The sequence below is a fragment of the Alexandromys fortis genome, unplaced genomic scaffold (assembly GCF_014885135.2).
Source record: "Alexandromys fortis isolate MF-2015 unplaced genomic scaffold, M_Fortis_MF-2015_v1.1 scaffold_122, whole genome shotgun sequence".
Classification (NCBI taxonomy): domain Eukaryota; kingdom Metazoa; phylum Chordata; class Mammalia; order Rodentia; family Cricetidae; genus Alexandromys; species Alexandromys fortis.
Genome location: NW_026068004.1, coordinates 4229922 through 4302010, shown reverse-complemented (window position 1 = coordinate 4302010; position 72089 = coordinate 4229922). Strand labels below are relative to the sequence as shown.

The following is a 72089-nucleotide window of genomic DNA, read 5'->3' as shown; positions in this document are numbered from 1 at the left end:
GAGTTCAACTAAGAGACTCTGTCTCAGTGAAAAAGGTGAGAGCAATTGAGGAAGGATCCTATCAGTCTACAACCACACCATACACCACACACACACACACACACACACACACACACACACACACACACATGGGTACATGCAAAATAGAAAATAAACGAACAAATGGAGATAGCAGAAAAAAACATCAGTCAGACTCAGGCCCTCACACATGTCGTCCTATGAGTAATGACAGAAGGTCATGTGTGCAGTGCACTGAAGACACTATAGTCTTCCCAGGGAATGCTGATGGATCGTGTGGATCTGTGAGGAGATAAGTTATTTCTTTTTTTTTTAAACTGTTGCCTCCCTCTACATGCAAACAATCCATTCCAGGTGTACAGTGGAGTTGAGTGGTAAATCTATGGCAAACAAATTTGTTATTTACTTTGGTTCTTCAAGACAGGGTTTCTCTATGTAACAGCTCTGGTTGTCTTGGAACTCACTTTATAGATCAGGCTGCCCTCAAGCTCAAGAGATCTGCTCACCTCTGCTTCCTGAGTACTGGGAATACAGGCACGTAGCACAACCATCTGGCTGCAACCAAATTTTTAACATCAAGCATGATAAATACATTTATCCTCTTAGGGTAAGCAAAGGTAAGATTTCTTTAAAGGACACTTCCCTTGGATAAAAAAAAAAACCCTCTGTAAGCTAGAATAATGCAAAAACAAGTACTCAAAAGTTTATGCAAAGACTTAGAAAAAACAGAAACGTAATGCTACAGTGGAGTAGGTAATCATATGTAAAGGTCACAAGGCAGCTGTCTGGTAGCACTGATGAGGCTGAGGTTCTCAGCACCATTGCTCTCTGGGAGTTAAACGAGAGCAGCACAGCACCAATGCCCTCCCTCTCTTCTCAGTCTCACAGCCCCACATGCCCACCAGTGTTGCTACAATAACAGTTATCTAATATCGGCAACAGTGATTGGATCCAATTGAAGAGCAAATTAAAATGATCCTTTTAGTGTGTGCCTGGCTGTGTTTACTAACACTCTACACATTTAATGCTTTTCCCAGCAGTACACATCCCAACTTTATGTCTAAAACAAAATATGAACACATAGTCATATATAAACATATACTCAAGGAAAGACAGGTAAAGGAAATTTCCTAACACTGCTCAAAAGAGTCTGATCTAGATCACCACTCATATGTTAATCAGCAAGACAATGGTTAAAGCGGGATTGCTCTGATGGGAGAAATATGAACAAGACTCCTAGACATCCTCAGTCTTCTCTTTCCCTGTCCCTATGTCCTATGCTGATCAGGAGAGTGAGTGCTCAGAACCCTCACAGCTGTCCTTCCTTTCAACCCATGTCTGGAGCCCATCATCTCTCTCAACATTTCTGCATTAGTGTCTCCACAACCTATGCCTCTAAATTTTCCCCCTCAATAAGTCTTATTTATTTTAACTTAAATAATTATTTTTATATAATATAATTCAATCATATTCTTCCCCCTTCCAACTTCTCCCAGATCCTCTCCACCCAACTTCAAATTCTCTTTTCTCCCATTCTCTCCTTCAAGAAAACAAACAACAAACACTATTTAAAAATTAATTAAAAAGAAAATCAAACCAAAACAAAACAAAACTCAAATGTGGAGTCAGTTTCCTGTTGGCCCACTACTCCTGGCATGTGGCCTGCTCGAGAGGGATATATATATTCATTCTATAGACAACTGGTTTTCCCTTTCATAGTAGGTATCACTGCAAACTGATTCAGTTTTAGGTGCAGGAGTTTGTTCAGTTCCATTTCTCAGTGCTGGTTCTTTGTCTGCATCAACACATTCTCCATGGAACTGTTGCAGCAGCAATTTTTCAGAAATTTCACATTAGTCCTATCTGGACCAATTAAGATCTCCCATGCCCTGTCCTTTGAGGAGGGTGCAGAGATCATTCCTAACCTGCTTGCTCTGTGGACACTAAGCCTCAGCATACAACTGTCTCCTCCATCTCCTCTCCCTCATTCACAAATCTCCATGAAAGCTCTCCTGGTATCCCACATGCCTCTGCCTCTCTCATATGTTAAGAAATCGCTTAGCTTCTTATCTTCATCATGAAGGGGGAACCACCACCCGTACTGTGTTGCCCTCACTGGGGCCACAGCAGGACTTAGCTAGGCCAGGAAGAATTCCCTGTTATGCTACTACCTCCTGTCCTAACCCAAGTAGGATACATCCTGTATTTCTTATTCATTGGCTGGTTACAATCTAAGGTGTCCTAGAGGGGCCTGATATCAATTTTGAGACAAAACAACATGGTCAAATCTTTCTTTTCCTGTTAACTGAGTCCTCACACAATTAAGGAAAAATTTTCTCTGTTAGAATATTGCTGCATGGGTCATTTTCTAAGCTTTTTTTAAATAAAACAATAAACTAACATTTATTGAGTAGTTTGTACATTCCAACCATAGTTTCCCTAATTTTTGCTTAACATAACAATTCACTGAAGGAATTATTCTTACCTATATGTTATAGGTGAACACCTAAGGCCTGGAGAGGGAAGTTCATTCAAGATTACAGGGAATGGGGGAAATGGGTGTTTGGGTGCTGTGATATCAGAGTCTGACTCTCTGTCACCTTCTCTGATTCTGGCACACAGGCACTGAAGAGGGAGGTGAAGAAGGCAAAGTCTTCACATTGTCAAACTAGTTGAACTTAATGAGACTCAGTCAGTCCAGAGCCCTCCTAGGACAGAGTTGGTAGTCAGGCAACAGACCAGTTCTCCCAATGAGATTTCCCACCCTGTCTGAATGTGGGAGGCCCTGGGATATACTGAATGTAGGACGACTTGAGGTGTGGTTTCTGTGGCATGAGACACCAAGTATTGATCCACAGTCTATTATGGTTTCCCAGCCCAGTGGCCTCTGACTTTGCTTACAGTGACACACCAGCATTGCTGGCCCAATTCTATGAACACAAAATCACAAACAAAGACATTAGAATTGAGTTCCAAGCCAGAGAATGCTACACATTGTAGCCTAAATCTAGGAAGCCAGCATCTGGAAGACTGAGGATGAAGAGTCCAAGAAATACACAACTATAACTGAGTTTGATGCCCACCTAGGGTACAACAGATTCACACCTCCTCCCAAAAAAAAAAAACCATCAAAACAGAATCATGATTTCTCTGCCCACAAAGTACATCAAGCTGTGACTCTCTGTCTGGGAAGTTTCCTTAAAAGACATTGATCACCACTGCTCTGTAATGGATGTGGCTTTCTGCTTTACTTGAGATTTTGAGCTTAGACCTCCATAGTTTTTATTTCTAAACACAAATTCTCTGTAAATATTTATTAAATTAATAAGCAGAGAAGGAAAAAATAAGTAAAGACACAATAGGGAGAAAAAGAAGAAAAAAGGGCAGGCAATGATAAGAGAGGTCTGGGAAATTTAAGATGTATGCACAGATGACCTGCAGATGGATGGCTTGATTAATTCTTATTTCTAGTCCCACAAATGCCAGGACTCCACCCACAGGCCAAACACCAGTGACCATCTTACCTCTTGCAAATCCAAGGAATGTCTTACTGAGTGGCTCATATGAGGAAGTCCAATAAAGCCAAATAATTTAGAGAGTTGGGATACTAGGAAGTAGCTCCAGAAAAATTCCAAGATGCTGTAGAGTTTAATGGACTGAATCTTTCACTTCCTCTGCAAGTAGGCCAGCCTTGACTCTTAACAATTTTACTCATAAAAATCTTTCTTGATAAAGGTAAGCTCAGACATCTTCACCTCTTTACAGTGGGAACAGATGCTGAAGTTTTATGACCCTGCCTCCTCTCTTAACCACAGGAGAACAGGCAAAGGGCCATTTCTGTTCCCACTAGTGTTATAAAGATGATTCCTGGATGCTATCAGTAAGAGCACTAAAGTGACACCCTTGGGAGCAGAGCAGGAGGAAACAACCCATGGGAGGAGGAGTGGTGACCTGTTCCCTCTTCTAAAATCGCTGGGGAATCACAGCAGCTCGGAGAAGTGCTGGAACATGGTCACCTGATAGACAGTTCAAGGACTTAAATTATCTTTCTGATTCTTCTTTTATTGCCCAAACCGTGAGCACTGACATTCAATGAGACCACGTTTGAGTCACAGTCCTCTTCCTTCGTCAACCACCTCGGTGCAATCAAAGTCCTCCCTTCTCTGCTGTGTAATATCTGAGCAAGTTATCTGTTGTGGAATAACCATTTTTACACTGTGAAGACGTGTCACTTGGATTGCTTTATAAAAAACAAGCTGACCATCCAGTATCTATGAAGGATTTGGGGGACAGAGAGGACGTTGGGAAGAAAAAGGGCAGAGATGTTGAGAAACAGAGAACAAGCAATATACGCAATAAGAGAGGTAGCAGTGATGGGATAATTGGCGGCACACAAAAGGAAAGATATGGGTTAAGTTATAAGAGCTAGTTAGAAGCAAGCCTAAGCTATCGGGCAAGCTTTCATAACTAATAATTTGTCTTCGTGTCATAATTTGGGTGCTGACTGGTGGGACACAGAATGACTTGCAAAGTTACTCAAACTCTCTGGTGCTAATGAAGGGTCAAATAACAATGGTGATTGGAGCATGGTTATGAGCAAATTGGATTTGTTGATATTTCAGAACACCCAGTTTGGTTCCCAGCATATAATATGGAAGTTCACAACCATCTGTATCTCCAGTTTTAGAGGACTTGGTGCCCTCTTCTGACTTCCCCAGGGACCAGATATACATGTGCTGTATGAATATATGTTCATACATTCATATATATATGCAAAATGCTGATAAACAGAAGCAAACAGAGTTAACCATGACATTATAACGTGGAATTCACGAGTGACATCTCCAGGACAATGGAATGAGAAAACTCTCAGAGGGCTTCATATCTCTTGGATACAAATAAAAATTTGAGTCCAAATATATCAAGCTCTGAGCATGTTCCCTTGAACTTGCTGTCATTCTATCTCAGTTGCATCTTCTGTTGAATTCCAATAGTCACCTCTTCCCTTCTTGACTGATTAGAAAATAATTGTGATGATGTCAGCCCCTACAATGAGTACTGGTCCATGTTCCCTGACCTTGTATCTCCATTCCTGCCTTCTCTCTATGTCTTGGTTTCCTAAGGATTCAGAAGGAGAAGACTGGATGACAAAGTCTTCCTAGAGTGGTTGATAAGGGGTTGGAATTCCTGTGAGCTGCTCCTTAAACACAGTCAATAGTAAGGTTAATTATGAAATGACAAATAAGTTGTACTGCAGAAAAAAACCAGAGTGCCTAGGAATGTGCTCAGCTGTATAGTGCCTGAGTAAATAGAATGCTCAAGTCTAGAGTTCACATCATAGCATTCAAGAGTGAAGGCAACAAAATCTCTGAACTCTGTACATCCTGATGAGCAACTCCATTTTCCTGTGCTTTGTGTTCTAACAGTTGTATAGTGTGATGCATTTGCTGGTTAAATACTGTGTAATGACATGTAATCTCAACTGCTGATCAGTGGCATGTGTTGCAACCGTGACATTGGCCATCGTGGGTGCATTTACACCTTAGTAATTGGCAATCAGAACTAATCAGAAGCACCTTAGCCCCTGCAGTGCTGTTGCTAAGCCTTGATCCACAGCTAAGACCCCAACTCTCCTCACTCCTATTGTTGATCCTCATCAGCTCTAAGAGGCAGCCGAGTCCAGGCAGAGCTTCTTCACCAGGATGTATAAGGAAACAGATTCAGAGAGAAGAAGACAGAAGTCACTGAGTGTCACATATGGAATGACACAGACACCATGCCCTGTTGTTTTTAGTCACTGAGATTTTATTATGGAATCATAGGGAGGGGCTCAAAAGGGAGAAAGGCATACACATCACTTGTATTAAACATGGATTCCAACAACATGGCAGAGAAATACTCACATGTGGGTCAGAACTTGGAAATGTGAAAAAAAAACCCAAAGTCTCAGAGAAAGCATATTTGGGATCTGGTATAAGAAAAACAACAGAGGAAAAATAAAATAACATGAAGCAATGTTGTTATTGGTTCTTCTGTCTTTCTAGATGAGGACTCAGAAAGGTAAGCAGACATAATATGGCATCGTGGCTGCTCCTGGTGTTTTAAATCACTACAGCATAAAGAGATTCCCAAGTATGGTCCTACCTGCTCATTGAACAGATAGCAAAAAGTGACCCAGAAGACATGAGTTATTTGACAAATGTCACTCATTTAGTGAATGGTGGTATTATCTCTAGGGCCTGGCCACTTGTCACTTGGGTGAGACTGAATCTGCCATGTCTATGACATACTTAATTGTGTGAGTTCAAACTAATGGCTGTACCTCTACTCTAACCAAAAATGCTCAGATCTGAGCCAGTTTCACAATGGTCATGAGATCAACCCAAAGGTCAGCATGAAGTAAAGGCAAAACTCAAGAGGTTCCATTCTGTATCAGAAGGACCCAGAGACCTAAGGAGAGGAGGGTGAACTTCATGAAGAAAAGGCAGCAGATCCACAGCTCTCACAAGCAGGGACTTCTTAATTTGGCTTCCAGATGACAATACTTCATTAATGGACCACTACATGGATGTTTAGTAAATTATGGATAGCATCAAATAAAAAAGGATGGTTAACAAAACAAAATCGTTTTCCCTATCAAATTATATATTTTCGATATGTGTCTGAATATATAATAGCTGTAATGTGTGTGTGTGTGCATGTTATAGGAGGGGATTGATTTCACAAGGTTATTTGAAGGCTTTGGTTCAAGTAATAGAAGGCTATATCGTTAAGGTGTCAGTGCACCTAAAATAGATACAGAGATTCAATGTGTCTTTCTTATAATCTGAGCAGTCACTTGCTGCCTTCAAAGAAGAGGAGTTAACATAACAGACCATGGAAAAAGACCTTGTATTACTTCTCTCAGATGAAAAAACTTCCCACCTCCTGTGCTCAGGTTGGACAATACTATACCAGCCTTTTTCTTTGCGTCAGCAACCAGCTCCCAAATTATCACACAGAGACTTCGTATTAGTTCTGATTGTATGAGATCGTATTCATTTACGCTCATTTCTGGCTACCTCTTTTAACTTAAAAGTAGCCTGTTTCTCCCTTTCTACCATTTCCTCAGGCCTTTTCAGTTTTCTTTCCTTCTGTATGCTTTATTTTCACTGCGTCTTGTATCAGGTAGCTGGTGACAGCCTGGCTTCTGTCTTGCATGTGTACCCCTCTTCCTCCCTCTTCTCTTTTCTCTTCTTATCTTTCATTTCTAAATTTCTCCTCCTACTCTTTTTTTTTCTGCCTGCAAACATTGCCTTTCCCTCTTCTGCCTTCTCAATAATCATTCAACTAATTTGTTTTGTTTTGCTTTTTGTTTTTTTGAGACAGGATTTGTGTAGCTTTGGTGCCTGTCTTGGAACTAGCTCTCTTGTAGACCTGGCTGACCTTCAACATACAGAGATCTGCCTGCCTCTGCCTCCCAAGTGCAGGAATTAAAGGTGTGTGCCACCACGCCCTAAATTGACCAATCAACTTTTTATTAGACCAATCAGGTGCCTTCGGTAAACAAGGCAAAACAAATGTAACACATCTTTACATAATTAAACAAATGAAATACAAGCAAGTATAACACCTCCTTCCATCATTTAAGAGACGCAGCACAAACCAATGTAACACACTTTTGCACAGTGAAAATAATATTCTATAGCATAAACCAAAGTCACATATCAGCACCTAGTTACAACAATACTCCACAACACCATGCTTTGGCCAAAATATGTGTGGACAGAGAAGCAGGTCACTCTTGAGAAGCTGAGTCATTGCGAGTTTGTCCATTGTTTCTTTCCTTCTGCTCTAGTACAAAATGTTGGATATAATGTTCTTCTTTCAGTATGGATGTGAAAGGATAGAAGGTCATGCCCAACCTACAACCGCAAATATGAGGAACAGATGAATCTATTTTGCTATAATCCAGTAAGATTACTGATGTATTTGGAGTTATACCTTAGTGTAGATTGTCAATCAAGGTAGCCACCTTGGCCTCACAGTGGTTTGTCCCAGTTACTTAATACAATGTTGGTTCAAATGCACTGGTCAGTTACATATATTAAGGAAACTGTCCTTTTCTTAAATAGCGAATGATCCACGACAGGTTCTCCTAGATTCTTGTTCAGCAGTCCGCCTTACCATGTCCTATCACTTTGATAAATGCCCTCTTGATGTCCTTGTTTCTCAGACTGTAGACCACGGGGTTGAGCAAGGCTGTGAAGGCATTGTAAAAGAGTGCTATTTGCTTGTCTTGCTCAGAGGAGTAGCTGGAGTGGGGCCTCAAGTAGTTGTAAGAGGATGGACCAAAGAATAATGAGACCACAGTCAGGTGGGAGGCACAGGTAGAGAACGCCTTGCATCGTCCCTTGGTGGACTTGATCTTGAGAATTGCCTGGGCAATATGAACATAGGAAGCCACAATGAGGGAAATTGGAGCAAGACCAAGAAGAACATTCAAGATCTGGTCCACCATCTCAGTGAAGTGGGTATCCATGCAAGCCAGGCTACGCACTGAAGGACCTTCACAGAAATAGTGGTTGACTTTGTTGGGTCCACAATATGGCAGACTCATTGTGAAGAATGTATGTAACAAAGCAGAGAGGAAACCACAGGCATAAGACACAGCTGTCAACCATAGGCACAGTCCCCAGTTGAGGATGACAGTATAGTGAAGTGGGTGGCAAATGGCCACATATCTGTCATAAGCCATGACAACAAACAAGGTACACTCAGTAGCAGCCAGGGCACTAAACACATACATCTGCATCCAGCATCTAGCAAAGGAGATGGTTTTAGAGTGAACCAGAAGATGCACCAACATCTGGGGCATGGTGGTAGTGACATAGCCCATATCCACCATGGCAAGTATACAGAGGAAGAAGTACATTGGAGTGTGCAGATGTGAGTCTAGGCAGGCCAGCATGATGATGAGCCCATTGCCTATGACTGAGCTCAGGTAGATGAGAAGGAACACAATGAAGAGGATGCTGTTGGTTGTGGGGTTGCTGCAGAAGCCAAGCAAGATGAATTCAGAAACTCTAGTTTGGTTCTGTCCTGGAATCATCCACATGGTAGAAGCTGTAAGATAATCACATTCATCTATGTGTCACCTGACATGTACAGTTATAGAGGCAGAAATGGGAGATATGGAGTGAAGAGAAGTCTCAAAAGTTAAGAGCACTAACTGCTTTTGAAGGGGACCAGATAATTCAAAGCTGTGTGATTCCAGTTCCAGGGGATCTGATTCCATCTTCTGACTTCCACAGGCAAGACCACACATGGTACATGAACATATATTTAGGAAATACCTATATACATAAAATTAAAAATACTTTTTCATTAAGGAAAGGAAGGCTGGGGTGTGGGTTCTGAGCACACTGTTCAGTATTTGTGAATCTTCTCAAGTTACTGAACCTCCCAATGCCTCAATCTCTTCATCTATCAAATAAGGCCAATGACACTCATTTCTCATGATTAAGATGAACATCTAAAACATCCCACAACCTTCTAGAAACAAATGTGACACATGGTATGTCATATGCAGTTTCACACTCTCATTCCACCTCTGGGAAGGCAGAGCCAGGGGATCCCCAGAATTAGGCAGCTAGCTACACTAGATGAAGTGATGAACAGTGGGTTCAACCAAAGACACTCCCTCAATGAATAAGGTGAGAGCAATTGAGGAAGGATCCTGTCAGTCTATGATCTCACACACACACACACACACACACACACACACACACACACACCACAGATACATGAAAAACAAGAATAAATAGATTAAGATATCATCTAAAACATCAGTCAGACACAGGCCCTCACACATGTTGTCCTGTGAGTAATGACAGAAGGTCATGTGTGCAATGCACTGGAGACACAACTGTCTTTCCAAGGATTGCTGATGGATCATGTGGATATGTGCAAAGATAGGTTATTTCTTCCTTTTTACTCTTACCTTGCTCTGCATGCAGAGAATCCATTCCAGGTGTATTGTGGGTTTGAGTGGTGAATCTATAGAAACCAAAGTTTTTTTTTTTTTTTTTACTTTGGTTCTTCTCTGGCTGTCATGATACTCTAACTTTATAGAAAAGATTAGCCTCAAACTCAAGAGATCTCTCCACCTCTGCTTCCTGAGTTTTCGGAATACAGGCATGCAGCCAATGGTCTGGCTGCAACCAAATTTTTATCATCAAGCATGATAAATATATTTATCCTCTTGGGGTAAGCAAGAGTCAGATTTCTTTAAAGGACACATTCCTTGGGGGAGAAAACCTTCCACAAACGAGAATAACAAAAAAAGCAAGTACTCAAAATTTATACAAAGACTTAGAAAAAGCAGAAACATGAAAACAGACGTTATAATGGAGTAGGTAATCATATTTAAGTCACAAGGCAGCTCTCTGGGAGTTGCACGAGAACAGCACAGCACCAATACCCACCCTGCTCTTCACAGTCTCACATCCCCACATGCCTACCTGCCTGGCTACAATAACAGTTATCAAGAGTAATTGGATCCAATTGAAGAGTAAATTAAAATGATCCTTTTAGTGTGTGCCTGGCTGTGTTTATTAACACTCTACACATTTAATGCTTTGCCCAGCAGTACAAATATCAACTATATTTCTGAAACAAAATGTAAACACATAGGTACATTTAAACATATGCGCAAGGAAAGATATATAAAGGAAATTTCTAACACTGCTCAAAATAGTCTGATCTAGATTACCACTCATATGTTAATCAGCAAGACAATGGTTAAAGCAGGATTGCTCTGATGGGAGAAATATGAAAGAGACTCCTAGACATCCTCAGTCTTCTCTTTCCCTGTCCCCATCCCCTCTCCTGACCAGTCTACTGCTCATAACCCTCACCGCTGTCCTTCCTTTCCCCCCAGGTCAGGAGCCCGTCATCTCTTCTGACATTTCTGCATCAGTGTTTCCATGCACCTATGCCTCTAAATTTCCCCCTTCAATACAGTCTTATTTATTTTAATTTAAATAATTATTTTCATATAATATACTTTAATCAGATTCTTCTCCTCCTTCCACTCCTCCCAGATCCTCCCCACCAACGTTCAAATTCTCTTTTCTCCCACTCTCTCTTTCAAGAAAAACAAACAACAAAAATTAAAAAAAAATACTAAAAGAGAAAATCAAAACAAAAAATACTAAAACAAAAAAAAAAAATGTGGAGTCAGTTTCTTGTTGGCCCACTACTCCTGAGATGTGGCCTGCTCTGGAGGGTAACTGATATATATATATAGAGAGAGAGAGAGACATTCTATAGGAGATATGGTTTTCTCTTTCATAGCAGGCATCACTGTAAACTGTTTCATTTATATGTGCAGGAGCTTGTTCACTTCCCTTTCTCAGTGCTGGCCTTTGTCTGCATCAACACGTTCTCCATTGGACTGTTTCAGAATTTTTTCCCTAATTTCACTTTGGTCCTATATGGACCAATTAAGATCTCCTATGTCCTGTCCTTTGAGGCCGGTGTACAGGTCATTCTGAACCTGCTTGCTCTGTGGACACTAAATCTCAGACAACAGCTGTCTCCTCCATCTCCTGTCCCTCATTCACAAATCTCCATGAAAGCTCTCCTGGTATCCCGCATGCCTTTGCCCCTTTTGTATGTTAAGAAGTCGCTTAGCTTCTTATCTTCATCATGAAGGGGGAACCACCACCTGCACTGTGTTGCCCACACTGGGGCCACAGCAGGACTCAGCTGAGCCCAGAAGCCTTCCTTGTTATGCTATTACCTCCTGTCCTAACCCAAGTAGGATACATCCTGTATTTCTTATTCATTGGCTGGTTACAATTTGAGGAGTCTGATATTAATTTTGAGGCCAATCAACATGGTCAAATCTTTCTTTTCCTGTTAACTGAGTCCCCACACAACTAAGAAAAAATTATTTCTGATAGAACATTGCTGTATGGGTTATTTCCTAACTTTTTTAATAAAAAGTAAACTAACTTTTATTGAGTAGTTTGCATATTCCAACCATAGTTCCTGTAACTTTTGCTCAATATCACAATTCACTGAAGGAAGTGTTCTTACCTGTATATTATAGGCACACACCTAAGTCCTGGAGAGGGCAGTTAGTTTAAGATTACAGAGCATGGGGAAATGGGGAAAGTGGGTGTTTGGGTGATGTAATGTCAGAGTCTGACTCTCCATAACCTTCTCCATTTCAGGCACACAGGCTCTGTAGGTGGAGGTGAAGAAGGCAAAGTCTTCAAATTGTCTATATAGTTGCTATTATTGAGACTCAGCACAGGCCAGAGCAATCCCAGGACAGAGCTGGACGACTGACAAAAGGCCAGTCCTCCTGATAAGATTTCCCCTCCTGTCTGAATGTGGGAGGCCCTGGGATATACTAAACGCAGAAGGATCCAAGACAAGAGGATTTGAGGTGTGATTTCTGTGGCATGAGACACCATGTAGTGATCCACAGCCTGTTATGGTTTCCCAGTCCATTCTTTGCTGACTGTGCTTACAGTGACACACCAGGACTGCTGGCCCTATTTTGTGAGTCCAACATCCCAAACAAAGACATCAGAACTGAGCTGCAAGCCAGAAAAAGCTACACATGGCAACCCCAACCTAGGAAGCCAGCATCTGGAAGGTTGAGGATGAGGAGTCCAAGGAAATACTCAACTATATTTGAGTTTGATGGCAAGCTAGGTTACAACAGACTCACACCCCGTCCCAAACAAAAAACAAAAATGAAATCATGATTTCTGTGGCCACAAAATACTTCAAACTGTTAACTCTGTGCATGGAAAGGCTCCTTCAATGACACTGACCACCGCTAGTCTGTAATGGATATGGCTTTCTGCTTCACTTGAGATTTTGAGCTCAGGATTCCCTAGTTTTTATTTCTAAACACAATTTGAAACAGACAAAATGTCTGTAAAATTTATTAAATTAATAAACAGGGAAAGAAAAAGTGAAACAAAGACATAACAGTGAGAAAAGAGGAAAAAGGAGCAGACAATGATGGGAGAGGTCTGGGGAGTTTGAGATGTATGCACAGAGACCTGGAGATGGATGACTTGACTAATTATTATCTTTAGACCCACAGATGCCTAAACACCACCCAAAGCTAAACACCAGTGACCATCTTACCAATTGTAAATCCAAGCAATGTCTCACTGAGTGGCTCTTCTGAGGAAGTCCAACAAAACCAATTACTTCAGAGAGTTGGGATACTAGGACGCTCAGTCTCCAGAAACATTCCAAGGTGCTGTAGAGTTTGAGGGACTGAATCTCTCACTTCCTCTGAAAGCAGGCCAGCTCTGACTCCTGAAAATTTTACCCATAAAATCCTGCTTAATAAGGGTAAACTCAGACATATTCACCTCTTCACAGTGGGACCAGATGCTGAGGTTTTATGACCCTGCCTCCTCTCTTAAATTTCCCAGGAGATTAGGAAAAGGCCATTTCTGTTCCCAGTGGGTGTTGTCAACAAGAGCACTACAGGGAGACCCTTGGGAGCAGAGCAGTAAGAAACAACCCACTGGAGGAGGAGTGGTGACCTGTTCCCTTTTCTAGAGCAACTGGGAGATAAGAGCAGCTTAGAGAAGAAGCGTTAAAACCTGGTCACCTAATGCACGGGTCAAGGACTTAAGTTCTCATTCTGATTCCTCTTTCACTACTGGAACCCTGAGCCCTGACACTCCATGAGACCACGTTAGAGTCATAGTCCTTTTCCTTCCTCAACTACCTTGGTGCGATCCAAGTCCTCCCTTCTCTGCTGTGGAGTCTCTGAGCAAGTGACTTGTTTGAAATAACCATTTTTACACCGTGAAGATGTGATACTTGGATTGTTTTAATAAAAAGCTGACCAACCAGTATGTAGAAAGGGTTTTGGGGGCAGAGAGGCCACTGGGAAGAAAAAGCGCAGAGATGCTGAGCAACAGAGAACAAGCAAGATATACAAGAAGAGAGGTAGCAGTGATGGGATAATTGGTGGCACACAGATGGGAAGATATGGGTTAAGTTATGAGAGCTAGTTAGAAGCAAGCCTAAGCTATCGGACAAGCTTCCACAACTAATAATTAGTCTTCAAAAGTCATGATTTGGGTGCTGACTGGTGGGACACAGAAAGATTTGCAAAGTTACCCAACAACTCTGGTACTATTGAAGAGTCAACAACAATGGTGACTAGAACATGGTTATGAGCAAAATTGGGTTTGTTGATATTTCAGAAGACCCATTGGTTTCCCGGCACATAATATGGAAATTCACAACTATCTGTATCTCCAGTTATAGTGGATCTAGTGCCCTCTTTTGTCCTCCCCAGGGACTAGATGTGCATGTTCTCTCTATTTATGTGTGTATATATAAATGCTGATACACAGAAACAGAGTCAACCATGACATTGTAACATGGAATTCAAAAGTGACATTGTCCCTATGACAATTACATGAGAAAACTCTCTAAGGGCTCATATCTCTTAAATGCAAATAAGAATTTGGGTCCAAATATATCAAGCTCTGGTAGGGATAAGCCCCGCCCCTTAGGGGGCGTGTTCGCCTCGGGCTAATGTTAGCCTATAAATTTGGCAAGCATGCTCCCAGACGCTGCTTCTGCTTTCCTGGTCTCCGCGGGAACGGTGGTTCTGTAAGTCTATTTCTCCATTAAAGCTGTATATATTTTGACAATCTGTCTGCATTCGTTTACGCCGTTACAAGCTCTGAGCATGTTCCCTTGAACTTGCTGTCATTCTACCTCAGTTGCATCTTCTGTTGAATTCCAATAGCCACCTCTTCCCTTCTTGACTGATTAGAAAATAATTGTGATGATGTCAGCCCCTACAGAGTACTGGTCAATGTTCCGTGACCTTGTATCTCCATTCCTGCCCTATGTCTATGTTTTGGTTTCCTAAGGAATTCAGAATTGTCTGTGCTGTTGGTGTTATATTTAGGAGGTGGTCTCCTGTGCCCATGCATTGAAGGCTACTTCCCACATTTTCTACTCTCAGGTTCAGTTTGGCTGGTTTTATTTTGAGGTCTTTGATCCATTGGAACTTGAGTTTTGTGCATGGGGATAGATATGGATCTATTTTCATTCTTCTACATGTTGACTTCCAGTTAAGCCAGAACCATTTGTTGAAGATCCTTTTTCCCCCATTGTATAATTTTTGGCTTCTTTGTAAAATAGCAGGTTCCATAAGTATGTGGATTAATATCCAGGTCTTTGACTCAATTCCATTGTTCAACCTGTCTGTTTTTATGCTAATACTAACCTGTTTTCATTAATGTAGCTCTATAATAGAGCTTATGTCAGGAATGTAATACCTCTGGAAGTTCCTTTATTGTATAGGATTCTTTTGGCTATACTGGGTTTTTGTTTTTCCATATGATGTTTATTATTGTTCTTCTGAGGTCTGTGAAGAATTGTATTGTGATTTTGATGGGAATTGCATTGAATTTGTAAATCGCTTTGGTATGGGTGCCGTTTTTATTATGTTGATCCCACCTATCCAAGAACATGGGAGATCTTTCTGTTTTCTGGTTCTTCAATTTCTTTCATCAAATATTTAAAGTTCTTGTTAAACAGGTCTTTCACTTCTTTGGTTAATATTACCCCAAGATATTTTGTACTATTTGTGGCTATTATAAATGGTGATGTTTCTCTGGTTTCTTACTCAGCTTCTTTATCATTTGTATATAGGAGGGTTACTGATTTTTTGAGTTTATACTGTATCCTGCTGCATTAGGGAAGATGTAGGAGTTCCCTCATCTAATTATCAGGGTTGCTTATGTATACTATCATATCATCTGTGAATAGCAAATGTTTGCCTTCTCCCTTTCCCATTTTATCCCCTTGATCTTCTTTTGTTGTCTTATTGCTCTAGCTAGAACTACAAGAACTGTGTTGAATACATATGGGAAAGATGGACAGCCTTGTCTTGTTTCTGATTTTAGTGGTATCTATTTGAATTTTTCTCTATTTAATTTGATATTGGCTGTCTGCTTGCTGTATATTGATTTTATTATGTTTAGATATGTTGTTGTATTCCTTATCTCTCTGAGTCCTTTATCATGAAGGGGTATTGGTTTTGCCAAATGCTTTTTCAGCATCTAATGAGACCATCGTATAGCTTTTTTTTTTCTTTCAGTTCGTTCATACAGTGGATTACATTGATAGATTTCCATATGTTGAACCATCCCTGCAATCCTGAAATGAAAGTGATTTGATAATCGTGGATGACTTTTTTTGATGTATTCTTGGATTCGATTTGCCAATATTTTATTGAGTATTTTTGCATCAATATTCATGAGGGAGATTGGTCTGTAATTCTCTTTCTTGTTTGAGTCTTCATGCGGATCTGTATCAGGGTAACTGTAGCCTCATAGAAAGAGTTTGCCAATGTTCCTTATGTTTCTATTTTGTGGAACAATTTGAGAAGTATAGGTAGTATCTCTTCTTTGAAGTTATGGTAGAATTCTGTGCTAAAACCATTGGGCACTGGACTTTTTTGCCAACTTATGTATTTTAAAAATGTCTTAAACTCAAAATGTAAGTAAAAAATGTATTACATGTGGGGAGATGTTATGCTTTTATTTCCCCAGGAAATGAGAGGCTGTGGATTCATTCCAGGTTGATATGATTCAGGTTTGACCATGGAAGACCTCATGGCGACAGACATAAGAAATAAACCTAGAAAAACTACAAAACGTGACATGTATTTTACCTACTCAAGCAGAAAACAAATAATTATCTTTGGCTAATGGGTTTACAAACACTGTCTACACTTGTATTAATGAAGACATACATGCTACCTTTATAAGTTTAAGTATTTTCAGAGGAAGGGGACTAGCCACCAATAAAAATGAATAACCCAGATGATTCAGCATCTCAAAATACCTCTGTTGCTATTTCATCATAGTTCTGCAGTCAGAACAGCTTCCAGGCTGCTGGCTTAGATGGTCCACGCTTACACACTACTACAGGCAAGATTTAACCATCATTCTAATCCTCAATTTTCTTAATGTTCCCCTGAGATGCTATCACCTCCCCTAGACAACAGGAAGCAGTCTAGAAAAAACAACACCCATATTAACCAAAAGTTTGACTGTGGATGTTTGTCATCATTTAAAGTGGGCTGGTTACAAATTGCCAATATTTTATTGAGTATTTTTGCATCAATATTCATGAGGGAGATTGGTCTGTAATTCTCTTTCATAGTCAGGAAAAAAAGGCTAAAGAATGCAATTAAATCCTGAGATCTCTTTCTAAAGGAAAAAAGGTGTCACATGTCATAGAAATGATGAGACAAAATGATAGATTATACAATGTTGCAAGAGAGGCCACTTGTTGATCCCAACCACCCAGCTAGCTTAGCCCTGAAATAACACACGGAAACTGTATAAATTAAATCACTGCTTGGCCCATTAGCTCTAACTTCTTATTGGCTAATTCTTACATCTTAATTTAACCCATTTCTATTGACCTGTGTATCACCACGTGGCAGTGGCTTACTCGGTAAAATTCCCAGCATCTGTCTCTGATGAATCCATGGCGTCTCTCCTCCATTCTGTTTTTCTTTCTCCCAGCATTCAGTTATGTCTTCCCTACCTACCTAAGTTCTACCCTATCAACAGGCCCAAGGCAGTTTCTTTATTAACCAATAAAAGCAACACAAAGACAGAGGGACTCTCCTACACCATTTCCCCTTTTCTGTTTAAACAAAAAGGAAGGCTTTAACTTTAACATAGTAAAATTACATATAACAAAACAGTTATCAAGCAAGAATTACAGTTACAATATTTATGTCTACTTTATATTTTATCATAAATAAGGAAAACTATAACTATAAATTCTTCAACTCCATCAAAGACTCCAGAAGGATATAATATTACCTATGTAAATCAGAAGTGCCCTGTAAGCAACTTCCAAAACTCTAGAATTGATAGAGACATCTCACTGCCTGGACAGTCACCCAAAGTTCTTCTGTACTGTTGGGGCATCCATCCTCAGCCTATAGGCCTATAGTGTCCAGGAGACTTTTCCCTGAAGCAAGAAATTTCAAAGACAGTTCCACCTATATTGGCAGTTTGCCAGTCACTTTCTTCTGTAACCTGCAGAATGTCTCTCAGACTCTCTCATGAAGCAGGAATCCCAAAGGATCGTCTCACCTTTAGGCAAGTTCAGCTATCATTGCTCTGTGGATTCCACATGTCCAGCTCATCAGTCCAGGCAAGGGCAGTTTCTTGCTCAAATGGCTAACCAACTCCATAAGGAGCCATCTTCCTCTTGAAGTAACTTGGTGTTGCCAGGAGCAGATGTGTTCATTGTCATAAAAAGTACTAAGTTATTAAAACATTAAAATGCCATATTCTGAATGTCTCTGAAAGATTTGAAGAATACCTATCTAAATGAAATATATCTCTATATATCTAGAAAATCTAACTAACATGACTATAAGCTTGACTATTATAGATGACTATCTATTAACCTATATTTCTTAATTATACATTACATTTTTAAATAAACTACACAATCACAATACCTTAATCAAAATCAGAAATACAGATATGTATAACAAAATTGACCTTAAATTTATATCAATAAACTAAGGTAAAAACCAATGCAACTTATTCATATCCATAACATATTCCTCTTTAAATATAAAAGAACATTTATAAACAATATTTGAGAATATGGGCATAATTTCATTTATACTGCTTCCTGCTGGTTGGGGTGCTATTAATCAGGTCTTTTATGGTGTATCCTGTGTGCTAGGTCAGTCTCTGACCACACACACACTTGCACACACACATGTACACATGCATGCACATGAACACACTCATGTGTGCACACACATAAACACGTACCGCAGACGTAAGCAAGTAGATGAAGAAGACAGAGCCAATGTCAGTCAGACACAAGCCCTCACACTTGTAGTCCTATGAGTAATGACAGAAATTCATATGTAATGCACTGGAGACACTGTAGTCTTCCCAGGGAATGTTGATGATCATGGGGTATGGGAGCAGAAAAGTCATTTATTCCTTTTCCACTCCTACCTCCCTATGTGCACTAACAATCAATTCCAGGTAACCCTAAAACATCCATTATTTTCTTTATATTCAAAAGTGATAAATACATCTATGTGTCATTTTGGGGGAAGCAAAGGTAAGATTTCCTTAAAAAAGCACTTTCCTTCAAGGGAAAAATAATGGTAATTTAGAATAAGCAAAAAGTACTCAAATTACTTATACGAGGAATTAGAAAAGCACAAGCTTAACAGCAGATGCTCCCATAGAACAGTGAACCACATCTCAAGGGCATTTCACAGGCAGCTGTCCAGTGAGCACTGAGGAGGCTGAGGTTCTCAGCATCATTACATCTGGAAACTACAAAAGAACAGCACAGCGCCAACGCCCACCTCCTCTTCTCAGTCTCACATCACCACACCCCTGCCAGCCTGGCTACAATAACAGGACCCAGTATTGACAGGAGTAACTGGATGTATGGGACAGTGAATTAAAAATGATTCCTGTAAAATTACAGTGGTTCTAATCCATGGTCTTCACACTACACTGCAGACATTCTGAAGGATACAGACAAACTATACTAACAAACTGTCAATATAGGTAAAACAGTCTTCCAAATTTCCTGCTTCATGGAAATGTTTGCCAGATACTAAGTCCTGTAGGCTGAAGATTGCTGCCCCAACTTTGCAGAGAAACTTTGGATGACTGTCCTGGCAGCAAGAGTCTCTGTCAATGACGGGAACAGCATGGGATAAAACCGGACTCTCTGATCATGGCGAACAATGAGGACTGATGAGAAGCCAAGGTCAATGGCAAGGGGTTTTGATCCTACTTCATGTTCTGGCTTGGTGGGAGCCCAGCCAGTTTGGATGTTCACCTTCCTAGACATGGAGGGAGGGGGGAGGACCTTGGACTTTCCACAGGGCAGGGAACCACGACTGCTCTTTACCAGATTTTTAAGAGAAGAAATAAGAAGGATTTCAACGTGCAAATAATATTCACCGAAAAAATGAGAAATCATAGTGAAGAGAAAGTTATAGTCCAGAACAATAGTCTGATATCTATTATTTTGCAGAGCTCAGTGGAATTTACTCATCATGTGATTCATTTTGTCCTGGTGTATATCTTATCTGTGTTCCAAATGCATATTAATTTGAATGTCTGCTGTACATGTAAACTAAAGGATAGCAGATGATTAATAAATTGAATCTGGAACAATGCATCAGTATTTATTGGCTATTTACAAAGACGTGTGTGTTGTGTGTGTGGTTATGTATATGGATATATGTGTGCCTTTGTATGTATGTATGCATCTCTGGTGTATGCATGTGTTTTATGGTATATGTGTATAGTTTGTGTTTGTGAACTTGTAGGAGACTAAACCCATGACCACATCTGCAGAGGCCAGAGTAGGATAAGCGTCTTCCTCTGTTGCTGTCTCCATTGTTACATCGAGACAGAGTCTGTTACTGAACAGAAAGCTTGTTTATCCTCTGTGCTCTCTGCATGATGGTGCAAGACTCCACAGTTACCCGTAACCTTCTATGTTTCATGTCTGCAAAATCAACACCATGTGAACTCCATGGCCACATTCAGCTGCCAGATTAGAATGGAGCCTGGCCCCTTGTCGCACAGATGTATCAGTCTCTGTGTGCTGACCCTGGAGAAACATTGCCCTAACCGTTGCANCTGCGCTGGCTTTTGCCTGCTAAAGAATTGGGGTTAGAGCTTCCTGGAGCGAAGCCCCAGGCGGTCCCCTGACAATCAACGGTCAAGATAGGACCTGATGCCGTAGGCAGATCTCATATCTGGAGATAGCCTTGGGAGCGAGCCCTCCTGGCACCCTGCATGATCTTTCTCTGTATTTCTAATCTTTCCTGTTTTTAGCTGACCGCTTACCAAGAAATCAAAGTACGTCCTTGGCTCGGCCCCACCGTTCATTAAAGCAGTCCTTGAGGAAATAAAGTATGCCCCATGCCACATGAGCCTGGGAAACTTTATTAATTATGAAACAGAAATGGCTAAAGTTGATATGTTGCGAGGGAATCGTCCTAGTGAATCAGATTTAGAGAGAAAAGGAGAGTTAGAGAAAATTCCCCAGCGCACTCCTTGATTCACTTCCTTATACAGGAGCCTATGATGAGCAAGGGAATAGATGGGTTAACGTTGATGGACAAAGACTGTTATATTATACTTTCAACTTTATGGATAGGCTTGCTAGATCCCAACCCCCATGATGTCTGCCGCATAAGAAGGTACTAAAAAATATAGTTCAAACAAGTGCAGAGAACTGATTAGGCATATTTGATCACTAGATGAAATAAAGGGTTAAGAGGAGGAAGGGACACGATAGCAATAATAAGACAGAAACTTTCTGTTCATAAGATGTAACCACTTGCCTGAGGCTTACAGTCCCAAGGACAGGAATTCCCCTTCTAAGATTTACAGTCCCAAGAACAAGAATTCCCCTTTTAAGGACGCTTTGTGACTAACACCTATTCCTGATAATACACTTTTAAACATTGCTAAAATTAAACATTACTAAAAGAAGTTTTCATACTGTGCCAACTAATGATACATGACTTTCTGACTTGTTCTTTGTTTGAATACTATATAATGAAAGCATGATTTTAGTAAAATCGCAACAGATTCTCACTACCAGTGTGTCTGTCTGTCATTCCCTTGCGTCGTATCCTGGCAATCCTATCCTTCAACCCTGTTCTCCCGTGGATAGCAGTCTCACAGAGGGACGGTCCGTGGCATCTGGGCATCCGGGAAATGAATGAGCAGTCTACATCAACATTGGTTCTGTTCCATAAACTATTAACTTACTTCTGTCCTGACGACACCTGCTTTGCTACTTAACATATAGTGCCTCAGCCTAATACTGTCTATACTATCATTCTATTCAGAGTTAGCATGTTTTGTGGTGATTTGTAGGTATGTTATTGTTTTCTGAGAACTATAGCAGGTTACATAATATACATCACTTGCTGATTTCAAAGTAGAGGAGCCAACACAAAAGACCATGGCAAAAGACTTTGTATTACATCTCTCACACAAAATACATTCTACCTCCTGTTCTCAGGTTGAACAATACTGTACTAAGCTGTTTTTAGGATAAGCAACCAGCACCCAAATCATCACACAGAAACTTCATATTAGTTCTGATTTCTCGGTAGTTTATGCTCATTTCTGGCTAGCTCTTTTAACTTAAATTAATCTGTTTTTCTTTATCTACCATTTCCTCTGGCCTTTTTTTAGTTTTCTTTCCTTCTGTATATCTTACATTCACTGTTTCTTGTATCAGCTAGCTGGTGGCCAATTGGCTTCTTGTCTTGAATGTGTGTGTGCTCCTCTTCTTCTTTGCTCTCTTTCCTCTTCTTGTCTTTCATTCCTAAATCTCTCCTCCTACTTATTCTTTCTGCTGGCAAGCCTTGCCTGTCCCATTTCTGCCTTGCAATTGGTCATTCAACATTTTATTTAACCAATCAAGTGCCTCAGGCAGGCAAGGTAAAACAAATGTACCACATCTTTACATAATTAAACAAATGCAGGACAAACCAGCGTAACACATCCTAACATCATTTAAGAAATGCAGCTCAAACAATGCAACACACCTTTATACAGTTAAAATGATATTCTACACAATAAACTAAAGTAATACATCTGTATTCAATTAAAATAATATTCCACAACACCATGCTAATTGCTTTGGCCAAAAAAATTTGTGGACTGAGGAGCAGGTCACTCTTGAGAAGCTCAGTCATTGTGAGTTTGTCCATTGTTCCTTTTCTTCTGCTCTAGGATGACATGTTAGATATAAGGTTCCTTCTTCAGGATGGATGTGAGAGAACAAAATGTCACTCCCAACCTCCAGCTATAAACATGAGCAACAGATGAATCTATTCTGCTATAATCCAGTAAGATTACTGATGTGTTTGGAATTATATCTTTGTATATCAATCAAGCCAATCACCTTGGTTTATCCCAATTACGAAGTACAATGTTAGTTCCAATGCACTGGTCAATTACACACAATAAAAAAAAGTTCTTTTCTTAAATAGTGAACAATAATGATCTTTTCTTAAATAGTGAATAGGTTCTCCTAGATCCAACCTGCCATACTATGCCCTATCACCTTGAGAAACGCCCTCTTGATGTCTTTGTTTCTCAGACTGTAGACCACGGGGTTGAGCAAGGCTGTGAAGGCATTGTAAAAGAGTGCTGTCTGCTTGTCTTGCTCAGGGGAGTAGCTGGATTTGGGCTTCAAGTAGATATAAGAGGCTGGACCATAGAATAAGGAGACCATAGTCAGGTGGGATGCACAGGTAGAGAAAGCCTTGCATCGTCCCTGGGTGGACTTGATCTTGAGAATTGCCATGGAGATGCGAATGTAGGAAGCCACAATGAGGGAAATTGGAGTGAGACCCACAAAAACATTCAAGATCTGGTCCACCATCTCAATGAAGTGGGTATGCATGCACGCCAGGCTACGCACTGAAGGGCCTTCACAGAAATAGTGGTTGACTTTGTTGGGCCCACAATATGGCAGACTCATTGTGAAGAAAGTATGCAACAAAGAAAAGAGGAAACCGCAGATACAAGTACCAGCTGCCAACCATATACATATTCCCCAGTTGAGGATAACAGTATAACGAAGTGGGTGACAAATGGCCACGTATCTGTCATAAGCCATGACAACAAAAAAGGTGCCCTCAATCATACACAAAGCACTGAACACAAACATCTGGAGCCAGCAGCCAGCAAAGGAGATGGTCTGAGAGTGAGCAAGAAGATGCACCAACATCTGGGGCATGGTGGTGGTGACAGAACCCATATCCAACATGGCGAGTATGCAGAGGAAGAAGTACATGGGAGTGTGCAGATGTGAGTCCAGGCAGATCAGCAGGATGATGAGCCCATTGCCCATGACTGAGCTCAGGTAGATGAGAAGGAACACTGTAAAGAGGATGTTGTTGGTCGTGGGGTCACTGAAGAAGCCGAGTAGGATAAATTCAGAAACCCAGCTTTGGTTCTGCCCTGGAATCATCCACATGGTGAGGCTGTAAGAGAATCACATTCATCTCTGTGTCACCTGACACAGGCCAGCTGTAGAGGCAGCAAGGGGAGATACAGGCTGGTTAGTTAAGGGAGCCACCTTAGGGTTGGCAAGAGACTTGAACCTAGAGTGGCTCCCAGGAGCCCAAGGCAATGTTCCCAGTTAGTCCCTTGGGAAGCTGAGGATAGGGAACCTGAAATGACCCTATCCTATAGCTATACTGACGAATATCTTCCATATCACCATAGAACCTTCATCTGGTGATGGATGGAGATAGAGACAGAGACCCACACTGGAGCACTGGACTGAGCTCCCAAGGTCCCAATGAGGAGCGGATGGAGGGAGAACACGAGCAAGGATGTCAGGACCACGGTGGGTGCACCCACCCACTGAGACAGTGGGGCTGATCTATTGGGAGCTCACCAAGGCCAGCTGGACTGTGACTGAAAAAGCATGGGATAAAACCGGACTCTCTGATCATGGCGAACAATGAGGGCTGATGAGAAGCCAAGGACAATGGCACGGGGTTTTGATCCTACTTCATGTTCTGGCTTGGTGGGAGCCTAGCCAGTTTGGATGTTCACCTTCCTAGACATGGACGGAGGGGGGAGGACCTTGGACTTTCCACAGGGCAGGGAACCCTGACTGCTCTTTGGACTGGAGAGGGAGGGGGAGAGGAGTGGGGGGAGGGGGAGAAGGGTGGTAGGAGGGGGAGGGAAATGGGAGGCTGGGAGGAGGCGGAAACTTTTTTTTTCTTTTCCTTTTCTCAATAAAAAAATAAAATAAAAAAAGGTGAAGAACACTGACTGCTGTTGAAGGGGATCAGAAAGCTCAGAGCTGTATGATTTCAATTCCAAGGGATCTGATTCCATTCTCTGACCTCCACCGGCAAAACACACACATGGCGCACAAAGAAGTGTGCAGGCAAATATCTATACACATAAAATAAAAAAAATACTTGTTAATTAAGAAAAGAAAGGCTAACATGTGGGTTTCTGAGTACATTGTTCAGTTTCTGTGAATCTTCTCAGGCTACTGAAACTTCCAATGCCTCTGTCTCTTCATCTATCAAATAAGGCCGATGACACTCATGTCTCAGGATTATGATGAACATCTAACACATCTCACAGAACTCCTCTAAATAACACATAACACACGATAAGTCGTATGCAGTTTCACACAGTTTTCAGTTCTGGGAAGGCAGTGAGAGAACAGACGGGCTAGCTACACTAGGTGAAATGATGGGCACTGGGTTCAACTAAGAGACCCTGTCTCGGTGAAAAAGGAGAGAGCAATTGAGGAAGAATCCTATCAGTCTACAACCACACACACACACACACACACACACACACACACACACACACGAGTACATGCAAAATAGAGAATAAACGAACAGATGAAGATAGCAGAACAAATACCAGTCAGACACAGGCCCTCACACACGTCGTCCTGTGAGTAATGACAGAAGGTCATGTGTGTGCTGCACTGGAGACACTGTTGTCTTCCCGGAAAACCCTGACGAATCATGTGGGTATGTGAGGAGATAAGTTATTTCTTCTTTTTTAACCCTTACCTCCCTCTACATGCAAACAATCCATTCCAGGTGTACTGTGGAGTTGAGTGGTAAATCTATAGCAAACAAATTTGTTATTTACTTTGGTTCTTCAAGACAGGGTTTCTTAGTGTAACAGCTCCGTCTGTCTTGTAACTGACTTTATAGACCAGGTAGGCCTCAAACTCAAGAGATCTGCCAGCCTCTACTTCCCGAGTGCTGGGAATGCAGGCGGGAAGCGCCGGCATCTGACTGCAACCAAATTTTAACATCAAGCATGATAAATATATTTATCCTCTTAGAGCAAGGTAACATATCTTTAAAGGACACTTTTGCGGGGGGAGGGAAGCCCTCCATAAGCTAGAATAATGCAAAAACAAGTACTCAAAAGTTTATACAAAGGCTTAGAAAAACATAAACATAAAAACAGATGTTACAATGGAGTAGGTAATCATATTTAAAGTCACAAGGCAGCTCTCTGGGAGTTGCATGAGAACACCACAACACCAACGCCTACCCTCGTCTTCACAGTCTCACATCCCCACACGCCTACCAGCCTGGCTACAATAACAGTCATCTAATATTGACAAGAGTAATTGGATCCAATCGAAGAGTAAATTAAAATGATCCTTTTAGTGTGTGCCTGACTGTGTGTACTAACACTCAACATATTTAATGCTTTTCCCAGCAGTACAAATATCAACTATATTTCTGAAACAATATGTAAACACATAGGTGAATATAAACACATGCTCAAGGAAAGACATGTAACGGAAATTTCCCAACACTGCTCAAAAGTGTCTGATCTAGGTCACCACTCATGCTAAACAGCAAGACAATGCTTAAGGGAGGAATTAATTTTATGGAAGTTGATATATCAAAGAGACACTTAGACATCCTCAGTCTTCTCTTTCCCCGTCCCCACCCCTTCTCCTGATCAGCCTACTACTCATAACCCTCACAGCTGTCCTTTCTTTCCACCCAGGTCAGGAACCCATCATCTCTTCTGGAGTTTCTGCATCATTGTCTCTATGTGCCTATGCCCCTAAATTTTCCCTTTCAATACAGTCTTATTTATTTTAATTAAATAATTGTTTTCATATAATATTCTTCGATCATATTCTTCCGTTCCTCCAGTTTCTCCCAGATCTTCCCCACCAAACTTCAACTTCTCTTCTCTCCCACTCTCTTTCAAGAAAATCAAACAACAAAAATTAAAAAATTAATAAAAAAGAAAATCAAAACAAAAAGTACTAAAACAAAACAAAGCCCAGATGTGGAGTCAGTTTCCTGTTGGCCAGCTACTCCTGGCATGTGGCCTGCTCTGGAGGGTGACTGATATACACACGGCTATTCTATTGGAGAACTGGTTTTCCTTTTCACAGCAGGTGTCACTGCAAACTGCTTCATTGTTAGGTTCAGGAACTAATTCACTTCCCTTTCTCAGTGCTGGCCTCTTGCCTGCATCAACACGTTCTCCAAGTTACTGTTGGCAGCAAGTTTTCAAAAATTTCACATTGGTCCTATCTGGACCAATTAAGAGCTCCTGTGCCCTGTTCTTTCAGGAGGGTGCTGTGGTCATTCCTAACCTGCTTGCTCTGTGGACACTAAACCTCTGTACACAGCTGTCTCCTCCATCTCTTCTCCCTCATTCACAAATCTCCGTGAAAGCTCTCCTGGTATCCTGCATGCCCATACCTCTTTTGTATGTTAAGAAATCGCCTAGCGCCGGGCGGTGGTGGCGCACGCCTTTAATCCCAGCACTTGGGAGGCAGAGGCAGGCGGATCTCTGTGAGTTCGAGACCAGCTTGGTCTACAAGATCTAGTTCCAGGACAGGCTCCAAAACCACAGAGAAACCGTCTCGAAAAAAAAAAAAAAAAAGAAAAGAAAAGAAATCGCCTAGCTTCTTATCATCATCATGAAGGGGAACCACCACCTGCACTGTGTTGCCCACAATGGGGCCACAGCAGGACTCAGCTAGTCCAGGAAGTCTTCCTTGTTATGCTACCGCCTTCTGTCCTAACCCAAGTAAGATACATCTTGCATCCTGCATTTTGAGTAGCCATAGTTCTCCTAACTTTTGCTCAATATCACAATTCACTGAAGGAAGTATTCTTACCTGTATATTATAGGTGAACAACTAAGGCCTGGAGAGGGCAGTTGGTTCAATATTACAGGGAATGGGGGAAATGGGTGTTTGGGTGCTGTGATATCAGAGCCTGACTCTCTGTCACCTTCTCCGCTTCAGGCACACAGGCTCTGAAGTGGGAGGTAAAGAAGGCAAAGTCTTCACATTGTCCATCTAGTTGAACTTATCGATACTCAATAGAGATCAGATTCTTCCTAGAATGGAGTTGGATGGCTATCCACAGACTAGCTCTCCTGATGAGATTTTTCCTTACATCTGAATGTGGGAGGCTCTGGAATATACTAAATGTAGAAGGAGCCATGAAAAGAGGATTTGAGGTGTGATTTCTGTGGCATGGCACACCATTTAGTGATCCACAGCTTGTAATGGCTTTCCAGCCCATTGTTTACTGACTTTGCTTACAGTGACAGACCAGGACTACATCACTAAACATTAGAATTGAGTTCCAAGCCAGAAAAAGCTACACAGTGCAGCTCCAATCTGGGAAAACAGTATCTGGAAGGTTTAAGATGAAAAGTTCAAGGAAATACTCAACTATATTTGAGTGTGATGCCAAGCTAGGGTACAACAGACTCACACCCCATCCCGTATGTAAAACCAAAATAAAATCATGATTTCTCTGCCCACAAAGTTAATCACGCTGTGACTCTGTGTGTGGGAAGGCTCCTTCAAAGACATTGACCACCACTACTCTGTACTGGATATGGTTTTCTGCTTCACTTGAGATTTTGAGCTCAGGACTCTATAGTTGTGATTTTAAACACAATTTGAAACTGACAAACTCACTGTAAATATCTATTGAACTTATAAATAGAGAAAAAAGGGAAGTAAAGACATAACAGTGAGAAAAGAAGAGAAAAGAGCAGGCAATGAGAGAAGAGGTCTGGGGAGTTTGAGATGTATGCACAGAGAACCTGGAGATGGATGACTTGACTAATTATTATCCCTAGACCCACAGCTGCCTGAACACCACCCACAGGCCAAACACCAGTGACCATCTTACCATTTGTAGATCCGAGGACTGTGTCACTGAGTGGCTCTTATGAGGAAGTCCCATAAAGCCAATTACTTCAGAGAGTTGGGATACCAGGAAGCTCAACTGTCTGGAAAAATTCCAAGGTGCTACGGAGTATGAGGGACTAAATCTCTCACTTCCTCTGCAAGTAGGCCAGATCTGGCTCTTGAAAATTTACTCATAATATCCTGCTTAACAAAGGCAAACTCAGTCATCTTCACTTCTTCCCAGTGGGATCAGATGCTGAGGTTTTATGACCCTGCCTCCTCTCCGAGTCTCCCCAGTAGAACAGGAAAAGAGCCATTTCTATTCCCAGTAGGGATGTAAAGATAATTCCTGGAGGCTGTCAACAAAAAGCACTAAACTGAGACCCTTGGGGGCAGAGCATGAAGAAGCAACGGACTGGAGAAGGAGTGGTGACCTGTTTCCTTTTCTAGACTAACTGGAGAATAAGATCAATTTAGAGAAGAAGAGCTAGAACATGGTTACCTGAAACACAGGTCAAGGACTTACATTCTCCTTCTGATTCCTCTTTTACTGTCCAAACCTGAGCCCTGACAGCCAATGAGGCCATGTTTGAGTCACAGTCCTCTTCCTTCCTCAACTACCTTGGTGCTATCAAAGTCCATGACAGTGGAATGAGAAAAGTCTCTGAGAGTCTTATCTCTTGGACGCAAATAAGAATTCGGGTCCAAATATATCAAGCTCTGAGCATGTTCCCTTGAACTTGCTGTTATTCTGCTTCAGCTGCATCTTCTGTTGAATTCCAATAGTCACCTCTTCCCTTCTTGACTGATTAGAAAGTAAATGTGATGATGTCAGCCCCTACAATGAGTACTGGTCAGTGTTCTCTGACCTTGTATTTTTATTTCTGCCTTCTGTCTATGTCTAGGTTTCCTAAGGATTCAGAAGGAGAAAACTGGATGATAAAGTCTTCCTGGCTAGACTGATGGATCGTTAAGAGGTTAGAATTTCTGTGAGCTGCTCCTTAATGCATTAAGAAAATGAAGGCAATGAAATCTCTGAACTCTGCACATCCTGATAAGCAACTCCATTTTCCTGTGCTCTGTGCTCCATCATTTATGTGGTGTGGTGTCTTTGCTGGTTAAACACTGTATAATGGCATGTAATCTCAACTGCTGTCCAGTGGCATGTGCACAGATAAATGAGTAGTGACACAGAAGACACAAGCAATGTGACAACTTGTGAATAGTAGAACCAACTCCAGGACTTGGCCACTTGCGTCTTGGGTGAGGCTGAATCTGCCATGCCTCTCATATGCTTAATGTGAGGGTTCAAGCTAATGGCTTTACCTCTGCTCTAACCAAAATGCTTCTGCCACTCAGAGATGGGCCTACTCCACAGGGGTCATGGCATCACCCCAGAGGTCAGCATGAAGAAAAGTCACACTCTAGAGAAGGACCCAAAGGCCTAAAGAAGATAGTGAGCTTGGAGAAAGGAGAAGGCAGCAGATCCACAGCTCTCACAAGCAGGGACTCCTTAATTGATCCCCAGATGACAATGCCTCATTAATGGACCATGTGAGAATGGGCTCATTTGGTGAGATGAGTATTTCAAAAGTTTTCTGATTTTGTATCTGGAGAAGGAAGTGAAGATGACCATGATAAACAGCGAGAGGATGAATAGGGAAATGGATAGACAGGTGTCTGCACAGAATGCCATTCCATCCACTTATTTCTTCACACCCTTTCCTCTTGAGGACACCTTTGATGGGGATCCACGTGAGACAGAAACATCTTAACACTCTTATCCATCTCTAAGAAGGCTACCCACAGATCTGTCCACACTCATTCTATCCGATTTTGCTATTATAGTCCATGGATGCTAATGACCCTGGAAGCTGCCATGGGCCACAATGCACTCATCATCATAGACTCTTTCCTGGAAGACATTTCTCCTTCTAAACCAAATGTCATGGATGGTGTTCTGCCTCCTGGAAGGGTTTCTTCTCATCACTGGTTTCAGACACATCCTGAAACAGGAAAAAGTGTTCTGATAGCTACTATCATGTCAGGCACACATGTCACACAGAACCATGTGTAAAATCAGCATGTATTTTCTCCTCTTTCTAAATCATCCCTAGGGAACTACCCCTGGGGACCAGAGGCTCAGACTTCTGAAGGGATGCATCTGGAGTAGACCATTTGGACCACTTCCTCATGTAACCTACTTGTGTCTTCATGAACTGCTAGAGATATCTGTGTGTGCCAACCGACAATTGCCGATGCTAGTTTTATGACCCAGTACTTTGGCACCCAGTTCATTTTGGGCACTGATAAGGACACAAAAGCATTTTTATCCTTCAAAATAAAATTATATATATATATATACATACAGGGTATATATCTATGTACATATATGCATAGTATATATGCACACATATTTTCATAGTCTATTAATGTGCACATATAGTATATATATACATGTGTATATGTACATGTATATGTCCACATATATATTCTATTACACATAGAATATATATTCATTTAAATATATACGGGCACTGAGTTCACATGGTAATTTGAAGACATGTGGCTCATATATCAAAAATGTATAATAATAACATGTCAGTACATCGTAAGCAGATGCACAGACTCAGTGTACTTCTGTCATATTTGTAGCAGCCATTCTTTGAACTTGCCAAATGGATCCTAAAGTTCTATGGGAAGTGCAAGGGACTTAGAAGGAGCTTGTGTTATTTTGAATAAGAATGAACCCATAGTCCAAATGAGGAACAGAAGGAGGGAGAACATGAGCAAGGAAGTCAAGACTGCGAGGGGGAACCCACCCACTGAGACGGTGGGGCTGATCTAATTGGAGCTCACCAAGGGCAGCTGGACTGGGACTGAAAATGCATGGGATAAAACCGGACTCTCTGAACATGGTGGACAATGAGGGCTGCTGAGAAGCTAAGGACAATGACACTGAGTTTTGACCCTACTGCATGTACTGGCTTTGTGGGAGCCTAGCCGGTTTGGATACTCACCTTCCTAGACCTGGATGGAGGGGGGAGGACCTTGGACTGCCCACAGGGCAGGGAACCCTGACTGCTCTTTGGGCTGGAGAGGAAGGGGGAGGGGAGTGGGGTGTGGGGAGTGGAGCAAGGGGGAGGGAAAAGGGAGGCAGGGAGGAGGCAGAAATTTTTAATAAAAAAAATTTTAATAAAAAAAATTAATCTCTTTCACAGTTGACAATAGTTAACCACTTTAATAAACCACAGAATTTGTCCAAGAGGTCTTGTTTATCTTAATCTCCACAGATAATGGACACATGTTTGAAGCAAACAGAATAAAGTATGGAATACAAGTAAAAAAAAAAAATAATAAACCCATAGGCTTACATACTTGAATGCTTAGTCACCAGGGGGTGGAACTCTTTGGAAGGACTAGAAGGATTAGGAGGTGTGGCCTTGTTGGAGGAAGAGTGTCACTGGGGGTGGTCTTTGAAGTTTCCAAAGTCCATGCCAAGTCCAGTATCTCTCGGCCTGTGCATCAGGATGTAGCTCTCAACTAATGTTCCTTTGCCATGAATTGTGCCAAGAAATGATTCAAATAATACAGTTTCTATGTGTGATTATTTCAGGTCTGGGCAGCTGGGACAAACAAGCAGCCTTCCTTCCAACAGCTGTCTGCTCTCTGTGGTGTCATACTATCCACAGTTAACATGATTTGTGGTGGTTTATAGGTATGTTGTTGTTTTCTAGGAACTATACCAGGTTACATAATACACATTATTTTGAATGCCTTTGAAGAAGAGGAACCACCATATCAGACCATACCACAGAAACTATATTATTTCTTTCTAGACAAAACCTTTCTATCTCCTGTTTTCAAGCTAGACCATACCATATGAGGCTTTTCTTTTGGGCTAGCAACCAGCTCCTGCCAACCTTGCCTGCCAACTTGTCTATCCCTGTCCTGCCTTACCTTTCAACTTTCAACTGGCCATTCAACTTTTTATTAGACCAATCAGGTGCCTTGGGCAAGCAAGGTAAAACAAATGCACCACATCTTTACATAATTAAACAAATGCAGGACAAACAAGTGTAACACATCCTTATATCATTTAACAAATGCAGCATAAACAAATGTAACACACCTTTACACAGGTAAAATAATATTCTACAGCATAAACAACTGTAATACATCTGTACCCTGTTAAAATAATACTTCACAGCATTTTCTCCTTTTGTTAAAATAAAAAGAAAGGTTTTGACTTTAACATAGTAAGTATGAACAGTTGTCAAATAAGAATTACATAAAGTATCCAGTCCTTTTATATTTGGAAATTCAGAGAAAGTACTCCACTATTAATCCTATCTTGGTGAGTCAAAAGGTTTGTACCTAATTGACCTTCTGTCATAACTAAGGAAAGCTGCATCTCTAAATGTCTAGTCCTCAACTCCATCAAAGGTCCTACAATGATATAATATTACCTGAGGTAACAAGAAGTGCAGTGCAAAGCACTTCAAAAGTGACATCAATATCAGGCTGCTTGGATAGTCACTCCAGATTCCTCTGCAAAACTGGGATAACCATATTCAGCCCACAGGCTTAGAATATCTGACAGAATCTGCTATGAAGCAAGAATTTTGAAGGATTGTCCTACCTAGCATTAGTAAAGCTCAGTTGTCATTTTCCTATGTACTCTGCAGGGTGTCTGGCAGACTTTTATATAAAGCAGAAATTTTGAAGCATTGTTCTTCCCCCCCCCCATTGTTTTTGCAAAGTCTGACAGTCTTTTTCCCATGTATCCTGCTTATCCAGTTTATACAGTGTGGGCGCCTGGTCTCCCTTATTCCTGGGGTGCATTGGCGGGGACAGTTTGTTATCAGTTAACTAAGCTTCCTGTGTGTTTCCGTGCTATCCCTGCCCCACCTGGTGATTTAGCTGCAGGCAATCTTCTCCATTGTTAATATGGTAATTTCCCACCTTCCTGGGCGGAGAGATCTTTGTGCTGCAGTTAGGTAGAAAAGGGCTTCCCCAAGTCTGAATAAACGGCATTCGCTTGATCTCCTATCGAATGACCCTGGTCTCTGTCTCTTGTGTTCAATCTCCAGGCCCTTGCCCGGACTCGCATTCGGTACAGCTGCGCGCGAACTGTACCGAGGGTGTAACACCAAAACCGGGTGTTACAATTGGAGGCCCCAGCGAGATGATCATCTTCGGCAACTAGACCCATCTGCGAGATCGGGAAGTAGGGAATCCCTGAGAGGTCGCCCTCGGGAAGACTGGCCAGCAAGGTAAGAAATTGTGTGGCGAGGGTGAATTGGTTATGGGTGCAAGTTATTCTGTTCCTGTGTTGGAGGGCCGGTTAACAGGCCAGTTGTTAGGTCTTTTGGAAAATAGAGGCACCGGTATTAAAGTTGAGACAGCAGTAGAGACCATTAAGACAGTTTTAAAGTTTAGTCCCTGGTTCCTACATGCAGGAGGTTTTAATATTACTGATTGGGATCAGGTAAAGGCTGATCTTCAAGATGCTCTGAAAGAGCGAGGGCCACATGAAGTCCCCATGGCGATATTTTCACTATGGCGCTTGGTCAGAGATGCTCTTCTTAGTGATGATGTTAGAGTCAAAGAGCAATTGGAATGTTTAAACAAAACCCTTGAGGAGATTCAGGAAGTAGAAACTGTAAGTTCTATTAAGAGTTTTGAGGAACAGGAAGTTTTAGGAACAGGTAGTATTAGTAAGAATATAGAAGAAGAAGAAGAAATTTTAGAAAAGGAGATCGCACTGATAAAAAAGAAGTTAGAGAAAGAGGAAAGGAAGGAAGCGAACGGAGATGTCTCCATGAGACCTCCTCCGCAAAATCCTGGTACTACTGCTTCTGCCCCTATAGACTTAGAGGCAGAAATCCGAGAGATCCGGGAGAGGTTAAATAAGCTAAGTAGAGAGAAGCAAATTGAGAAACAGATTTATCCTGTTGTGGAAAAAATTGATCAGCAGGGACAGAGAGCCAGGCAGCATAACCCCCTGGCCTTTAAGGACATTAAGCAATTAAAAGAAGCAGTTGTGGATTATGGAGCTCACGCTCCTTTCACTGTAGCTTTGTTGGAATCCTTTGCAGAACTCAACCTTATACCCAATGATTGGATGCAGCTTTGCAGGGCTTGTCTTTCAGGGGGAGATTATTTGTTATGGAGAGGTGAGATGCAGGAGAATTGCAAAAAGACTGCAGTCAAAAATGCTGAAGCAGGCTTCCCCCAGAATAATCTTGACAAGCTAACTGGTGAAGGACAATATGCTGGCTTAGAAGCACAGATTGCTTATGATCCTGCGATTTATGCTCAGATAGCTGCAGCAGCCGTTAAAGCTTGGAAAACTTTACCTAACAAAGGATCACGAGAACAGCTTTCTAAGATCCTTCAAGGATCTTCAGAACCTTATTCTGAATTCATTGACCGCCTTCTACAGGTGGGAAGTCGCATTTTTGGGGATGTGGATTCAGCCATGCCAGTCGTTAAGCATCTGGCCTTTGAAAATGCAAATAAGTTCTGCCAGGAAGTTTTACGCCCCCATAGAGATGGAGATTTGAATGACTTTATCAGATTATGCAGAGACATTGATGGCACTCACGTAATGGGCCAGGTAATTGTTTCTGCCCTCAAGGAAGGCCAAGGTGGAGCCAGACCTAGAAATTGTTTTCAATGTGGAAGGTCAGGGCATTTCAAAAGAAACTGCCCTGCTGGCAAAGGAGCAGTCAATCAGCCTAGAGGAAATCCAGGTGTTTGCCCTAAATGTCAAAAGGGAGCACATTGGGCCAACGACTGTCACTCTAAGTCGGACAGTCAAGGATATCTCATCCCCAGGTCAAAAAACGGGGGGAGGGGCCTGCCCCGGGCCCCCAAAACTCAAGTGTACGGGGCCATGAGCGGAGCAGCGGCTCCCATCAGATTCATTCCTCAGAGAAATGCCTCACTGTCAACGACCTTGTACGAGGCACCTCAGGAAGTGCAGGACTAGATCTCTGTACCTCCGCCCGAGCAGTATTAACCCCACAAATGGGTGTGCAGGCCTTGGGGACTGGAGTATTTGGACCTATCCCGGAGGGTTCAGTAGGTATAATTTTGGGTAGAAGTAGTTCTGCGCTCAAAGGAATCAAAATTTTGCCAGGAATTATAGACTGTGATTATACTGGAGAAATTAAAATTATGATTGAAGCTGGTATGGGAGTCCTTGTCATCCCTCAAGGAGCGAGAATAGCTCAATTAGTGCTTTTACCCATGTTTCGCTCTACTAATCCTTTCTTTAAACCAGAGCGAGGGGACAAGGGATTTGGCTCCACAGGCTCCCCTGGAGCTTTTTGGGTTTCTAGCCTAGAGAATCGCCCCACACTTACTTTAACAATCAATGGGAAAAGGTTTCAAGGCCTTCCTGATACAGGGGCTGATTCTTCAGTGATTGCTAAAAAGCACTGGCCTACAGCATGGCCTCTACAACTAGCCTCTACGACCTTGCAGGGAGTAGGTTCGGCCAGTTCTCCAGAATGCAGTACTCAATATTTAAATTGGGAGGACGAAGAAGGCCATAAGGGCATTTTTAAACCATTTGTCCTGGAACACCTTCCTCTTAATTTGTGGGGAAGAGATGTTTTGCAAGCCATGGGAGCGGTTCTGACCACTGAACCTGTGCAGCGTATGCTATCAAAGCAGGGCTTTATCCCTGGTCAGGGTTTAGGCAAAAATCTGCAGGGAGATGTACAGATTTTAGCAGACAAGAAAATGATACAACAGTCTCCTGGACAGCGTGCAGGGTTAGGAAATTTTTCCTAGGGGCCATTGCGGAGCAGCCAGAAAGTATTCCTATAAAATGGAAAACTGAAAAACCTGTTTGGATAGACCAATGGCCCCTGAGTAAAGAGAAATTACAGGCTGCTCGTACTCTAGTTCAGGAACAGCTAGAAGCAGGGCACATAGTGCCATCCACTTCTCCCTGGAATACCCCTATCTTTGTTATTAAGAAAAAGTCTGGTAAATGGAGGTTGCTACAAGATCTTAGAGCAGTAAATGATTGCATGGAAATTATGGGGACAACTCAACCTGGGTTGCCTCAGCCTGTGGGTATTCCTGCAGGATACCATCTTTTAGTTATTGACCTGAAGGATTGTTTTTTCACCATTCCCTTGCATCCAAAAGACTCTGATAAATTTGCTTTCAGTGTACCGTCTGTAAATTTCAAAGAGCCGTACAAGCGCTACCAATGGGTGACATTGCCCCAGGGTATGGCCAATAGTTCTGTAATTTGCCAAATGTTTGTGGCACGGGTTATCGCCCCAATAAGGCATAAATATTCTCAACTGTATATAAGTCATTATTTAGATGACATCCTATTAGCTGGACAGGACCCAGAAATTGTCCTAGAGGCTTATGCTGACTTGCAAGAATGCCTAGCACATGCTGGGTTAGTTATTGCTTCTGAAAAAGTACAACAACAGTTTCCATATCAATACTTAGGGCATCAGCTGTTGCAGACATGAGTAAATAAAACAAAAAAGGGGGAATATGGTTCCACCCCCCGAGAGCATTTACATTTAAAATTTTTTGACTGTTGATGCTCAATCTCATACCGCCGCTGACAGGCATTGGCGGCCAGATTCTTCCGGGATGCCTCATGTAAAATGGAAGAATCTATCAGATGGCACCTGGTATGGTCCAGATCCCGTACTGGTGTGGGGAAGAGGGGCTGTTTGTGTTTTCCCGCAGGATGCTGACAATCCAATATGGGTACCTGAGCGGCTGGTGCGTGCTGTGGATTTTCCTGTCCAGAAGCCTGAAGACAGGACAGAGCCAAGAGATCAAGGAGATTCTGGCTTGTCAACTGAAGAGTTGCGGGTTTCCTGAGGAGCTGGCTGCGGTGGTCCGAATGCCAAGGATTGTTCCTCTACCCATCTACCCTTCCCATGATACTGGCAGCCATTGCTGTTGCTGCCACAGCAGCTAATGCTGCTGGATTTTCTTTAGTCAGTCAGTTGCTTCCTGCTAGCACAAGGATACCTTCTCAGGGCAGGTTGCAAATGCCATAGCTAAATTTGAGCTAAATTTACATATGAATATTGCAGTTAATTTTGTTCTTGGTTGTGGTTAAAGACCACTGCTAGATATTACAGTTATAAGCTTATTGTTGTTATTCACGGACCCTGAGGTGTGCAATTTACAAATTGGCTCTTAAAATTGTTTTAGCTAGCTATACCAGGGTTCCTTTCACCAGCGCTGAGACCTTACTTGAAGGGCTCCAATTTTGGGCAGTATTAATAAGTATTGAGCAAACACAGTCACCTTATGGGATGCTTATGTATGTGCTGGAGCATCATCTTCATAGTTATGATGCCAGAGCCAAAGGCAAGCTCAGGTCTATGTTGCCACATGGCAAGTCCTCTTAGCTATTGCCCCAGAGAATCTTTCAGCACAAATCTGGCTGAACTCGGTGTTGGATGACTAGTGAGCCAAAGACGGGAAAGGCTTTTGGGGGGCTGCCTCAACCTAAGACAGGAAATGTGTTTTGACCTGGATGCTTTCCAATGACGGGTAAGGGGTATTGCCTGACGTCCAAGGCCACCCAAGACAGGCCTAGTCATAATTTATATTAAGGGGGGACCTGTGGGCCCCTGGTCTCCCTTATTCCTGGGGTGCATTGGCGGGGACAGTTTGTTATCAGTTAACTAAGCTTCCTGTGTGTTTCCGTGCTATCCCTGCCCCACCTGGTGATTTAGCTGCAGGCAATCTTCTCCATTGTTAATATGGTAATTTCCCACCTTCCTGGGCGGAGAGATCTTTGTGCTGCAGTTAGGTAGAAAAGGGCTTCCCCAAGTCTGAATAAACGGCATTCGCTTGATCTCCTATCGAATGACCCTGGTCTCTGTCTCTTGTGTTCAATCTCCAGGCCCTTGCCCGGACTCGCATTCGGTACAGCTGCGCGCGAACTGTACCGAGGGTGTAACACCAAAACCGGGTGTTACAATACAGCATACTGTCAGCAGTCAAGACAAGAGCAAGTTTCTATGTCCAGTGGCTAACTTTGCCACAATGAAAGCAAATACCATATGGAGTTTCTTCAATGCCCATCTTCTTCTCTGATATAAATTGGTATTACCAGGAGCAGATGTGTCTCACTTTCATGAAAAGTCCTATGTTAACAAAACATTTTAAATGCCATATTTTCTAAGTCATTGAAGTGTTTGAAGACCATCTATCTATCTATCATCTAAAACAAATCTCTGTATGATTTGAAAACAGACCTAATATAACTACACATGTGATTATTATAGATGACTAACTACTAATCTGCATTTCTTAGTCACATATTATGTATTTAAATGGGCTGCACTGTTACAATACCACAAAGAGGAGTAGAAACATACATAAAGTATACATACAAAAATAACTTTAAATTGGTATCAATATGCTAAAAATCTATACCAATGTAATATATTTTCAGTTAATAGCTGTCCTTTTATCCTATAATCTTATATACCCCTCTGAATGATGACACACATCTGAAACTCATTAAATAACAAAAAAGACCCACTCCATCTCTTAGAAATGTGGGCATTGTGTTCTTAGGACTGTTTTCTGTTGTTTTGCCTTGATGATTTTTACTTTTCTTTTCTTTTACATATCTTAGTTTCACTGCTTCTCTTCTCTGTCAGATGCCTGTCTTCTGGCCCCTGGTGTATCCCTCTCTTTCTCTTTGTTCTCTCCTCTCATTCTCAGATTTCTCCTCTCACTAATCCTCTTGCCTGTCAGTCTTCCCTATCCCTCTCCTACTGAACTTTTGGCCATTCAGCTTTTTATTAGCTCAATCAGGAGCCTTAGGCAGGCAAGGGGAAACAAATGCAACACATCTGTACATAATTAAATGAATGCAGCACAAATCCTTACATCTTAAACAAATGTAGCGTAAACAAATGTAACACATTTTTACCAAATTAAAATAATATTCCATAATACCATGATGATGGCTTTGACCAAGAAATGTGTGTACAGAGAGGCAAGTCACTTTTGAGACGTTGAGTCATTTTGAAATTGTTTACTGCTCCTTTTCCTCTGTTCTAGGACTACATGTTGGATATAAGGTTTCTCCTTCAGGATGGATGTGAGATGAGATAAGGTTATTTCTGACCTACACCTACAAAGATGAACCAGAGATGAATTTTTGCAGCTATGACCCAGTAATATTTCTGATATGTTTTGTATTTTACCTTAGAGTAACCTGTCAATCAGGACAGCCACCTTGGTTTCAAAGTGGTTTATTCCAATTACCAAATACAATGTTGGTTCAAATGCACTGGTCAGTTATATACAATAAAGAAACTGTCCTGTTCTTAAATAGTGAATGATCCACTCCAGGTTCTCCTAGATCCTGGTTCAGCAGTCCACCTTACTATGCCCAATCACCTTCAGAAATGCCCTCTTGATGTCTTTGTTCCTCAAACTGTAAACCACAGGGTTGAGCAAGACTGTGAAGGCATTGTAAAATAGTGAGATCTGCTTGTCTAGCTCAGGGGAGTAGCTGGAATTGGTCCTCATGTAGATATAAGACGATGGACCATAGAAGAATGAGACCACAGTCAGGTGGGAGGCACAGGTAGAGAAAGCCTTGCATCGTCCCTGGGTGGACTTGATCTTGAGAATTGCCTTGGCAATATGAACGTAGGAAGCCACAATGAGGGAAATTGGAATAAAACCCATAACAACAATCAAGATCTGGTCCACCATCTCAATGATGTGAGTATCCATGCAAGCTAGGCTACGCACTGCAGGGCCTTCACAGAAGTAGTGGTTGACTTTGTTGGGCCCACAATATGGAAGATGCATAATGAAGAAAGTATGCAATGAAGAAGACAGGAAACCAAAGACACAAGACCCAGCTGTCAACCATATGCACACTCCCCAGTTGAGGATGACAGTATAGCGTAGTGGGTGACAAATGGCCACATATCTATCATAAGCCATGACAACAAAAAAGGTTCCCTCTGTTATACCCAGAGCACTAAACACATACATCTGCATCCAGCAGCAAGCAAAGGAAATGGTCTGAGAGTGAGCAAGAAGATGCACCAACATCTGGGGCATGGTGGTGCTGACATAGCTCATATCCAACATGGCGAGTATACAGAGGAAGAAGTACATGGGAGTGTGCAGATGTGAGTCCAGGCAGATCAGCAGGATGATGAGTCCATTGCCCATGACTGAGCTCAGGTAGATGAGAAGGAACACACTGAAGAGGATGCTGTTGGTCGTGGGGTCACTGGAGAAGCCCAGCAGGATAAACTCAGAAACCCAGCTTTGGTTCTGCTCTGGACCCAACCACATGGTGGGGCTTATAAGAGAATCACATTCATCTATGTGTCACCTGACACAGGCCAGCTGTAGAGGCAGCAAGGGGAGATAAATGCTGGTGAGATGACTCAAAGGTTAAGAGCACTGACTGCTATTGGTCCTTTTGAAGGGGACCAGATACCTCAGGGCTGTGTGACTCCAGTTCCAGGGGATCTGATTCTATCCTCTCTCACATACAGGTAAGACGCACACATGGTACAGAAATGTGTATGTAGGCACAAACCTATACACATTAAATAAAAATACTTTTTATTTAAGGAAAGAAATAGTGGGGTGTGGGTTCTGAGCACACTGCTCAGTTTCTGTGCACACTTTTCAATGTACTGAACCTCCTAAGGCCTCAGTCTCTTCATCAAATGGGGTTGATGACACTCATGCCTCAGGACTATGATAAATATCTAAAGAATCTCACAGAACACCTAGAAACAACATGGAACACATGATATGTCCTATGCAGTCTCACACTCTCGTTTCAGGTCTGGGAAATCAAAGACAGGAGTTCTCTGGAATAAGGCTAGGAATACTAGATGAAATAATGGGCACCTGGTCAGCTGTGAGACCCTGCCTCAATGAGCAATTGAGGAAAGATTCCACCAGTTTCTAAACACACACACACACACACACACACGCATGCACACCTCAGACATATGCAATAAAGAGAGTGCTGGCCCTTTGTCTGCATCTACACGTTCTCTTTGGGACTGTTGCTGCAATTTTTTAAAAATTTCACATTTGTCCTATCTGGACCAATTAAGAGCTCCAGTGCCCTGTCCTTTAGGAGGGTGCAGAGGTCATTCCTAACCTGCTTGCCCTGTGGACACTAAGCCTCAGCACACAACTGTCTCCTCCATGTCCTCTCTCTCATTCACAAAACTCCATGAAAGTACTCCTGGTATCCTGTATGCCTCTGCCTCTCTCCTATGTTAAGAAATTGCCTTGTTTCTTAGCATCATCGTGAAGGGGAACCACCATCTGCACTGTGTTGCCCACACTGAGGCCACAGCAAGACTCAGCTCAGCCCCAGCCCTTCCCTGTTAGGCTACTACCACCTGCCCTAACCCAAGTTGAATATAATATGAAGAATCCTCTTGGGGACTGTGGACCCCAGACCCCGAATTTCTTGTACACAGCTTGTTTTCCCCTGCTCTGAGCAGCCTACAACTGCTTTGAGCATGAGACCCTGATGACAGGAGAGTGGGTTCTGGTGAGCCTGCAACTGAAAGATCCGACAGCTGGAGTGTGGCCAGAGCCCTATATAAGCTGTCCCTGAGCACAATAAAGTTAGCATTCTTGGCACTCTTGTTGCAAGGATATCCCTGTCTGTCTGTCTGTCTGTCTGTCTGTCTGTCTGTCTCTGTCTGTCTTTGTGTGTTTTTAAATCTTAAGCCAATTCCCATAGTGTGTAGTGTGAAGACTGCCGAATAGTACTTGCGTAGTTTTGCAAAATCCCAGAGGGGGTTTGATATCAATTTGGAGAGCAAACAACGTGGTAAAACTTTGTTCTCCTGTTCACTGAGTCCGCACACAACTAAAATAGAATTATCTCTGATAGAGCATAGCTATACAGGTGATCTCCTAACCTTTGTAATAACAAAATCAACTAACATTTATTGAGTAGTTTGTATGTTCCTGTCATAGTTCCCCTAACTTTCATCCAACATCACAGTTCACTGAAGGAAGTGTTCTTACCTGTGTGTTATAAGTGAGCACCTAACGCCTGGATAAGGCACTTGTTCCAGATTACAAAGGCATAGAGGATATGTGTGTTTAGTTGGTGTGACCCCAGAGCCTGTCTCTTAGTCACCTTCTCTGCCTCTGGCACACAGACTCTGAAGTAGAGAGGTGAGGAAGGCAAAGTCTTCACATTGGCCCTCAGTTTGAACTTGCTGAGATTCAGCAAAGGCCAGAGTCCCCCTAGAAGAGAGCCTGAAGACTAGCTCTGCTGAGGAAATTTCCTTTCCTGGCTGAAAGTGGGCTGTACTGAAGTTAGGAGAATCCAAGGAAAGAGGATTTGAGCTATGGCACAGAGAAACCGTGAACCACAGCCTGTTATGCTTTCCCAGCACAGTGGCCTCTGGCTTTGTTTACAGTGTTCCACAAGGCCTGCTGGCCGAAGGCTGTGAGCCCAACACCACAAACAACATCAAGATTGAGTTCCAAGCCAGAAAAACCTACACAGTGTAGCCCCAACATAGGAAGTCAGCATCTGGGAGGTTGAGGATGAGGAGTCCAAGGAAATATTCAACTTTATAGTGAGTTTGATATTCAACTTTATAGTGAGTTTGAGGCCAAGCTATCCTACAGCAGTCTTACACCCTTTCCAAAAGGAAACACCAAAACAAAATCATGATTTCTCTGCCCACAAAGTATAGCAAGCTGTGACTCTGTGTGTAGGAAGGCTCCTTCAAAGACACCATTACCGCTCTCTTGGGAATGTGGCTTTCTGCTTCACTTGGCACCTTTTGAGCTCAGGACTCCCTAGATTTTTATTTCTAAACACAATTTGAAACAGACTAACTCTTTGATTAAATTAATAAACAAAGAAAGGAAAAAAGGAAAGTAATGACACAATCCTGAGAAAAAGAAGAAAGAAGAGCAGGCGACGATGGGAGAGATCTGGGGAGTTTGAGATATATGGACAGAGGACTTGCAGGTACATTGCTTGACTAATGATTATCTCTAGATCCACAGCTGCCTGAACCACACCCACAGGCCAAATACCAGTGACCACCTTACCACTTGTAAATCCAGGGAATGTGTCACTGAGTGGCTCTTATGAGGAAGCCCCGTAAAGCAACTGAATTCAGAGAGTTGGGATTCCAGGCAGCTCAATCTCCAGAAAAATTCCAAGGTGTTGTAGAGTTTGAAGGACTGAATCTCTCACTTCCTCTGAAAGCAGGCCAGCTCCAGCTCCTGAAGACTTTACCCATAAAATCCCGCTTAACAAAGGTAAGCTCAGACATCTCCACCTCTTCCCAGTGGGACCAGAAGCTGGGGTTTTATGACCCTGCCTCCTCTCTTAACCTCCCCAGGAGAGCTGGGAAAGAGCCATTTCTGTTCTCAGTAGGGCTACAAAGATGATCCCAGGATGCTGTGAACAAGAGCACTACAGGGAGGCCCCTGGGACAAAGTAAGAGAAAACAGCCTACAGGTGGAGTAGTGGTGACCTGTTCTCTTTTCTAGACTAATTGGGAATAAGAACAGCTCAGGGAAGAGGAGGTAGGACATGCTCACCTGATACACAGGTCAAGGACTTAAGTTATCTTTCTAATATTTCTTTTACTCCCCAAACCCTGAACCCCTGACACTCATGAGACCATATTTGAGTCACAGTCCTCTTCCTTCTTTAACTACCTCAGGGTAAATCAAAGTCCTCCCTAATCTGCTGTGTAATACCTGAGCAAGTTATCTGTTGTGGAACAACCATAGTTACACTGTGAAGATGTGTCACTTGGATTGATTTAATAAAATCTTTACCAGTCAATATCTAGGAAGGGTTTTTAGGGCAGAGAGGACGCTGGGACAAAGAAGGGCAGCGATGCTGAGTGATGAAGAACAAACCAGATATGTAAGAGGAAAGGTGGCAGCAACGAGCCATGTGGCAGCACATAGATAGAAAGATATGAGTTAAGTTAAGAGCTAGTTTGAAGCAAGCCTGAGCTATAGGTCAAGCTTTCCTAACTAATAATTCATCTTCATGTCATGATTTGGATGTTGTCTGGTGGAACACAGAATTACTTCCAAAGTTACTAAGTTCCACTGTGCCGGTAATGAAGAGTCAACAACAATGTGTGCTGGAGAGTGGTTATGAGCAAAATTGGATTTGTTGCTCTTTCAGAACACCCAGTTTTGTTTCCATTGCACAACATGGCAGCTCATAACAATCTATATCTCCAGTTTTAGAGGCTCTTGTGGCTCCTTCTGATGATACACAGAGACGAACAGAGTCAGCCATGACATAGTAACATGGAAATCAGCAGTGACATCTCCATGAGAGTGCAGTGAGAAAACTCTCTATGGGGCTCCTGCCTTTTAGATGCAAGCGAGAATTTGGGTCCAAATATATCAATCTCTGTGCATGTTCTCTTGAAATTGTCATTATGCTTCAGTTACACCTTCTGTTGAATTCCACTAATCAGTTCCCTCTTCCCTTCTTGGCTGACCAGAAAATAAATGTGATGATATCAGCCCCTACAATAAGTCCTCGCCAACGTTCCCTGGCCTTGTATAGCCATCCCTGCCTCTGCCTCTGTCTTGATTTTCTGAGGATTCAGAAGGAGAAGACGGGACAATAAAGTCTTCCTGCTGAGAGTGATTGATTGATAAAGGATTAGAATTCCTGTGAGCTGCCCCGTAAATACAGCCAATAATAAAGGTTAATTATAAAATGACTATTAAATAAATTGTACTGGAAACAAAGACAGAATACCTAGGAATGTGGTTCAGCTGTATAGCACCTGAGGTAAATAGAATGCTTAAGGCTAAAGTTGAATCATAGCGTTAAAAAAAAAATTAAAGGCAACAAAATCTCTGAATTCCTCACATCCTGATGAACAACCCTATTTTCCTGTGCTCTGTGCTCTAGCAGTGTTTAATGTGGTGCACTGGCTGACTGAAAACTATACGGCATGCAATCTCAATTGATGTTCAGTGGCATGTGCTGAAACCATGACTCCGGCCATCTTGGGTGCATTTGCATCTTAGTAATTGGCAGTCAGCACTAATCAGAAACACCTTAGGTACTGCAGCGCTGTTGCTAAGCCTTGTTCTACAGCTCTGACTCCATCTGTTCGCACTCCTCTTGTTGATCCTCATCAGGTCTGAAAGGCAGTTGAGTCCAGGCAAAGATTCTTCTCCACCAGGATTGGTTAGGAAAGGGGTTCAGAAAGAAGAGCACAGAACCCATTGAGTGTCACATGTATAATATGTATAATGACACAGTGGCTCTTTTGCGTTTAGCCTTGGATACTTTATTACAGCTTTATTGATTGAAACTCAAGACGCACACACATGCACACACACACACACACACACACACACACACACTATTTGAGTTGAACATGGATATCCTGGCAGAAAAGCATTCACATGATTGGGACAGATCTTAGGGAAAGTGAAAAAGCCCAAACCCGAAGTTCCACAGAAGACATATTTGGGATCTGTCAAAAGAAAAAAAAACACAGAGGAGATTAAAAAATATATAGGGTGAGAACATTACACTTTTTTGAGTGTGGACACAAAATATAGGCAGAAATATCCAAGTCTCATGACTGTACATCTTGGTTTTTTTAAGTGAATGCAGCCCCAGGAGGTTGTCAAACATGGCCCTACCTAATGATTGCACAGGAAAATGAACAATGACACAGAAGACATTAACTTTTGGCAAAGGTTACCAAGCTAGTGATTGGTAAAACCAACCCCATGGCCTGGCCACTTGCCTCTTGGGTGAGACTGAATCAGCCATGTCTATCACATGCTTAATGTGTGAGTTCAAGGTAATGGCTGTACCTCTCTCTTAACCAAAAATGCTCCTGCTGCTTAGACCTGAGCCTACTCCATAATTGTCATGGGACTACCACGGAGGACAGCATGAAGTAAAAGTCAGGGTCTGGAGATTTCTTTCAACACCAGAAGGACTCACAGGCTTAAGAAGAAGATGGTAAGCTTAGAGAAAGAAGGCAGCAGATCCACAGCTCTCACAAGCAGGGACTCCTTAATTGGCTCCCAACTGACAATGCCTCATTGGTATGGGAAGTCCTTCTGTATACGTATTGCTTTTATTGGTTAATGAATAAAGAAACTGGCTTAGCTTGTGATAGGGCAGAGTAGAGCTAGGTGGGTGAAGGGGGGATAAACTGAATGCTGGAAGAAAGAATGCAGAGTTGAGAAATGCCATTTAGCTCCCAGAGGGAAAGACATGAGCTGCCATCTGGAACCTTGCTGGTAGGCCATGAGCCTCATGATAGAATACAAAATAATGGAAATGGGTTAATTCTAGATGTAAGAGTTAGCTAGCAATAAGCTTAAGCTACTGGCCAAACAATATCAAAATAATATGATGTCTGACTGATTATTTTGCGTCTGAAAAGCTGGGGAAAAAACAAGCAGCTTCCTACTATAACTCATTAATGGATTGGAAGAAAGAAATTGAAATTTATGCCTTGGCAATGCTGACGCATGCATGGGCAGCTCATATATGGTGGTTCTGTTGAACTTGTCCATATTGGGTTTTAGAACCTAAGTTGATGAGGACAACTGACCAGGTCTCTTTCTTAAGAAAGCAACAGATCTCATTACAGATTGTTGTGAACCACCATCTGGTTGCTGGGAATTGAACTGAGGCCTTTAAAATTTCCTGCTTGATGGAAAAGTCTGCCAGATACTATGGGCAGTAGGCTAAAGATGGGTGCCCATAATGATTCAGGCAGTTCTCTTAACCACAAAGCCATCTCTCCAGCACCTCATTAAAGTACCATGTGAGATTTGGCTCATTTGGTAAGATAAATATGTCAAAAAGTTTTCTGGTTTTATATCTGGAGACAGAAGTGATACTGACCATGACAAGCAGTGAGAGGATGAACAGCGAAAGGGGCACACAGGTGTCTGCAGAGAATGCCATCCCATCCTCTTAATTCTTCACATCCTGTTCTGTAGAGAACACCTTTGATGGGAATTCACACAAAACAGAAACATCTTAACATTCCATTTCTAAGAAAGCTACCCACAGATCTCTCCACATTGAGTCTATACAATTTTATTTTTATATTCCATTGATTCATGACCATGTAACCAACCCATGGGCCACAATGCACTCATCATTACAGACATTCATCTGAAAGACATTTCTCCTTCCAAACCAAATGTCATGGACAATTTTTATTCGCTGGAAGGGTTCCTTCGAACCTCTGTCTTTAGTGGTTTCCAGAAACAGGACACAGTGCTGTAAGAATGAGTAATAAAAACCCAGAGACAGATATTGGGGTTCAGCCTGAAGGTCAGAAAAGCAGAACAACCAGCCATTGGCTCTTCCCTTTACCTCAGTACGAAATGGTGATCTCGCTTCCAGGAATCCTCAGAATGAGACTGCCTGAGAGCTGTTTCCTCCTGTCTTATATGCCTCTCTAGTACTAGGATTAAAGACGTGCACCACTACCACCTGATTTCTATGACTAATGTGGTTACTGGGATGGTATGTCACCTTTGTCTGGTCTGTAAGGCTGACCAGTATAGCAGTTTTACTCTATAATCTTCAGGCAAGCTTCATTTATTAAAGTAGAAATTAAATTTCATTACATTTCCACTTTTTATCTAAAATAAAAAAGAAGGCTGTAATCAATATAAGAAACACTATATACAATAAGTGCAATGACTATATAAAATATATACAGGTAATACATATATCAACAATGTCTTGTCCATTTGCATTTGACAAATTCAGAGAAAATACTCCATATTTATTCTATCTTAGTGAATCTGAAGTTTTGTACCTAATTTACTTTCTATCATAACTTGCTTTCTGTGTCAGATAAACAAGGAAAACTATAACTATCTAATCTTCATCTCCCTCAGAGATCCAAGAAGGAAATAATATTAACTAGGTAGGTAGAAAGTGAAAGCAAGTAACTTCCAAAAAAAAATGTAAGAAATGACAAAAACAACTGGCTTCCTGGACTGTCACTCAAAGTTCCTCTGCAAAATTGGGACATCCATCTTCGAAATATCCAACAGACTTTTCTGTGAAGCAGGATATTCTGAGGGGTGGGCCTTCCTTGCCCTGACAATGTTTAGCAGTTCTTTTGTGTCCTGCTCATCCCATTAGACAAGATTAGAAAAATATTTACAGTGTGTTTTAACAAAATTAATCTCAAATTTGTATCAATATACAAAAATCTGTATACAATATACAAATGTCTAATCCAATGTAAAACATTTAAAACTAGTAGCTGCTTTTTAAAAGTAGATTCAATAATCAACCTTTTTATCTTATCATATTTATATCCTCCCTTTTTTTCTTTTCAGAGCAGATTCAATAGTCTACACATTTATTCTATCATATCTACATCCCTCTTTTTTTCTTTTATATTGGCCAGAGATTCAATTATTATTTGCCTGACTTCTGAATTTGGTATCATTCCATGGCATGAAAAGTCCTTCTGTATATGTGTTGCTTTTATTGGTTAATGAATAAAGAATCTGCCTTGGCCTGTGATAGGGTAGAATAGAGCTAGGTGGGGAAAGCTAAACTGAATTTTGAGAGAAAAAAAGGTAGAGTTGGAGAGACACCATGTAGTTGCCAGAGGGGAAAAATGCAAGCTGCCAGCTGGAACCTTGCCAGTAAGCCACAGCCATGTGGCAAAACACAGATTAATAGAAATGGGTTAAATTAAGATGTAGGAGCTAGCCAATAAGAAGCTAGAGCTAATAGGCCAAGCAGTGATTTAATTAATATAGTTTCTGTGTGGTTATTTTAGGGCTGAGCAGACAGGAACAAACAAGTGACGTCCAACACTAGATTGGCATGCCAACCTGTGCTAGCTAAATCCACATAAAACCTGGAAAAGCTTGGAAAGGAATTCTAGACACAGACAAAAAAAAAACAGAGTTTAATGCAGATTCTTTCTATGTTCACTGGTGACAACCAGAGATGTAACTCCTTTAAGGGAGATCTTCCTGATTCAGTGGTAGCAAAACAAAAAATGTGGGTTTTAAAACAGTGGCTTGCTGGTTCACCAGCATGAGCAGCTCTGACTCTTTTGGGAGGTCGGGCTACAGAGCATTTAAATGGGGTCTGTGAGCAACATGTTACAAACTGCACAATGGCTCAACATAGATCTGCTGCATACTTGGAACTGGAGTGGTGTGTATGGCTTGCAGAGGTATTGAACATGCCTCCATCATGCTGGACTGGGTGGAGCAAGTAGGCAGGGTCCAGTTGGCCCCAACCATGCCTGCTTAGTATTAAAACAGTAGTTCTTGTCAGAAAAGGATTACAGATAACCAATGAAGACAAATACATATGGAAAAGACCTCTAAATGGGTCAAAGTTTTGGATAAATGTACATAGTCATGAGAGAGAGAACAAGAAAGAAAATATAGAGTTACAAAAAAAAGCAAATCATTTTAAAAATGATTAAACAAAGCCTTTAAAGAGACAGAATACAGACAGTCATATATTAAAGCAGTAAAAATAATAAAATAAACATTAAAAAGTAATAGAATAAAAACAAGCTATATAAAGATGGAATATACAGACTCTGGATTAGGTATATTATTGTGTTTTCTTTGACTTTTTTGGCTGTGAAGGAGCTAAGTACAGAGAGATATTTCATTGTATGGGCTGCTAAGATAAACTAACATAAAGGTATTGATGTGGGAGTGATTTCTTGGTAATAAAGAAACTGCCTCGGCCCTCATAGGACAGAAAATTAGGTGGGCGGAGTGGACAGAGGGGAGTTCTGGGAAAAAGAAGCTGAGTGAAGAGTCGCCATGATGCTCCCACTCCAGACAGACGCAGGTTAAGATCCTCTCTGGTAAGCCAGCTCATGGGCTACACAGAATATTAGAAATGGGTTAGAACAATATGTAAGAGCTAGCCAATAAGAAACTGGAACTAGCCGGGCCAGGCAGTGTTTGAAAGAATACAGTTTCCGTGTAATTATTTCTGGGCATAAGCTAGCCATGCGGGCGGCCGGGTGCCAGGGATGCAGCCCCGCCGCTCTTATTTCAACAAGGTATCTTGACTTTAGAATTTGGGTTTAAAAATATGTTGCTTTGGAAAAGAGATTCTTCTTTTGTTTCTACAGAAGATGAGAACCTGTGGATTAATTCTAGACTAATGTGGATTGATGGACCAAGATCCCAAAAAAGGTTGCCATGTACACTCCCAAAAATACTTCACCCAACAAAAAGCAGGAAGCAGTTTGAAGAGAATTATGCCCCAAATACCACATATTATTTATAAATGTTTGTTTATAATTAAAGGAGGATATTCTATAGAGATGAATAATTTTCCTTGGTATGAATCTTGGTTTATTGATACAAATTTTAGGTCAATTCTGTTATATATCTGCTCTTGATTAAGGTATTGTGTTTGTGTAGCACATTTGAAAATGTAATATATAATTAAGAAATACAGGGTAATATATGATCATCTATAATAGTCAAGCTTTTAGTCATGTTAGTTAGGTTTTCTAGATGTATAGAGATATATTTCAGTTAGATAAGTATTCTTCAAATCTTTCAGAGACCTTCATAATATGGCATTTAAAATGTTTTAAGAACTTAGTACTTTGCATGACATGAGATACACATGTTTCTGGCAGCACTAATCTACTTCAAGAGGATGATGGATATCAAAGAGGCTCCTTGTGGAGTTTGTTAGCCATTTGGGCAAGAAACTGCTCTTGCCTGGACTGCTTGATGTTACACTGAGTGAACTAGACATGCAGGACCCACGGAGAAATGATTGCTCAATTTGCCAAAAGGGGAGATGATCCTTCTGTGTTCCTGCTTCATGAAAGAGACTGCCAGACATTCTGCAGGACACAGAAGAAAGTGACTGACAAACTACCAATATAAGCAGAACTGTCTTTGAAATTTCCTGCTTGATGGAAAAGTCTGACAGATACTATGGGCCAGTAAGCTAAAGATGGGTGCCCACAATGATACAGAAGAACTTTGGGTGACTGTCTAGGCAGTAAGATATCTTTATCAATTCTAGAGTTTTGGAAGTTGTTTATAATGTACTAGCTGTTAGCTTAGGTAATATTGTATCTTTCTGGAATCTTTGATGAAGCTGAAGAATATACAGTTATAATTATAGTTTTCCTTAGTTATAATAAAAGATAAAGTAGACAAATCTGTTATAACTTTACTTCTTGCTTGATATCTGTTTTGTTATATGTAATTTTACTATATTAAAGTTAAACCCTTTTTATTTAAACAGAAAAGGGGAAATGGTGTGGGAGGTCCTTCTGTATGTGTGTTCCTTTTAGTGGTTAATTAATAAAGAATCTTTTTGGCCTGTGATAGAATAGAATAGAGCTAGGTGGGAAAATGAAACTGAATGCTGGAATAAAGAAGGTGGAGCCAGAGAGATGCCATGTAGCCACCAGAGGGGAAAGACATGAGCTGCCAGCTGGAACCTTGCCTGGAAGCCACAGCCATGTGGTGATACACAGATTAATAGACATGGGTTAAATTAAGATGTAAGGGCTAGCCAATAAGAAGCTAGAGCTAATAGGCAAAACAGGGATTTAATTAATACACTTCCAGTGTAGTTATTTCAGGACCAAGCAGCTGGGAACAAACAAGTGACCGCCTACAACAATTCTATTTACCGCTGAAGACAATATTTGTAAGAAATCTGTAAAGACTTCCTTTTGGCCCCGTATAGCTTTAGTAAATGACTCAATTTTTTCCCTATTTCTCCAATTTTGTCCCAAGCAGTCAAAGCTGCTGCTTGGCATAAATTTAGGGTGAGGTCATCATATACAGTTTGCCTTTCTATTGTGGTATAGTTTCTTTCTCGAAGAGTTTGCTCTTGGGAGATTTCCCTACCTCTACCTTTACTCTGTTGTTCAATAATAGTCTCTTTTCTGACTGAGGTATTCCATTGTAATTGTGAACCAGGTTCTAAACCACCTTTAACCAATTCTATCCAGTCATCAGGTTTAATTCTATTACAAACTGGACACAAGTTTAGCATTTGCTTCACAAAAGGTGAATGCATGCCATATGAGACTATTGCTTTCTTGAATCTCTTTAAATCTAACATTGGCACAGGAGTCCAGTTAGGTGTAAACAAGTTTGACAATTCCTGTAAGGTTACTGGTTGTATTAAGTTTGGTTATCTGAAAACCTTATACTGTTCCTCTCTACTCTTACAATGCAACATGGAAATTGACTCCCATTAAATTCCTCTGTTTAGATATGAAAACTCTGTGATTTATTTTATTAGATTATTCTAAGGCCTGTTTCTTAGCACTCAGAGTAACCAAAGTTTTTAGTGATAAGACAACAATGGCAAAGCTGATAATGTTTACAATTGACATTACATAAATCCCTTCTAAATTAGATATCCAATCATTTAATCATTCCATTTTCAAATTGTCTAAGCATGTTATCATACAGATACCAAAATCTCTCCATTGTAATGTTTTCCCACTTTTTAATGTGGAAAAAAACTTCTCTTTTAATTAATTCTTCCCTTTAAGAATTCACAACTCTCTTACCAAATCTAGCGATGATCTTGATTAATATGTGAGGCTTATTGACACAGCATAGAATAATAAACGTCTGGCTGGATTTCAAGGCAGCTACCTAGTTTGACAACAGCCTGAGAAGGGGGTTCAGGGAGAGTCTGCAACCCACAGTGGAGAAAGCCCAGGTGCTACTGGAGTTTTGGTAGTAGCTGTCAATCAAGACACTCACATTGATTTTACAATAGTTTGTCTCAGTTACCAAGTAATATGTTGGTCAAATGCATAGAATAGCTAAATAAAATACCAACTTACCAAAATAAAATACAAAAAATATAACCTTTATCAAAAAGTGATAATATACTCCAACATCTTCTGGATCCTGGTTTACTATTACATCCTACCATGCTTCATCACCTTGAGAAATGCCCTCTTGATGTCTTTGTTCCTCAGACTGTAGACCAAGGGATTGAGCAAGGCTGTGAAGGAATTGTAAAAGAGTGAGATCTGCTTGTCTCGCTCAGGAGAGTAGCTAGAGTTGGGTCTCATGTAGATGTAAGAGGATGGACCATAGAAGAATGTGACCACAGTCAGATGGGAGGCACAGGTAGAGAAAGCCTTGAAACGGGCTTGGGTGGATTTGATCTTGAGAATAGCCTTGGCAATATGAACATAGGAGGCCACAATGAGGGAGATTGGAATAAGACACATAAGAACAATCAAGGTCTGGTCTACTATGTCAATGATGTGGGTATCTATGCAAGCCAGGCTAAGAACTGAAGGACCTTCACAGAAGTAGTGGTTAACTATGTTAGGCCCACAATATGGCAGACTCATGGTGAAGAAAGTATGTAACAAAGCAGAGAAAAAACCACAGACACAAGGACCAGCTGCCAACCGTATGCACAGTCCCCAGTTGAGGATGACAGTATAATGCAGTGGGTAGCAAATGGCCACATATCTGTCATAAGACATGACAACAAACAACATGCTCTCAGTAGCAGCCAGGGCACCAAACATATACATTTGTATCCAGCAGCCAGCAAAGGAGATGGTCTGAGAGTGAGCAAGAAGATGCACCAACATCTGGGGCATGGTGGTGCTGGCATAACCCATATCCAGCATGGCGAGTATACAGAGGAAGAAGTACATGGGAGTGTGCAGATGTGAGTCCAGGCAGATCAGCAGGATGATGAGCCCATTGCCCATGACTGAGCTCAGGTAGATGAGAAGGAACACACTGAAGAGGATGCTGTTGGTAGTGGGGTTACTGGAGAAGCCAAGCAGAATAAACTCAGAAACCCTGGTTTGGTTCTGTCCTGGAATCATCCACATGGTGGAGCCTGTAAGAGAATCACATTCATCTATGAGTCACCTGAAACATGACAGGTATAGAGACAGAAAGGAGAGAAACAGTCTAGTGAGATGACTCAAAGTTTAAGAACACTCGCTGCTATGTTGAGGATGAATTGCTCACAGATTTCTGTGCTTCCATTTCCTGGCAATGTGACTCCCTCCTCTCATCTTTATAGGCCAGACACACACATGGTCACAGGCATGTATGTAGGCAAAAGCCCATACACATAAAATGAAAAACAATACTTTTTAATTAAGAAAAGAAAAACTGGAATGTGGGTTCTGAGCACACTGTTCAGTTTCTGTGCATCTTCCAAAGCTACAGAACCTCCCAATGTCTCAGTCTCTTCATCTATCAAGTGAGGCTGATGAACAGAATGTCTCGGGAGTATGATGAATATCTAAAATATTTCACAAAACTCCTGGAACCAGAAAAAAACACTTAATATGTTGTGTACAGTCCTCAGATTCTCATTACATCTCTGGAAGGCAGAATTATGGCAACCCCAAATTAAGAAGACTAGCTACACAAGATGAAATGAGGGGCACTGCATTCAACTGAAAGACCCGCCTCAACCTCAAAGAATAAGGTGAGTAACTAAATAAGAACCCCATGTCAGTTTCTGACCACACACACACAGAGAGAGAGAGAGAGAGAGAGAGAGAGAGAGAGAGAGAGAGAGAGGACAGATGCTAAAGAGGGTAAACAAGTAGATGAAGAAAATAGAATAAATGTCAGTCAGACTCATTCCTCACAATATGTTCCTATGATTAATGACAGAAGTTCATGCATACAATGCACTGGAGACACCCTGTTATCTTCCTAGAGAACGCTGATGGATCATGTGATCTGAGAACAGGAAAGTCATTTCTCTCTTTTTTACATTTACCTTCCACTGTACATAAACAATCAATTCCAGGCGCAATATAGCCTTAAGTGGTAAATTTAAGGCAACCGAGTTTTTAGGTTCAAACCTGATAAATCTATCTATAATTTTAGGAGAAGCAAAGGTAAGATTTCTTTAAAATACCACTTTCCTTGGAGGAAAAAATAATGTTAATCTAGAATAAGGAAAGTGAGTAATCAACATACTTACAGAGAGAATTAGAAAAGCACAACCATAACCACAGAGGCTCCCATAGAACAGTGAACCACATCTCAAGGGCATTTCACAGTCAGCTGTCCAGTGAGCACTGAGGAGGCTGAGGTTCTCAGCATCATTACATCTGGAAACTACAAAAGATCAGCACAGCGCCAACGCCCACCTCCTCTTCTCAGTCTCTCATCACCACACCCCTGCCAGTATGGCTACAATAACAGGATCTAGTGTTCACAATGTAACTGGATCCAGTGGGAGAGTGAATTAAAATGATCCCTTTACTTTGTGACTGGCTGTGTTCCCTAAAGTTGAATACAGTTAATCTCTGTATTGCTGCATTGCTAGCAGCAGAAATATCAAGTATATTTCTGAAACAACATGTAAACACAAAAGTTTCTACAAACACATGCTCAAGGAAAGACATGTAAAGGAAATTTCCTAACACTGCTCAAAAGAGTCTGAACTCAGCACCACTCATGCTAATCAGTAAGGCAATGGTTAAGGCAGGAATTGCTCTGATGGGAGTAGAAACATGAAAGAGACTCCTAGACATCCTCAGTCTTCTCTTTCCCTGTCCCCATCCCCTCTCCTGACCAGTCTACTGCTCATAACCCTGACAGATGACTTTCCTTTCCTCCCAGGTCAGGAACCCATCATCTCTCCTGGGATTTCTCCATCAGAGTCTCCATGTGTCCCTTGTCTTTACATTTTCCTCCTAAATACAGTCTTTTCTTTTTCTTTAATATTTTAAATGTATTATCACACAATAGACTTTGATCATATCCTTGCCCTCCCCAAACTTCTCCCAGACCATTTCCGCCCAACTTATTGTTCTTTTTCCTTTCACAATGTCTTTCAATACAAAATGAAACAAAACTACATAAATCTTTAAAAAAAAAAAGCTTGAAGAAAGAGAATCAAATAAAAATAATACCAAGTCATAACCAAAACCATGGAGTCAGTCTCTTGTTTGCCAACTACTCCTGAGCATGTATCCAGTCATAGACTGTAGATGATAGTTCCAGTGACCGTTTATTGAAGGAAACTGGTTTGTTTCACAAATAAGTGTTTAAGGGGCAGAACTTTATGTCCAATTCCCTTTCCCATGTTCGGTGTTTGTCTTCCTCAGCTTGCTCACCATGTGCCTGCTGCAGTGGTTTTTCAAAGTTTTTACACTTTTTCTACCTGGTCCCTGCTGAAAGCCTTTTATGATTGCCCATGCCTGTCATTTGAGTTGGATGGTCATTACTAAACCCCTGCCCTGTAGAGACTAGCCTCAGCACACAACTGTCTCTTCCATCTCCTCTCTATACATACATATTCTCATTTAAGCCTTCCCAGTATTCTGCATGCCTCTGCCGCTCTTATACACTGAGAAGTCCCTAGCTTTTAATCATGGAGGGAACCACCACCTCCACAGTGCTGCACAAATGGTGGCCACATCAGGACTCAGATAGGCCAGGAAGCCTTCCCTGTTGTGCTACAACCTCTTACTTTAACACACGTAAGATATAACTTGCATTTCTTGTTCACTGGGTGGTTGCAATCTGAAGAACCTGGGAGGTCCTAATATCAATTTTGACCTGCTCCCACCCAAACACTTGGACAAACCCTTTATTTCTCTCTGAAACCCCACACCACTCAGGAAAAAAAAAATCTCTGATTGAGTAAGGCTGTATACATGAGTTCCTGAACTTTCTAATAACAAAATCAACTAATATTTATTTTGGATAATTTAATGTATTCCAGCTAAAATCTCACTAACTTTAATTTAACATCACAACAATTTACTGAAGGAATCTATTTTACTTGTATGTTATGTGTGAAAACCTAAGTCATGGAATAGGCAGTGTGTTTCAGATTACAAATTCAGAATGGGGAAAGTGAGTTTAGGGGGTGTGACATCAGGGCTGGCCTCTCAGTCACCTTCTCTGCTCCTGGCTCATAGGCTCTGAGAAGGTGAGGTGAAGAAGGCAAAGTCCATTATCCATCAAACTGACCTTATTGAGATTTAGAATGGGCCAGAGCCCTCCTAGGACATAACTGGATGGTTAGCTAAGAATGGTTCTCCTGATGAGATTTCCCCTCCTATCTGAATATGGGAGGTCCTAGGATGTACTGAATGTAGAAAGAGCCAAGTAAAGAATATTTGTTCTATGATATATATGGCATGGGGACACCATTTATGGATCTATGGTCTCTTATGTTTTCCCAGCTCAGTGATCTAAGATTTTGCTTACCATGTGCCAGCAGGGTGGTGACCCAATTCTATGAGCATAGGACTCACAGTTAAAGACACCAGGATGGAGTTCTAGTCTAGAAAAAGCCACAGCCTAAAATGCCTGAATCTAGAGAATTTAGGTTTAAGAGTTCTAGGATATATTTGACTATGTAACACGATAAAGCCAAACTAGGCTACAGAGGACTAACCAAGATAAACAAAATAAAACAAAAAAAAAATATGGTTTCTCTCCAACAAAGTGTATGAAGCCGTGACTGCGTTTGGGAAGACTTCTTCAAAGACATTGGCCATAACTGCTCTCTCAGGGATATGGTTTTCTGTTTACTTGGAATCATTTGACTTAGGACTCCATATCTTTATGTGTCAACATGATTGGAAGCAAAAAACTGCCTGTGAAGATTTACTAAATTAATAAATAGATGGAAGCAAAAATACAAGGTTGAAAACAAGAGGGAAGAAGAGCAGGCAATGAGGGAAGAGGTTTGGGGAGTTTGAGATGTATGCACAGAGGACCTGGATAAGGATGGCTTGTCTACTTCTCATCTCTAGTACCAAAGATGCCTTAGCCCCATGCACAATCAAATACCAGTATCTTACCACTTGTAAAGATAAGGAATGTGTTACCAAGTGACCATTTCTTTATCTTCTCAGTGTCCTAAAGCAATTGAGTTCAGAGAGATGGGAATCTAGGCATCTCGATCTCCAGAAAAATTCCAAGCTGCTGTAATATTTGAGCAACTGAATCTTCATTTTCTCTGCAAGTAGGGCAGCTTCGGCTCCTGAAGACAGCAACCTATTAAATCCCACTTAACAAAGGCAAGCTCAGACATCTGCTCCTCTACCCAGTGGGACCGGATCCTGAGGATTTTATAAGCCTGCCTCTTCTCTGAGATTCCTCAGGAGAGCTGGGAAAGGGCCATTTCTGTTCCCAGTAGGGATGCTCCCTGGAGCTGTCAACAAGAGCACTACAGGGAGACCTTTGGGAGAAGAGCAGGAGGAGACAACCCACAGCAGGAGTGGTGACCTACCTGTTCCCTTTTCTAGAGCAATTGGGCAATAATAGCTGTTCAAAGAAGAGAAGGTTTGACCATGTCACCTGATACACAGGTCAAGGACATAATTTCTCATTCTGACTCCTCATTCACTGCCCAAATCCTGAACCCTGATACTCAGGGAGACCATGTTTGAGTCACACTCCCCCTCCTTCCTCAACTACTTTGGGGAAATCATAGTCCTCCCTTCTCTGCCATGTAATATCTGAACAAGTTAGCCAGAACCTCTGGTGGTAATGAAGATATAACAATAATGAGAGCTGGAGGATGTTTATGAGAAAAAGAGGATTTACTGCTCTTACAGAACACTAATTTTGCTTCCTAGAGCATACATGTAAGCTCACAACCATCTTTATGTCCAGTTCTAGAGGATCTAGTACCCTCTTCTGACCTACCAAAGACCAAGCATACACGTGCTGTGCACACATACATATGAGTGTACATACTTATGGACATAAATATAGGCAAAATATTGAAACATAAACAAATAAACAAAAACAGTCAACCATGAAATAGTAACATGGAAGTCAGAAGTGGCATCCCCATGAAAGTGATGTGACAAAACTCTCTGAGGAGCTTGTGTCTCTTGGATGTAAATGAGCATTTGAATCCAAATATATCAAGCTCTGGAGCATGTTCTCTTGAACTTGATCTTATTCTGCCTTGGTTGCCTCTTCTGTAGAATTACAATAGTAACCTCTTTCTCAGCTGTCTAGAGAAATAAAATGTGATGATGTTAGTCTTCTCTTACAAGTTCTGACCAGTATTTCATGACCTCTCATATCCATTCCTGCCTTCTGTCTGTGCCTTGGTTTCCTAAGGATTAAAAATGAGAAGGCTGGACTATAAACTCTTCCTACTGAGAGTGATTGATTGATAAGGGGTTAAAATTCATGTTAGCTGCTTCTTAAACAAGTCAATAGCAAAAGTTAATTATAAAATGACCATTATTGTATTAGAAACAAGCCAGAATGTCTAGGAATGTAACTCAGCACTATAGTACCTGAGTAAGTAGAATGATTGGAGCTAGAGTTGAATCATAGCAAAAAAAAAAATGTAAATGTGTAGGAGGAGAGGTTGCTTGTTTGTATGGCTGCCCAGTTCCCAGCTGTCCGGCTAGCTTAGCCCCGACATAACTACACAGAAACTGTATTAATTAAATCACTGCTTGACCCATTAGCTCTAGCTTCTTATTGGCTAACTCTTAACATCTCAATTTAACCCATCCTATTAATGTGTGTATCGCCACATTGCTGTGGCCTACCACCACTGTTTCAGCACATCCATCTCCAGTGGCAGATCCATGGCATCTCTCTGATTCCACCCTTCTTTCTCCAAGCATTCAGTCCATCTTTCCAGCCTTCCTTAGTTCTACCCTATCAACAGGCCAAGGCAGTTTCTTTATTCATTAACCAAGAAATGCAGCAAACAGACAGAAGGACCTCCCACACCATAAATGCAACACAAGCTCTGAATTCTGCACATCCTGAGGAGCAACTCCATTTCCCTGTGCTCTGTGTTCTAACAGTTGTTTAGTGCGGTGCATTTGCTGGTTGAAACACTGAAGACATGTAATCTCAATTGCTGTTCAGTGGCGTGCATTGCAACCATGACATTGGCCATCATGGGTGTATTTACACCTAAGTAATTGGCAATCAGCACTAATCAGCAGCACCTTAGCCCCTCCAGTGCTGTTGCTAAGCCTTGATCCACAGCTCTGACTCTGACTCTCCTCACTCCTGTTGTTGATCCTCATCAGTTCTGAGGGGCAGTCAAGTCCAGGCAGAGATTCTTCTCCACCAGGACCATAAAGGAACAGGTTCAAAGAGAAGCAGACAAAACTGATTGATTCACATATAGAATGATAGAGCCACTTTGGCTCTGTTGTTTTCAGTCATGGAGATTTTATTATGGATTCATAGGGAGAACAACAAGAGAAGACACCCCCACTCCACACACCCCACACACCTCACACCCCCACACCATTTGAGTTAGGCATGTATGTCAGCAACATGGCAGAAAAACAGCTACCTGGTAGGGACAGAACTTGGAAGAAGTGAATTAACCCAATGTTCCACAGAAAGGGTATTTGGAATTTCATAAATGACAAAGACAGAGGAGAAAGAAATATAAACCAATGTAGAGGATTGTTACATCTTTCTGTTTGAGGACTCAAAAAGGTAGGCATATAACAGAGCTTTATTATTGCCCCAAGGGCCTTCACATCCTGCTTTTTAAAATGACTCTAGCAACAAGAGATTGTCAAGCATGGTCCTAATTGTCCATTGCACATGTAAATGAAGAGTGACCCAGAAGATATGAGTGATTTGGCAGAGTTTGCATGGTAGAACCAACTCCAGTGCTTGGTCATTTGCTTCTTGGGTGAGGTTGAATCTGCCAAGTCTATCACATGATTTATTGTGTGAGGTCAAGCTAATGGCTGTACCTCTGCTCTAACCAAAAATGTTCCTGCTGCTCAGAGCTCGACCAGTTCCTCAAAGGTCATTGGGTCACTCCAGAGGTCAACATGAAGGAAAAGTTAAGCCCTAGAGGTTTCATTCTGCACCAAGTGGACCCACACACCTAAGGAGAAGAGTGTGAGTTTCAAGAAGAGAAGACAACAGATCCACAGCTTTCACAACAGGGACGCCTTAATTGGCCCCCAGATGACACTAATGGACCATGTGAGAATTAGTTCATTTGGTGAGATGAGTACTGCAAAAGGTTTTCAGGTTTTGTATCTAGAGATGGAAGTGACAATCAGCATGACAAGCAGCGAGGGGATATGGCACAGGAAGGGGCTGACAGAGAATGTTATCCCGTTCAATTAGTTCTTCATATCCTTTCCTGTTGAGGACACCTTTGATGGTGATTCACATGAAACAGGGACATCATAACATTCTCTCCCATTTCTAAGAAGGATACACACAAATCTCTCCATACCATACTCATTCCATCCCATTTTAAAATTATATTCCATGGATGACCGTGTTACCAACCCATGGGCCACAGTGCACTCATCAATATAGACTCTTTCCTGGAAGACATTTCTCTTTCTAAACCAAAGGAACAACAAATGTCATTTACAGTGTTCTGTGCCATGGAAGGATTTCTCCTCACCACTGTCTTTAGGGACATCCCAGAAACAGGACACTGTGCTCCATTGTCCACTTTCAAGTGGATCAGGCGTGCCACTCAACGCCATATGTAAACATCATGAGTTTGCTCCTCTTCCTACATACAGAATAGGAAATCTAGTCTCAGCCTAATGATTCTTTGTAGAATTCAAAGTTATATCCACAGGCCTGGGGCATCCTAAGTTTTTGTTTGTATTTTGAGATAAGAGTCTGACTATGTATCCCAGACTGTCTTTAATTTCAGGATACTCCCACCTCTGGCTCCCAAGTTTGGTATCACAAGTGCGTACTATTATAGCTGGCTAGCCTCTTTAGTAACTTCTAGCTTTAGCATGTATCCTGTGTCTTTTTTATACCCATGTTCATGTGTTGTAAAATCACATTTCATATTCACTTTTGTGAGCTGTAATTCAAAATTTAAGCAATTTTTCATGATGTAAAATATTTAAGTGTTTTTGAAATAGTCAACATATACCAAAGAAAAAAGTAAATTAAACTTGCCAACATCAAGAATGAAAAATGGAACAATATCACAGACTTTGAAATTATTTAAAAGATGAAATAAATGCTACAAAAAGCTTTTGGTGGGGGCTGGAGAGGTGACTCAGCAGTTAAAAGCACTGACTGTTCTTACTGAGGACTGAGGTTCAATTCTCAGCACTCACAAGGTGGCTCACAATGAAAAATTCTGATACACATAAGCAAACAAATATAGTCAAGCATAACATGGCAACACAGAAATCAGTAGAGACAACCCATGCCAGTGTATGAGAACTGTCTGAGGGGCTCAAGTCTCTTGGGTGCAAACAAGAATTTGGATCCAAATATATCACGCTCTGGAGCATGTTCTCTTGAACTTGATATTATTCTGCCTCAGTTGCCTCTTCTATAGAATCTAGTAGTAATCTCTCCCCTTCTGGGATGGCTAAAAAATAAATGTGATAAGATCCAGTAAAAGAAAAGACAGACCAGAGGAAAAATAAAATAAAATAAAAATGTCGAGGGTAGATCTTACACCTTTCTGACTGAGGTCTCAAAAAGTGGTAAGCAGACATAACAGAGCCTCATTGTTGACCCCAAAGGACAGTACACCCTGGTGTTGTAAATGCCTGCAGCACAAACAGGTTCCCAAGCATGGTCCTAAAGACCCATTGCACAGATACTGAACAGTGACCAGGAAGACATGAGCAATTTGACAACCGTCACCCATCTAGTGAAAGGTAGAACCAACTCCAGGGCCTCTTGGATGAGGCTGAATCTGCCATCTCTATTTCATGCTTAATTCTGTGAGTTCAAGCTAATGGCTGTACCTCTGCTCTAACCAAAAATGTTCCTGCTGCTCAGAGCTGAGCATAAGACCAGCCCAGAGGTCAGCATGAAGGAAAAGTCAAAGTCTAGAGGTCTCATTCTGCACCAGAAGAACCCACAGAGCTTCAAGAAGAGAAGTCAGAAGATTTACAGCTCTCACAATCAGAAACTTTTTAGTTGAATCCAGCTGACAACGCCTCATTAATGGACCATGTGAGAGTTGGCTCATTTGATTAAATGAGTATTTTAAGTGTTTTTTGGCTTTATGTCTAGAGTAGAAGTAAAGATGATCATGACAAACAGTGAGAGGATGGCCAGGGAAAGGGCACAGAGGTGTCTGCAGAGAATGTCATCCTATCCACTTAATTCTTTATACCCTTTCCTTGTTGCTGCCAGGAGCAGATGTTTCTCACTTTCATGGAAAGCCCTATATTAACAAAGCATTTTAAATGCCATATTCTCTAGGTTGTTGAAGTGTTTGAAGATCATCTATCTAACTAAAATAAATCACTGTGTGATATTGAAAATATACCTAACATAACTACAAGTCTGATTATTATAGATGGCTAAACACTAACCTGCATTTCTTTGGCATATGCTACATTTTTAAGTAGGCTGCATAGGTACAATACCACGAACAAGAGTAGAATCATTTATACAATATAACAAAAATAACTTTAAATTTGTATCAATATACCCAAATCCATACCAATGTAAAGTATTTTTGGTTAATAGTTGTCTTTTTATCCTATAGTCCTATAGACCCCTCTAAATGATGATAAACATCTCCAGTTCACCAAATAATCAAAGCCATCCATCCCACCTCTTAGGTATGTGGGGTATTGTCTTCTCAGAACTGCTTTCTGTTGTCTGTGGACAATGGTATCTTTAGGGAACCTGAGAAAATTGGTATTAATGGTCAAGTCCTGGGAAAACTAGCTATAAAAATTGTTGTTCAGTCTCTGTGCAATGGGAAACCACAAGGCTTATCGGCAGCCCTGACTAGACTAGTCTATGAGACTGGACCATCTCAGCCAGCAGCCTTGAAGCTGTTCTGGATGCAGAACTGTTAGGAAACTGCAACAGAGGCACTCTGAGAAGCTGGCTCACCTGGACCACCCATTTTTGTTGGTGTCTGGTCCCCTTGCTCTGGAAACATACAAGCTTTCGAAGGCAACATACAAATCTGCATTAATACAGGTATGGACTGTACATTGTACACACGACAGCCAAAGACGATTTTTTTGTTTTATGTTTGAACAGGTAAAATGTATGTTACCTGTCCTGTAGATTCTCTAGGTTTATTTCCTTGTGTCTGTAGCCAGGATTTTTAAAGGGCGTTTCCCTGTCCAAACCTGACCATTATTAACCTAGAAGGAATCCACAGCCTTTCATTTCCTGTAGAAGCAAACACAACCCCTTTCCCAATGCAGTGCATTTTTCGACTTCCATTTTAATGCCATGGCATTGCTAAAGTATCTAAGCTAGTCTGATTCGGCAGTCCCTCTTACAATCCCATGTCTCTCAGCAGCCTTCATTTGTTCATCAACATTGAAAACATTCAAAGTCAACACAACACCGTGGAGGTTCCAGACTCCCTGTATATTTTTCATCTTTATGTGTCTTATTACTTAAATATTAATTTACTTTTCTTTTAAAGAATTTTAAACAACTATTTTTCTATTAAATATATTTTTCTATTAAAATATTTTAAACTATTTTTCTATTACTAGCTATATCTTTTCCTTTCCTTTCTTAAACCTACACACATTTTTAAACACACTGTAACATGTTTAGAGGCTTTTTTTCCCATCTAAACTTGCTTTACTTTGATAAGTAAAACCTTAAACTGCTAAACTACTTCAGGACCCTCTGCTGGGGCTGTGATGGCTGGCTCTGCCTCTTCTCTGGTCTGTGAGAGTCCAGCAGGCCCAGCCTGAAGGTGTATTTGACTGGAACTTTATTCAACCTCTGAGGCAACTGTTTTTACTTAGCTTGCTGTTTCTTCCTTCCTTTCTTTCTTTCTTTCTTTCTTTCTTTCTTTCTTTCTTTCTTTCTTTTTTATTAAAGATTTCTGTCTCTTCCCCACATACTGGCCTTCTGTTTTCTCTTTTTCAGCTATCTCAGGCCCTAATTTCTAATTAGGCCCCACACTGAAGTTCCAAATTTACCAGGCTTTTTCTTTTGAGTCACCAACTAGCTCCTGAATCATTACATGGAGAATTATTATTAGTTTTAAATGCTCATCCTAGCCCTAGGCTCATTTCAGGCTAGCTATTTTAACTTAAACTAATTTATCTTTATCTAATTTTTACCTCAGGGAATTTTGCTTTTCTTTCCTTCTGCATACCTTGCTTTTACTGCTTCTATCATCTGGAGGGCTGGCTGGCAGACGCCCGGCTTCTGGCCCCGGGTATGTCCTCCTCTTTCTTCTCATTCTCTTCTCTCATCTCTCTCACTTCTCTTATCTCTCTCATTTCTAGATTTCTCCTCCCATTTATTCTTTCTGCCTGCCAGCTTTTTTTAGATTATTTTTTTTATTTTTTTAATTTATTTATTTTTTTAATTTATTAAAGATTTCTGTCTCTTCCCCACCTCCGCCTCCCCTTTTCTTCCCCCTCCCCCAATCAAGCCCCCCCCCCCCTCGTCAGCCCAAAGAGCAATCAGGGTTCCCTGCCCTGTGGGAAGTCCAAGGACCACCCTCCTCCATCCAGGTCTCGTAAGGTGAGCATCCAGACTGCCTAGGCTCCCACAAATCCAATATGTGCAGTAGGCTCAAAAACCCATTGCCCATGTTCTTGAGGTCTCAGTAGCCCTCATTGTCCACTATGTTCAGTGAGACCTGTTTTAACCCAGGCTTTTTCAGACCCAGGACAGCTGGCCTTGGTGAGTTCCTGATAGAACATCCCCATTGTCTCAGTGTGTGGGTGCACCCCTCACGGTCCTGAGTTCCTTGCTCGTGCTCACTCTCCTTCTGCTCCTGATTTGGACCTTGAGATTTCAGTCCGGTGCTCCTATGTGGGTCTCTGTCTCTGTCTCCTTTCATCGCCTGATGAAGGTTAATAGTTAATCCCTCTACTACCTAGCTATTGGTCGTTCAGCTTTTTATTATACCAATCAAGTGCTTTAGGCAGGCAAGGTGAAACAAATGCAAGACATCTTTATATAATTAAACAAATGCAGTGCAAACTCACATCTTAACCAAATGCAGCAAAAATGAATGTAATGCACCTTTACACAGTTAAAAGAGTATTCTGTAGTGTAAACAAATGCAATACATCTTTACCCAGTTAAAATAATATTCCACAACACTATGCTGATTGCTTTAGCCAAAACATGTGTGGTAAGACAAAAAGGTCACTCTTGAGAAGCTGAGTCATTGTGAGTTTGTCAACTGTTCCTTCCCTTCTGTTCTAGGATGACATTTTGGATATAAAGTTCCTTCTTCAAAATGGGTATGAGAGGAAAGAAGGGCATTCACAACCTACACCTATAAACGTGAGCAAGAGAAGAATCTTTGCATCTATGACCCAGTAATATTCCTGAGGTCTTTGGAAATGTACCTTAGCATAGCTTATCAATAGAGACAGCCACCTTGGTTTCACAGAGGTTTGTCCCAATTACCAAGTACAATGTTGGTTCAAATGCACTGGTCAGTTACATACAATAAAGACACAGTCATTTATGAAATAGTGATTGATCCACTCCAGGTTCACCTAGATCCTAGTTCAGCAGTCCACCTTACTATGCCCTATAACCTTGAGAAACGCCCTCTTGATGTCCTTGTTCCTCAGACTGTAGACCATTGGGTTAAGCAAGGCTGTGAAGGCATTGTAAAAGAGTGAAACCTGCTTGTCTCGCTCAGGGGAATAGCTGGAGTTGGGCCTCATGTAGATGTAAGTGCCTGGACCATAGAAGAATGAGACCACAGTCAGGTGGGAGGCACAGGTAGAGAAAGCCTTGCAACGGGCTTGGGTGGACTTGATCTTGAGAATTGCCATGGCGATATAAACATAGGAGGCCACAATGAGGGAAATTGGAGCAAGACCCATAAGAACAATCAAGATCTGGTCCACCATCTCAATGATGTGGGTATCCATGCAAGCCAGGTTACGCACTGCAGGGCCTTCACAGAAGTAATGGTTAACTTTGTTGGGCCCACAATATGGCAGACTCATGGTGAAGAAAGTGTGTAACAAAGCAGAGAGGAAACCACAGACACAAGACACAACTGCCAACCATATGCACACACCCAAGTTGAGTATTACAGTATAACGTAGTGGGTAGCAAATGGCCACATATCTGTCATAAGCCATGGCAACAAACAAGCTGCATTCAGTAGTAGCCAGGGAACCAAACACAAACATCTGTATCCAGCAGCGAACAAAGGAAATGGTCTGAGATTTAGCAAGAAGATGCACCAACATCTGGGGCATGGTGGTGGTGACATAGCCCATATCCAACATGGCAAGGATACAGAGGAAGAAGTACATGGGAGTGTGCAGATGTGTGTCCAGGCAGATCAGCAGGATGATGAGCCCATTGCCCAGGACTGAGCTCAGGTAGATGAGAAGGAACACAACAAAGAGGATGTGGTTGGTCGTGGGGTCACTGGAGAAGCCAAGCAAGATAAACTCAGAAACCCAGCTTTGGTTCTGCCCTGGAATCATCCACATGGTGGAGCCTGTAAGAGAATCACATTCATCTATGAGTCACCTGACACGGGCCAGCTATAGAGGCAGAAAGGTGAGATCTCATGTTAGTCTCATGCTTGTGAGATGGCTAAAAGGTTAAGAGCACTGACCGCTATTGCAGGGAACCAGACAGTTCAGAGCTCTCTGTGACTCCAATTCCAGAGGACCTGACTCCCTCATCTCTCCTCCACAGACAACACACACACACAGTGCACAGACATGCATGTAGGCAAAAGCCTATCTATAGAAAATAAAATAATAATACTCTTTAATAAAAAAGAAAGATTGCGGTGTGGATTCTGAGCACACTGTTCAATTCCTGTCCACTATTCTCAAGTTACTGAGTTTCCCAATGCCTCAGTCTCTTCATCTATAAAATTAGGCTGGTGACACTCATGTCTCAGGATTATGATGACTATATGAAGCATCCCCCAGAACTCCTGTAAACAGCACATAACACATAACAGGTCGTGTGCAATTTCACATTCTCATTTTAGCTCCAGAAAGGCAGAGACAGGATCCCTAAAATAGATGAAATGATGGGCAATGGGTTCAACTGAGAGACCCCGCCTCAATGAATAAGGTGAGAGCAATTGAGGAAGGATCCTGTCAGTCTATGATCACACACACACACACACACACACACACACACCACAGATATGTGTAGAAAAAGAGAGTAAAAAACTAGATGAAGATGACAGAACAAATGTCAGTCAGACTCAGGCCCTCACACATGTAGTCCTATGAGCAATGACAGAAGGTCATGTGTGCAGTGCACTGGAGACACAACTGTCTTTCCAAGGATTGCTGATGGATTGTGTAGATATGTGAGGAAAAAGTTATCTCTTCATATTTTTTTTACTCCTGTCTCCCTTTGCACACAACCAATTCCAGGTGTGCTATAAGGTAAAGTGGTAAATCTAAAGCAATCAATCTTTTAGAATCTGACCTGATCAATATCTTTATCAAATAGTGTATGCAAAGATCAGATTTCTTTAAAAGAGCGTGTTCCTTGGAGGGACAAATTAACGTTAATCTAGAATAAGCAATGGTACTCAAAATACTTTTAGAGAATTAGAAAAGCACAAACATAACCGCAGAGGCTCCCATAGAACAGTGAACCACATCTCAAGGGCATTTCACAGGCAGCTGTCCAGTGAGCACTGAGGAGGCTGAGGTTCTCAGCATCATTACATCTGGAAACTACAAAAGATCAGCACAGCGCCAATGCCCACCTCCTCTTCTCAGTCTCCCATCACCACACCCCCACCAACATGACAATAATAACAAATATCTAGTACTGACAACAATAACTGAATCCAATGGGAGAATAAATTAAATTTATCCCTTTAGTGTTTGCTCGGCTGTGTCCTAAAGTTGAACACATTGACGCATTGCTTAGCAATACAAATATCAACAATATTTCTGAAACAATTATGTAAACGTGTGGGCACATACAAATTCATGCTCACGGAAATTCATGCTAAGGAAATATACAAACACTGCTCACAGTAGTCTGAAGTAGGGCCCAACTCATGCTAAACAGCAACATAATGATTAAGGCAGAAATTGCTTTTCATGGCAGTAGAAATATGAGACTCCTAGACATCCTCAGTCTTCTCTTTCCCTGTCTCCATCCCTCTCCTGACCAGTCTACTGCACATAACCCTCACAACTGCCCTTCCTTTCCACCCAGACAAGGAGCCCATCATTCCTCCTGGCATTTCTGCATCAGCATCTCCGTGTACCCTTTGACTCTACATTTTTCTCCTCAATACAATCTTTCATTTACTTTACTTTTTATTTTTTCATACAATATACTTTTCTCATATCTCTCCTTGCCACCAACTTCTCCCAGACCATCTCCACCCAAGTTCATGTTCTTTATCCTCTCATATTTTCTTTCAAGATAAAACAAAAGAAACTACAGAAATTAAACTAAAAAACTTTAAAAATGAAAATTAAACAACAACAAAAAAAAATAGCAAACCAAAACTAAAACCATGGAGCCAGTCTCCTGTTAGCTAACTGCTCCTGAACATGTAGCCAGGAATAGAGAAACTGATATGTAGAGCAACACTATTGGAGAAAACTGATTTTTCCTCTCCCAATAAGTATCAGTTGCAAATCAGTTCTTGTTTAGGGAAGAACTTTGTGTCCACTTCCCTTTCTCAGTGCTGGGTGTTTGTCTTCCTCGGCATGCTCTTCATGTTTCATGCAGTGGTTTTTCAAAGTTTTCACATTGCTCCTATCTGGATACCAAAAGCCTTTTATGATCTCCCATGCCTGCCATTAGAGGTGGGTGCACAGGTCATTCCTAACCTTCTTGCTCTATGGAGACTAAGTCTCAGCACACAACTGTCTCCTGCATCACCTCTCTCCATTCACCAACCTCCATGAAAGCTCTCCCTGTACTGTATTCTGCATGCCTCTGACTCTCTCATACATTAGGGAATTGCCTAGTTTCTCATCATCACCGTGAAGAGGGGGTACCACCTTCACTGTCTTGTCCACGTTGTGGCCACTGCAAGGCTCAGCTTGGCTAAGAAAGCATTTCTCTGTTGTAACCGCCTCCCGCCCCTCACCTAGGTAAGATACATCCTGAATTCCTTGTTTATTGGTCTGTTATGATCTGAAGACTCCTAGAGGGGTCTGATAATCAATTTTGACAACAAATAACCTGGACAAACCTTTTTTCCTCTGCTGTTAAATGAATCCTCAGATAAGTAAGGAAGAATTATCTCTGATAGAGTATACCTGTATGTGTGATTTCCTAGCCTTTCTAATAACAACGCAACTAGTATTTATTTCGGATAATTTGTGTACTCCAGCCAATGTTCCACTAACTTTAGTTTAACATCTCATAACAGTTCGCTGAGAGAGTATTTTTACCTTGTGTTACGGGTGAAAACTTGAGGCCTGAAGCAGCCGATTTGTTTCAGATTGCAAACTCAGACCTGGAGAAGTGGGCGGTGAAGAAGGCAGAGTCTTCACGTTGTCCATCTAGCTGAGCTTATTGAGACTCAGCAGAGGTCAGAGCCCTCCTAGGACAGAGCTGGATGGCTAGTCACAGACAAACTCTCCTAAGGAGATTCCCCTTCATGTCTGAATTTGGGAGACCCTGGGATGGGCTGAATCTAAAGAAAGAGGACTTTTGGTATATTTTTTATGGCATGGCTTTCTGCTTCACTTAGGATCTTTTAGCTCAGGACTCCATATTCTTTATGTGTCAACATGATTGGGAACAGAAAATTTCTTTGTAAATATTTACTGAATTAATAAAGGGAGGAAAGAAGAAGGAAGGAAGGACATAACATTGATAAAAGAATAAAGAAGATCAGGCAATGATGGGAGAGGTCTGGAGAGTTTGAGATGTATGCACAGAGGACCTGGAGATGGATGCTTGACTAATTATTATCTCTAGACCCACAGCTGCCTGAACACCACCCAAAGCCAAACACCAGTGACCATCTCACCAAACGTAAATCCAGGGAATGTCTCACTGAGTGGCTATGACGAGGAAGTCTAGTAAAGCTACCGAGTCCAGAGTGATGGGATTCTAGGAAGCTCAGTCTCCAGAAAATTTCCAAGCTGCTGTAGAGTTTGAGTGACTGAATCTCTCACTTCCTCTGAAAGTACACCAGCTCCGGCTCATGAAGATGGAGACAAAAAAATCCTGCTTAACAAAGGCAAGCTCAGACATCTTCTCTTCCCAGTGGGGCCAGATACTGAGGTTTTATGACCCTGCTTCCTCTCTGAGACTCCCCAGGAGAGCTGGGAAAAGGGACATTTCTATTCCCAGTAGGGATG

General features: G+C 41.5%; 4 protein-coding genes and 1 pseudogene across 4 annotated transcripts; all 5 read right to left on the bottom strand.

Annotated features, from left to right (window-relative positions):
• Positions 1-8167: 8167 nt before the first annotated feature.
• Positions 8168-9155, bottom strand: LOC126513086 (olfactory receptor 2A12-like). The gene has a single exon (XM_050161241.1). It carries the CDS (start codon positions 9113-9115, stop codon positions 8168-8170), a length of 948 nt encoding a protein of 315 aa, XP_050017198.1. The 5' UTR covers positions 9116-9155.
• Positions 9156-23160: 14005 nt separating this feature from the next.
• Positions 23161-24111, bottom strand: LOC126513084 (olfactory receptor 2A12-like). The gene has a single exon (XM_050161240.1). The coding sequence runs from the start codon at positions 24109-24111 to the stop codon at positions 23161-23163; it is 951 nt and encodes a 316-aa protein (XP_050017197.1).
• Positions 24112-40215: 16104 nt separating this feature from the next.
• Positions 40216-41206, bottom strand: LOC126513083 (olfactory receptor 2A12-like). Its single transcript, XM_050161239.1, has one exon. It carries the CDS (start codon positions 41161-41163, stop codon positions 40216-40218), a length of 948 nt encoding a protein of 315 aa, XP_050017196.1. The 5' UTR covers positions 41164-41206.
• A 12577-nt stretch (positions 41207-53783) lies between these two features.
• LOC126513097 (olfactory receptor 2A12-like) lies at positions 53784-54774 on the bottom strand (annotated as a pseudogene).
• Positions 54775-67313: 12539 nt separating this feature from the next.
• Positions 67314-68301, bottom strand: LOC126513082 (olfactory receptor 2D3-like). Its single transcript, XM_050161238.1, has one exon. It carries the CDS (start codon positions 68259-68261, stop codon positions 67314-67316), a length of 948 nt encoding a protein of 315 aa, XP_050017195.1. The 5' UTR covers positions 68262-68301.
• Between the last annotated feature and the right edge of the window lie 3788 nt (positions 68302-72089).

What these genes read in the sequence shown, in the direction of transcription:
- LOC126513086 (XM_050161241.1), bottom strand. Translation starts at nt 9,115, where the DNA reads ATGTGGATGATTCCAGGACAGAACCAAACTAGAGTTTCTGAATTCATC.
- LOC126513084 (XM_050161240.1), bottom strand. Translation starts at nt 24,111, where the DNA reads ATGTGGATGATTCCAGGGCAGAACCAAAGCTGGGTTTCTGAATTTATC.
- LOC126513083 (XM_050161239.1), bottom strand. Translation starts at nt 41,163, where the DNA reads ATGTGGTTGGGTCCAGAGCAGAACCAAAGCTGGGTTTCTGAGTTTATC.
- LOC126513082 (XM_050161238.1), bottom strand. Translation starts at nt 68,261, where the DNA reads ATGTGGATGATTCCAGGGCAGAACCAAAGCTGGGTTTCTGAGTTTATC.